General features: G+C 38.1%; 4 protein-coding genes across 5 annotated transcripts; 2 read left to right on the top strand and 2 right to left on the bottom strand.

Moving 5' to 3' along the window:
• Positions 1 to 4,004: 4,004 nt before the first annotated feature.
• Positions 4,005 to 5,264, bottom strand: LOC104441009. Its single transcript, XM_010054001.3, has 2 exons — positions 4,904 to 5,264; positions 4,005 to 4,812 (listed from the first exon to the last, which is right to left on the bottom strand). The coding sequence occupies exons 1-2, from the start codon at positions 5,192 to 5,194 to the stop codon at positions 4,144 to 4,146; spliced, it is 960 nt and encodes a 319-aa protein (XP_010052303.2). The 5' UTR covers positions 5,195 to 5,264; the 3' UTR covers positions 4,005 to 4,143.
• Positions 5,265 to 17,937: 12,673 nt separating this feature from the next.
• On the bottom strand, positions 17,938 to 18,483 carry LOC120292492. The gene has a single exon (XM_039310697.1). It carries the CDS (start codon positions 18,481 to 18,483, stop codon positions 17,938 to 17,940), a length of 546 nt encoding a protein of 181 aa, XP_039166631.1.
• A 15,127-nt stretch (positions 18,484 to 33,610) lies between these two features.
• LOC104441010 lies at positions 33,611 to 40,478 on the top strand. 2 transcript variants are annotated; one of them, XM_010054002.3, is made up of 9 exons: positions 33,611 to 34,526; positions 35,412 to 35,696; positions 35,891 to 36,104; positions 36,269 to 36,378; positions 36,460 to 36,659; positions 37,343 to 37,446; positions 39,068 to 39,255; positions 39,366 to 39,565; positions 39,995 to 40,478. In XM_010054002.3, the coding sequence occupies exons 1-9, from the start codon at positions 34,256 to 34,258 to the stop codon at positions 40,229 to 40,231; spliced, it is 1,809 nt and encodes a 602-aa protein (XP_010052304.2). In that variant the 5' UTR covers positions 33,611 to 34,255; the 3' UTR covers positions 40,232 to 40,478. The 2 variants fall into 2 exon arrangements, with proteins under 2 accessions (XP_010052304.2, XP_010052305.2); XM_010054003.3 differs by having other exon boundaries at positions 33,612 to 34,526; positions 35,424 to 35,696.
• Positions 40,479 to 43,175: 2,697 nt separating this feature from the next.
• On the top strand, positions 43,176 to 44,429 carry LOC104441011 (NADH-ubiquinone oxidoreductase 20.9 kDa subunit). The gene is made up of 2 exons (XM_010054005.3): positions 43,176 to 43,454; positions 44,046 to 44,429. Exons 1-2 carry the CDS (start codon positions 43,301 to 43,303, stop codon positions 44,192 to 44,194), a joined length of 303 nt encoding a protein of 100 aa, XP_010052307.1. The 5' UTR covers positions 43,176 to 43,300; the 3' UTR covers positions 44,195 to 44,429.
• Positions 44,430 to 72,089: the final 27,660 nt, after the last annotated feature.

Genomic DNA, 72,089 nt, shown 5'->3' on the forward strand with positions numbered 1-72,089 from the left:
AAGAAAACTTTTCAAGCAGTACTGAAAATGGATATGCAAAAGGCTTATGATCGGGTGGAGTGGGATTTTCTAGAAGCTTATCTTCTGAAATTAGGATTTCATACCACTTGGGTTAGATGGGTAATGCAGTGTATAACAACGGTATCTTACAGTGTAAAATTCAATGGTGAGCAGTTAATCTACTTCCATCTAACCCGGGGCATTAGACAAGACGATCCACTTTCTCCATATCTATTTATACTCCTGGCAAATGTGTTATCTAATCTTATAACTTAAGCTATCGACATGGGAAATATCAAAGGCATCCGGCTAAACAGGTGGTGTCCTATCTTATCTTATTTATTCTTTGCTGATGATGCCATATTCTTCCTAGATGCTAAGTTTCAGGATTGCCAAAATCTTGCCAACTTATTGAATCAATACTGTTTAGCTACGGGACAAGCTATTAATTGGAATAAATCTAGCATATATTTTTCCAAGGCTTGCCCTCTTGCCCTACAGTAAAATTTGGCAAATACTTTAAGAGTCCCAGTGTTAGTCAAAACTGGGAAATATTTGAGAATCCCCTTTGATTGGGAACGTTCGAGAAAGGAAATGTTTGCTTGGATTATTGGGAGTGTGAACACAAAACTGGAAGGATGTAAATAAAACTTAATATCCAAGGTGGAAAGGAAATCCTCATTAAATCCGTTGTTCAGGCAATCTCACAGTATGCTATGTCTATATTTAAAATTCCGCCGTCTACTTGTATTTCCATTAAAAAGAAGATCGCTCGCTTCTGGTGGCAGAATGAATCCACTAAATCTGGGATCCACTAGAAAAGATGTTATGAGCTTAAGACGAGCAAGATAAAAGGAGGTCTTGGCTTTCGAGATCTCATGGATTTCAATAAGGCTATGATCGGAAAACAAGCCTGGCGTCTGATTCAACATCCTACAGCACTCTGGAGTAAGCTATTCAAAGGTATTTATTTTCATTCTCGGGATTTTTTTATACTCTGATAGAGGTACTAGACCGTCTTGGGGCTGGCAAGGTCTATTATTAGGTTGGGATTCAATTCTTCCAAGACTTCGATGGTTAGTAGGTGATGGACAAAGAATCAGAATTAGGGAAGACTGTTGGTTGCCCAAAGGAATTTTGGGTGGCCTGGCGAATCGCGATGAGCCTATTAAAGTCATCGAACTCCTAGATATGCAAGCTAATGCCTGGAATATTCCACTCTTTAACAGAGTCTATGATAACCACACTGTTCAGGACATCCTTACCATCCTAGTAAGTCCCTCTTATGCAGAGGATAAACTGATTTGGACAGAAACCATACACGGCAACTATACTGTTAAAAGTGGTTACCAAGCAATTAGGCAATCAATAGTCAGCAAACATCAGAATAAAGCTTCGCCTTCTTACCAGATTCCACAAACATTGTGGAAACAACTCTGGAAGTTGAAGATAGCTCCCAAAATTAAGTTCTTTCTTTGGACACTATGCCACAATGCATTACCCACAAAAGCCAATCTATTTCATAGGAAAATAACCCCAAACCCATTTTGCACTCTTTGTCACAATAGCACACCTGAATCAGCAGAACACATTTTCCTGCTCTGTCCTTGGACCACTACCATTTGGTCGGACCCGGTGATCAACATTCTTATCAAGTCACGGGCTATACAAAGAATAGACGCATGGATAGCGGCAATGTTTATGCACAAACAATCCGTACCTGATCCGGACACTGTGGCCTACGTCCTCTGGCACATTTGGAAAGTGCAGAATAACTTCATCTTTCGCCGTCAACAGTTGGATGCGCGTCAAGTTGTGGATACTGCTCTAGCCAATGCTCCATTAGCTCTATACGCCTACCGTCATCCTATAGACACAGATTGACAGCAACTCAACAATGGTAAATTATGGAGACCTCCAGATCCAGGTACCTTCAAGTTGAATATTGATGGGGCTTTTCAGTCACACATCAACCAAAGGACGATGGCCAGTATATGCCGAGACCAAAACGGCAAAATGATCGACGGACTTACCAGGACCTTTGTCGCCTCTTCGGCTTTGCAAATAAAGTTTATGGCATTGTTAATCAACCTTTGCCATATGTTGAAGATTGGCAAAATCCATGATCAATTGGTTATCGAATCGGGCATCTTGATATTGGTTGATTCAATCAATGATTCCACCCAATCACCATGGGAGGTTTGAGCTATCTTCGAGGAAGCCATCAATCTACTGCGCATCTTCTCTTGCGTTAGGGTTAGACACTGCCGACGGGAAGCAAATGCTGTAGCGGATTGGGCCGTAAAGGCCCACATAAATGGTGCCCTAACTGAAAATTGGCCCATCTCGCCTCTGATTTTGTTAGACCTCCTAATTTCCGATGCTTTAGCAGCTGGTTGTAATCCTCCATTATAGTGAATGGAATTCCCTTTTCTGACCAAAAAAAAAAAAAAAAAAACTTAATGCGTTTAATAAACATGTCAAATTGATTTGACATGGTTTACAACATGCCTGATAAAATCACCCACGTGACACGGTTAACATAATTATTGAATGTGTGACCATGTCAATCATTGGCACGGTTCGATAAGTTAACCAATTTATGAATATACGTTGACTCGTGTACATGATAAAAATAGAAATTATGTCTATACATGATGACTAGTTTAAACAACTTCAAAACATTTCAACGTACCTTTAGACGCTATAATCACTTTACATCTATAACATATTTTTTCAAGTTTGGTTTTTTTTTTTTTTTTTCTATATTCTGTTATCGTTGTATCCATTAATAATTTTTTATTCTACTATTGATTCTTTAATCATGGATGTTATTTTCATAAACTTATTTAACAAGCTAAAAGTCTTCGGATTTGATTACTAAACGTGTCTAATCGTAATGTGTTTAAAAAATGACAAGTCAATATTAACTTAAATGCGCTAAGTCTGAGAAGATTAACTCGCGAAGCACACGATTTTCTATCTTTCCACCCTGTTTATGACATGAATTCGTTTATGCCAATATTCAAAACACATTCAATATATTTTTCTTTAAATGATATCGTGAGACTAAATTTAAGATAGAAAAATGATCTTAAAATAGGAAACACAAAACATTGTAAGCGACTGTCTAGATGTAAAAAATAGTTTTGTTTTACTTAAGTTGTACATCGTTATCCAACTTGTCGTACGTAGCATTCTTTACACAACTACTTTATCATTTCGGATTGAAATCGGCTAGGCCACCCATTGAACTTAATTAGTATAAGATTATATTTACCACATCTTGATTTCGACGTCCTCCGCACAATCTTTTCATATAAGTTATAATGAATAATAAAATAAGATAATTTCAAGTTAACCAATTTATAAATATGCGTAGACTTGTGTACATGATAAAAATAGAAAATACATCAATACTCACGATAACCGGTGTTAACAAGTTTTAAAATGTTTGGAAATACTTTGAGACAGTAAATCGTTAATTTTTTTTACCTCATACTACATCCAGAATGTATTTTTAAAGTTAGTATTTTTCTTTTATATTCTATTATCGTGGTATTCATAAATCAGTCTTTATTCTACTATGCATGTTATTTTGATAAACTTATTTGACCAGCAAAAAGTCTTCAGATTTGATTATTAAACGTATCTGATAATGCTGTGTTTTAAAAATGACAAATTATATATTAACTTAAATGTGCCGATTCTCGTGTAAACTGATTAACTCGTGAATCACTCATATTTTTGTTGTGTCGACCTTTTTATGACGTAAACCCGTTTACATTAAAATTCAAACCACATTTAATATTTTTTTCTATAAATGAAATCGTGAGACTAAACTTAAGAGAGAAAAATTTGCGTAAAATACAAAACCAAACACATTGTAAGCGAAAGTCTAGACGAAAATAATCTCATTTTTCTTATTCGTATACCGAGGTAAAATGTCACAGTCATTTCACCAATTTAATATATATGTTAGGATGAATAAAGATAATATGAAATTAAGTAATGTGCTAGAACATTCTCAACTATTTCTTTTATTTGTATTGCGAGCCGGATTCAGTACACGAAAGTTAACTATCACTCTATTTAGCAAACAAAACAAGAGCAAAAACGTCTTGACTTGATTAGCTACGTATTTCACACGACTTCCACGGCCGTGCGATGCGCGTCTGGCAACTTCTCGTGCAAATCCAGCGTCAGCATCGACGCCCTCGGCTTCCGCCGCCCATCGGAGAGCAACCCGATTGCCGGCGGCCCCGCCTGCGCGAGCGGCGCCGTCCTCTCACACGTGCCGAGCCACTTGGCTTGCATGTAGCGGTGCTTCCGCCACGGCCCCATGTGCATCTTCCTCTCCTTCATGCACTTCTTGGCCGCCGCGCACAAGATCTTGATCACCCCCTGGAGTCGCTCGACTTTCCCGACGAAGACCTCCGGCAGCCGCTGCACGAGGAGGTCGTAGTCGCCGCACGCCCTCGCGATCACGAACTCGGCCCTGAAGTTGAGCTCGACGATGACCCGGACTTCTCCCTTCTTGGGGCTGGCCGAGTCGTCCGCCACGTCCAGGAACGTGTGCTCTCCCGCCGGCATGTAAGAGGAGCTCCTCCACTTGGACCTGCAGACGGCGGCGTCGAACCCCGCGCTCTGGAGGCGAACGCAGACCTCTCTCATCAAGCAGCTCCGGCAGTCAGCGGCAGCTGTGGATGGACGGCAGCCGCAAGGGATCGCCGCCGCCTGCACCTCCTTCAGAGCCGCCTTCGTCGCATTCCTTATCCTCGTCTCCGTCGACGTGCTCCGACACAACATGCCCTGGAAAAATACAGATTTTTAGACATGAATTGATATAAAACGATGCACATACCAATCGAATCCTACAAAACTGGACCGATGTATATATTACCTGCAAGAGCTGGTGCTGGCTCTCCCAGAACTTCCTGCTCTCCTCCGCATTATTGTAGTAGTCCTCTGCCTGTTCATCGCCTTCCAAAACCTCCGTCTCCCGACCACCCTCCTCGGAGCTGAAGCTCCCCCTCGGCCTCTCGCTGCCCCCACCGCCGCCGCCCTCCTCCTCGAGGAACTCGTCGATGTCCGACAGGCTCGCCACCGGCTGCTCCGGGAACTCGAAGTCCCTTTCCTCCCACGTCATCCTCCGGCTCCCCCTCGCCGGAACGCCACGCTCCTCGGCCGTCATGTCTGGCGGTGCTCCCCTTCTTGATGAAACACTTAAACTTACTAAACTTTGACGCGACACCACCGTGGTCATCCGCCCCTTTTATACCTGGGAAGCGGAGCACTGACCCTGGAAATACCTGGAAATGCAATCGCGCGTCCTACGTGGAATGAGCAGCCACCTCGCACATGGAAAAAAAATTTGGTCTCCTGTCTTGACGTGGCGCGAGACCACTGGCGGGCGCGCATCTCGGTCTATGCTTGGAACAGCGGTGATCCACGTCGACCGATGGTCATCAGGTTTTAGCTCCTCCGTATGCCGATATACTCGAAGACCCTGGTTTTGGTTTTTTGGTCATATTTTATATTTTCTTAACAGTATAATGACACATTGACACGAATTGTGAATCAACTTTCATTTAACGGGTAATATGGCATCTGAATTTTTTATTTGTTTATTATGTTTCATGAATTTTCGCTTAATATTTAATGTAGATGCTAAACTTTTAATTTGTTACATACTATTCTTGATTTTTTTGTGTATATTTGATATAGTCCCCAAATTACATAAATATGTTCAATATAGTTCTTTCATTAATTCACGATCAAGGACAAAATAGTTAAGGATTAAATATTACATTTATATTTTAAAGATTACATTAAATAAATTGAAAGCTCGGTGATTATATTACATATTAAGTCACGGTTTATGAATCGTTTGGGTTATTTTTCTTTCTGATTGGGCGATTCCAAAAGATCGATATAAAAATAGGAAAAATCGAAAAGAATCTGGAGTTGAAGGATATCATTAGTATTATTGCCATTATTTTGTTTTGGTGTTGGATGTGACGCTGTCTTTATGCAAATAATGCGAGTGGGTGGGGCCCACGAGGGATAAAGCAAGATGCACTTATGGAGAGAGCCAGTGGATAAATGATGGAGGTTGGGGGTTGTTGTTTTTCGGTCCTACTTCCAAATCGATGGCTATCATGCGAATGTGGTGGGGGCCCACTCGGTGAAGCTGACACGTTGGATTTTATCCGATAAGTGGGGGCCCCAAGACAAAGCCGATTACGCGGCGCGTTGATAATGTCCTGTAGTTGTCTGGGGCTTTAGGTGCTGGAGATTCTCACGAGGTACACGCGTTGAGATTTCTTTGGTTCTTTTGTTTTGTTTTCCTTCTTTTGTCTAGCTCATGCTAGAATTATCGTTTAACTGGACGTTTCTTCGAACCAAAACCCTTATCAAGAGATCGAGATCTGTGCAATTGGTAGATCTTGAAAGTTATTTAAGCTTTTGCTCTAGCTGTTCGACATCGACTAAATCTCTTCATCCAACTCATATAACGGGCAAAAGTTTCGTTCACGAATTTGACCCGGGTCTTATTCCTCGACCGCAATGTTTGTTGTCTTATTGCGTTTGCTGCACTCCGTGAGGAATCCAAAACTCATCGCATGTACTATAAGCCGTGTCGAGTCCCATCTTGGGTCCATGAGGGAATTTGTGCACCTGCCACATATCATGTTGGATAAAGACTAAAGATGAGGATAGGAGTTCGAATATGCCATTTTGTCTGGAGGATTCAGGATATACACAACAATATATATAGAAGGACGAAGTTTCAGAGTCTGATATTTGGTCTAGTAATTTTGTAGGTAAAGAAGATATGCGAATTCACATGCATAAAATATTATATGGTTTAATCAAATAGAGCTACCTATAAATAATTATCCTATCTAGCATAAAGTAAATATAGTTAATTCTTGGAGTTAGAAATGCATCACGTAGCACAAATTAACATGGGATGATTATTTAAAAAGTTATAAATATATAGTATTTGTGTCAATTCAGTTATAAACCTTTTAATTTTGCCAACTGAGTCCTATAACTTTTGAGAACTTATCAATTTAGTCCTAAAAAGTTTATGCTAGAATTATAGTTTAAGTTGGCGATTATTCATTACCCTAATTACAAGCAATGTCTTTTGCTTTCTAGGTTTCTTTTTCCCCCAAGTTCTACCATAATTATTGAGATCTGGCGATTGATGCATCTTGAAAACGATATAAGCTTTTGTTGTAGGTGATAGACATCAACCAAATCTCTTCTTCCAACTCATGTCATGCGTAAAAGTTTCGTTCGTGAATTTGGCTTGGGACTTATTTCCCAACCGCCATTTTTGCTGTCTTCTCGCGTTTGCTCTGGTTTGCACTCCGCAAGAAATCTGAAACTAATCGCATGTACTATGAGTCATGTCGAGTCCCGTCTTGAGTCGATAAGGGAATTTGTACACTTGCCACATATCAAATAGCGTGCTGGATAAAGACTAAAGATGTGAATAGGATGTGGGACAAGCCCCTCTATCCGAAGATTCAGGATAGGAGGACGAAGTTTGGGAGAGAGATATTTGGTCTCGTAATTTTGTAAGTAACGAAGATTTGCTGATTCACTTGTATAAAATATTAGATGGTTTAATTAAACAGAGCTACCTATAAATGATTATCTTATCTAGTATGAAGTAAATATAGTTAATTAGTGGAGTTAGAAATGCATCATGTAGCACAAATTAATATGGGATAATTACTAAAAAAGTCATAAACATATAACATTTATACCAATTCAGTTATGAACATTTTAATTCAGCCAACTGAGTTCTAAAACTTTTGAGAACTTACCAAATTAATCCAAAAATTTTATACTAGTATTATAGTTTAAGTTGACAATTATTCAAAACCCTAATTACAGGCAATATCTTTTGCTTTCTAGGTTTCCTTTTCCCCAAAGTTCTGCCATAATTATTGAGATCTGGCGATTGATTCATCTTGCAAACGATTTAAGCTTTTGTTGTAGGTGATAGACATCAACCAAATCTCTTCTTCCAACTCATATCATGGGTAATAGTTTCGTTCACAAATTCAGTCCGGGTCTTATTTCTCTATCGCAATTTGTATTGTCTTATCGTGTTTGCTCTGGATTATTCTTTGTAAGAAATCCGAAACTCATCGAATGTGCTATAAGCAATGTGGTGTCCCATCTCGGGTCACTGAGGGAATTTGCACACCTGCAACATATTTAATAAATTAATAGCGTGTTGGATAAAGACTAAAGATATGATAGGACGTTGGACAAGCCCCTTTATCCAGAGCATTCAAGATACACACAACAATGTACATTGGAGGACAAAGTCTGGGAAATAGATATTTGGTCTCGTAATTTTGTAAGTAAAGAATACATGTGGATTCACATGTATAAAATATTAGATGATTTAATCAAACGTCACCTAAAAATAATTATCTTATCCAGCATAAAGTAAAATAGTTAATTATCGGAGTTAGAAATGTATCATGTAGCATAAATTAACATGAGATAATTACTAAAAAACTTCTAAACATATAGCACTTGTTATAAACTTTTTATTTGGCCAACTAAGTCCTAAAACTTTGAGAACTTATCAATTTAGTCCTAAAAAGTTTATGCCGGAATCATAGTTTAAGTTGACGATTATTTGAAACCCTAATTACAAGCAACATCTTTTGCTTTCTAGGTTTCTTTTTCCCCCAAGTTTTGCCAAAATTATTGAGATATGGCAATGGATACATCTTGAAAATGATTTAAGCTTTTGTTTAGGTTATAAACATCTACCAAGTCACTCCTTCCAATTCATATTAAATGTAATAGTTTCGTTTGAAAATTTGATATGTGACATATTTCTCGACCGCTTTACTATCTTATCGTGTTTGCTCTCGATCATATTTTATAAGAAATTCGAAACTCATCCCATGTGCGATCAGTCATATCGAGTCCCATCTTGAATAGGGTATATTAATGGGGGAATTTGTACATGTGCCATCTATCTAATAGCATGTTGGATGAAGACTAAAGTCATGGACATGAAGTCGGACAACCTCTTATCTTGAGGATTCTGGATTCACACAAAAATGTGTATAGTAGGACTAAGTTTGAGGGATAGATATTTGCTCTTGTAATTATGTAAGTAAAGAAGGTATGTGGATGCATATATATATACAATATTAGATGGTTTAATTAGACAGAGCTACCTCATAAAAATTATCTTTTCTAGCATGAAGTAAATATAGTTAATCATTGGAATAAGATATGCATCATGCAGCATAAATTAACATGAGAAACCTACTAAAAAAGTCTTAAACCTATTGTACTTGTGTTAATTCAGTCATAAACATTTCATTTTAACCAATTGTGTCATAAACCTTTTAATTTTGTCAATTGAACCCTAAAATGATTTGTCAATTTAATGCCTAAATCCTTTGATGCTTTGTCAATTTAATCATTCCGACAATTTTGATTGGAAATTCCTAACATGGCAATCCAATTGGCAATGATCGTCCTTATATGGCATGGCCAACGTTGACATAGATAATTATAGTTTTTTTTTTTTTAAATTCTTTTTTTTTCCAACCTTGGGTTGGCAAGATTGTTGGCCTCAAGCGAGGGCACCTGATTTAGTCAAGGGCATCCATGCCTTAGGTTGGGGAAAAAAAGAAAAGAAAAAAGAAAAGAAAGAGAAAAAAATCAGAAAAAATTAAAAAAATTATCATAATCAATGATGATTGTGTCATTGCGGACTAATTTGTCATATTATTAATTTTTAGCTAAAATTAACCGAAATGATTAAATTCATAAATTGTCAACATATTTAAGACTAAATTGATATAATTGAAATGTTTAAGACTAAATTAATAAATTATCAAAAGATTTATGACTAAATTAGCCAAAATTAAAAAGCTTCTAGCTGATTATTAAAAGTGTAATAGATATATGAATTTTTTTAAAATAATTTTCCAAATTAACATATGGCATGCTCTCTATGTCACATTCAAGGTGGAGACGGCATTTTTAAAACGATAGAAATTTTTTTCGGAGATATGCCTCCAATAATGTCAGTTAAAGAATATAAATTTGAGTTTGCACAGACATGGGAGGGCCTAGAGAGTACGAGCGGCTGATCTTGCCGCATTTGGTTATTTTCCTTCAATAATTGCTATCTACCATCATTTTTCAAGTTGACCTTGCCTTGATATATGCTTGTTTTGTATTAATCTTGGACCGTCAGTGCCCATGATAATTTGTCGCGTTCAACTTATTTTTTTTTCCTTACTAAAGTAAACTTGCTTTACCCAACTGATGTGAATGCACCTACTAGATATTCTTGAATTTGGACCTAACAATTTAAAATGTGCAGTGGTCCTACCGCAAGAACACCAGCATTGAGCACCAATCACTGACTTGAATCAAGAAAAATCTTTCTTAATTTGAATTTACAGGACCAAATTCGCAAAGCCTAGGGTAAAAATAGTACTTGGTGCAATTGATGTGCTTTGATAATGTTTTTTAAAACATAGGACCATATGAATATTGGAGAGGTAACCTCTAGTTCGATCAAGAAAATCATAGGAAATGAATATGCTAATAAAGGTTACAGATTCAATATATATGATTATCTACTAGATTTATCAAATTTAGAATTGTGTTTTTCTCATGAAAAATCAATGATTTGAAAATATTTTTCTTGAGAATAATCGCTCATATCACTTCCGGAATGAATAAACCCAATCGATTTCCATTATCAAGGAAAATGTTTAGGCACATATTATTGCATTGTTGATAATGTATCATATTTTCTGTTGATTGACCCTTTTTAGCGATACTATTTTTTGTGATACAAGCCATTCATTTTAGGAAAATGATTGTAATATTATCTAAAGGATAAAACATTGAAATGACTATGTTTCTAGATTAAAGATTCATCCCTTCTTAATTCCACAAGCACTCCAATGCAACTTTGAATGGGTATGTATGTCCGAGAGGATTGCGAGTGCTAATTTTGTCCAGATCCATACAAAATTATCATCATGAACCTGCCAATGAAGCACGACCAGATTGCAAGATCAGCTGTTCATCATTAAATTATATTCTATATATGTGAGATATTATTTAATCATTAAATAAGCACGCCCATTCATGTTGACCTTGCCTTGATATTTGCGCGTCGCGGACCGTCGTTGCCCATGATTTTTTGTCCCGTTCGACTTAATTTTTTCTTACTATATTAGCAAACCTGCTTTTACCCAACCGATGTGAAAGCATCGAATAGATATTCTTGAATTTGGACCTAACTATTTAAAATGTGCAGTGGTTGTCACGCATGAACACTAACATTGGGCATCAATCACCATCTCAAATCAAGAAAAATCTCTCCTAATTCAAATCAACAAGACCAAGTTGCAAAGCCTTTGGTAAAAATAATACTTAGCTCGGTTGTCACGCCTTGATAATATTTTTTAAAAGACGAAACTTTTTGAAAAAAATGAATATCAATCAAGACGATAGGAAAAGTCTCGAAAAAGTTTTAAACTTATTGTGTTTGTGTCAATTCAATTATAAACATTTCAATTGTGTTAATTTAATCATCAACATTTTATACTTGTGCTAATTGAGTTCATCCTAGCAATTCAAAACAGAAATTGCTGACATAGACACCAACCATCCTACTTGACACGGTGGACATTAACGTATATATTTTTATAAACATTTTAATAATTTCTTAGATTTTTTTCCAAAAAAATTAATTTATTATTATTTCTCTTTATCTTTATCTTTTTTTTTCTTGTTGTGGCCGGCGAGGGTCACGGTTCTCACTGGGCCTTGCCTAGACGAGAAGGGACATGACATTAATCTTGAGCAAAACACGTTTCTTACTCAGCACTTGGTGACTCGTGGTACATGCTGTTGGTTCGCGTCAGCGGTGGGTATGATTACGATGGACGCCCGCATTTTTCGCTTTAGCTGTACGAAAGGTGGTTGTTGAAATGTCCCGGCCAAGCAAGAAGCTACGGGAATGTCTGATGTATCCACGTTACTCTTGCGTAAGTGCGCGAGAGACGTCGGTACTCGTGGATGGACACCTTCTCTTTGTCCCGAAATTTATCTTTTTTGCTGAGTGAGCTGAATGCTAGGACATTGAAACAGAGGAGCTAAATGCAAATACGTTCCCTTTTTCCCCTTACCAACCGCTAGCGAAGTCAGCCATGGCCTCACTCGGACGAAGGCGAGGCGAAGGTGGGTGGGGCCGTGACCCTCGTTGGCCATAGAGGAGAAAGAAAAAGAAAACAATAAAAAAAAATGAAAAAAATTGGAAAAAGAAACTAAAAATTTTCAAAAAAATTATCATTTTTTATTTTTTTTAAATTATTAAATATGTGCACATTAACCTCCGTGTGCCACGTTAGAATGACCAACGTCCACATTAAAAATTGACTTAATTGACACAAATACAAAATATTTATGATTAAATTGACATAATTGAAAACTTTAAAACTAAATTGGCACTAACTTAACAGGTTTATAACTTTTCTGATACTTTTCCCTCAAGATGATTATTTACCAGATTTATCAAATCTAGAGTTATGGCTTTTCCTGAAAAATTAACGATAACACTTTCTTAAAAATGATCGCTTACATCGCTTACAAAATGAATGGATTCACTCAATTTCCATTATCAAGGAAAATGTTTAGGTATAGATTGTTGTCATGTTGATAATGTATTGTATTTTTTTTGTTTAATTTTTTTTAGCGATACAAGCCATATCCCTTTCAAGAAAATGATTCTAATATTGTCAAAACGATACAAAAATCGAACAGGATTATGTTTCTAGATTAATATTCATCCTTTCTTAATTCCACAAGCATTTCAATGCAACTTTGAATGAGTATGTATGCCCAAAGGATTGCAAGTGCTAATTTTGTCCAAATCCATACATAATTATCACCGTGAACCTAGCACGACCAGATTGCAAGATGAGCTGTCGATCCTTCTTTTATGTTCGAATAGCTGTTAATCGTTAAATTATATACTATACGTATGAGATTTGGAATTGGACAAAATGAATGAACCCAAAACAAATGAACTCAATCGATTTCCATTATCAATGAAAATATTTAAGCACAGTTGTTGTTGCAATATTGATAATGTACCATATTTTTTGTTGATCGACCTTTTTTAGTGATACTAATTTTTTTTTTTTTTTAAGTGACACAAGCTATCCATTTTAGGAAAAAAGATTGTAAATTTGTCTAAAGGATAAAAAAAATTGAAGATTACTAAGTTTCTAGATTAAGATTAATCCCTTCTTAATTCCACAAGCACTCCAATGCAACTTTGAATGAGTATGTATGCACGAGAGGATTACAAGTGCTAATTTCGTCCAAATCCGTACATAATCATCAACACGAACCTGCCAATGAAGCACGACCAGATTGCAAGATTAGTGGTTCATCCACCAATCATCTCTTCTAATGCATATGAGATTTGGAATTCAATTATTAAATGAGCAATGATGGTGCATGGACTATAGCCCCTTAATGTGTATACGATGATAATCACGTGTCCTTTTGTCTGCTAAGTTTCAAAAGGAGATTTAGTGGCTGCTCCCTTCTTTTACCAATTGACTAAGATTGATTTTGACTTTGATTAAACACAGACCCATCCTTCAGAGATAGAAAAGGTACATTCATCATTTTAAAAGATGGTGCATGACAGGAAATAGAGGAGAAAGAGGAATTTTACTGTGTATTCATTGATCTGTATACAAGCACATTAATTACATTTATAGTGCAGGAATGGAAAAGAATAAAAGGAAATAATATACAAAGAATTTTAAATTTCCTATTTACTAAAACTTTCTATTCACTAAATCAATCAATCTAGACAGAATCAATCACGATCTCCAACACTCCCCCTCAAGCCGATGGCCTATATATGTCGAGGACACCCGGCTTGCTCAAGATAACTATGCTGTCTCGACATAATGGCTTAGTGAAGATGTCGCAGGTTGATCCATTGTTCCAATACCCTTTGTTACAAGGATTCCTTCTTTGATCTTATCCCGTGTGAAGTGGCAATCAACTTCTATATGTTTCGTCCTTTCGTGAAAAACAGGATTTGCTGCCAATTTGAGTGCAGCATCGTTGTCACAAAATAATTCAGTTGGTCCACTAACTTGTAAACCGAGATCTGAGAGTAATCCTCGAATCCAAACCACTTCACAAGTAGTCTTGGCCATGGCTCGATATTCTGATTCAGCCGATGATAAGGAGACAGTTGATTGCTTCTTTGTCTTCCACGAGATTAGTGACTTTCCCAATTTGATGCAGAAACCAGTAATTGATCTTCTGGTCATTGGACAAGTAGCATAATCTGTATCACAGAATGCTGTCATCTTCATGTTGCAGTCACGAGATAAGAAAATTCCAAGTCCTAGACATCCCTTCAAGTATTTCACAACTTTTAAGGCTGCGTCCATATGAGATTGTTTTGGACTATGCATGAATTTCGAGTATCTGCACCGCATAACATATATCAGGCCTTGTCATAGTAAGATATATTAATTTACCAACAAGTCGTTGATATGCCGACGGATCTTTGAGCTTTGGATCCTCACGGATGAAGAAGAATTCAGATCATATTCATGAGTAGTCAACTTGGCATTTTGCTCACTGGTATGATAGCTGGTTTGCATCCGGATAATCCAGCCTTCAAACGATTTCGAGGATGAACTTTCTCGGGACCGAGATTGATACCTTTGTCAGATCGAGCAATTTCAATCCCAAGAAAATATTTGGGCGGTCCCAAATCCTTGATATGGAAAGTAGAGTGCAGATATTCTTTAAATCTTGCAACATGAGAGTCATTGTTTCCCATAACAAGTATATCATCAACATATATCAGCAAATAGATTGATGAATTACCTTCACTCCATGTAAACAGTGCATAATCATGCTTAGAGTGCCGAAATCCCGCATTAGTCAATGCAGTAGTAAACTTAGCGTACCACTATCTAAATGCTTGTTTCAATCCGTACAGGATTTGCGTAGACGACATACTCGAGACTCCCCGTCTCGCGTAATCCCTGTGGAAGCTCCATATAGATTTCTTCATCTAGATCGCCGTGAAGGAAGGCATTGTTAACATCCATCTGATGTAAAGACCAATTTCTAATGGCTGCAATGGACAAGAAGGAACGGACGGTGACTTCCTTGGCAACAGGTGAGAAGGTTTCATGATAATCGAAGCCTTCTCTTTGAGTAAATCCTTTAGCCACTAGCCGAGCTTTATATCTTTCAACTGAACCATCTGCCCGAAACTTGATTTTATAGACCCATTTACATCCAATGGGTTTCCGGTCTTTGAGGAAGAGGAACAATGTCCCAAGTATGATTCTCGATCGGGCGTAAGTTCGATTCCATGGCGTGCTGCCATCTTGGATCATGAGATGCTTCATGGAAAGAAGAAGGTTCGTTTTCTTCCGAGAGACGGCTAACACAACACATATGTTCTGGTGACAGTCGATTAAAAGACACATATGAAGAGACAGGATACTTTGTACCTGGAGAACATGATGCAGGACAAATGTAATCCTTAGTCCATGTGGGTGGACGAGTTTGTCGTCCGGAACAGCGAGGTTGCTCAGCTGCTATTGTTTCAGGTGCTGAGAAAGGCTCATAATTAGTTTCTGAGGGAGCTGAGACAAAAGGAGGATCCTCAGGTAATTGCGAAGGTAAGTCGTCTTCTGAAATGATATCATTTCTTGGAGCATAAATTGTTGGTTCTGGAGCAACGAACAGATATTGAGGAGCCATAGATAAATCTTCCTCACATAAAAAAGGCCTATGACTTGGGGATGATGATGTAGAAGATGAAGATATCATATCTTTAAAAGGAAAAATATCCTCGTGAAAGATGACATCTTTGCTGATGAAGAAATGTCCCGTAGAAATCTCCATAACTCGATAACCTTTTTGAAGAGATGGATATCCCATGAATATGCATGTTGTGGCCCGAGGGCCCATCTTATCCAAAGGACCGACATTTGCCACATAACACAGACAACCAAATACTCGAAGATAATCATTTCGAGATATATAGCAATTCAAAAGGAGTTTTCCCATCCAGAATGCGAGTTGGCATGCGATTAATCAAATAGGCAGCAAGTGACCACACAATCTCCCCAAAAACCTTCGGGAATAGAGGCTTGATATTTTAATGCACGTGCTACTTCTAAGAGATGCCTGTGCTTACACTCTACAATTCCATTTTGTTGTGGTGTGTAGGTGCAAAAACTCTCATGAAGTATCCCTTGAGAAGATAGAAATTTGGTACAATCAGAGGTGAAAAATTCACGTCCATTATCTGTACGAATTCTTTGCACAGATTGATTGAATTGATTTTTAACCAAGGAAACAAAGTTCGACAGATGAGTAAATGTTTGACTCTTGGATTGCATTAGATATACCCAAGTGGCCCTTGTATAATCATCGACAATCGTGAGAAAAAAACGAGATCCATCACGATGAGAAGTATGATATGGTCCCCATATATCTATATGAAGTAAAGAAAATTTTCTATCTGCTCGAGATGTACTTTTCGGAAAGGACGTTCGAGATTGTTTAGCCAAGGGATATATTGGGCATTTAGGATGAGGAAAACATGCACTTGACCCAATCTTTGATGCAAAAGAATATTTTTATTTCGACTGATAGCATTATAAGAAATGCCTTTATTTAATAATTCTACATCTCTAGGGGAATCAATCTAGTAGTATAATCCTTGTGCAACACTACCCAAGCCCATCAGTGTGCCAGTCGAACGGTCCTGAAAGAAACAATTGTCGGAGCTGAATATTGCATGACAAGAACTATCTATGCAAACTTTTGAGACAGAAAGTAGGTTGAATTCAAAATCAGGAATGTATAAGACATTTCTGAGGACAAAATGGGGACCAAGGTGAACAGTGCCGGTCTTGGTAACTTGAGTGACATTTCCATTTGGAAGACACATTGATATGGGAAATTCTGATTGTCTATCAACATGGGAAAAAATTGCTCACTTTGCAAATTATGTGGTCACTAGCCCCGTATCGATTATCCATGCATTCATAGAAAAGGAATTCTCCTTATGAAATAAAGTACACGAGAATCATGCACTTTTGTCGCCCATCTTCAATTGATTCAAAACTTGCATGATATTCTGATACTGGTCTTCAGTAATTGTCTGTTGTACCCCATCTATCCTTTGTGTTGAGACCTGATAAGCTAACGGTTCTTTTTCTTTTCTATTTTTGTCAGTAGGCTTTCCGTGCAATTTCCAGCACGTATCAACAGTATGATGTGGGCATTTGCAATATTCACAATATCTATTTTTGAATTTAATATTTTGCCCACTAACCTTTCTGATGATGCGGCGCCACGTGGATCGTAGGATCCTTTAAAAGGAGCTGACGTGGCACCATAATAGCCTTCGGATCCATTCGAGCTGACGGAAGATCTGTGGCCGTTCATTCCATCTCGCTGATCTGAGCCGTCCATCAGCCTGCCTGAATCGAAGCCGTTGGATCTACCGTGCAAATCTGGGCCGTTCATTCGAAAAAAAGGGGGGTTAGGGTTTTCGTCGGGTGTCTTCTTCGCCACAGCCGCATTACCCATTTTTGGGTATCCCGAGCGTGCGGCTGTGCTACTTCCTCCGGCCACCGCCTCTCGTGAGCCCATGCCGGACGGAAAAACTGCAAGGCTCATCCCCTCTCCTCCTCGAGCGTGTTCGGCCGCGGCGAGGTGCTGACTTTCTTCTTGGACGGCGAGGCGATAGATGCGTCGGAGCGGCGGCGATGGTTCCATGGCGAGAATGCAGGATCGAAGGCCGAGTAAGAGTCGTTAAGGATGAGTAAGAATCGTGTGCTATTTTCCCTTTCTGCATGTCTGTCTTTGCCTTAGTGTGGCCTCGGGTCCCTGGAGACGCTCCTCGGCCGACTCCAACTTGTTCCACAGAGAGGAGAGACGGTTGAAGCAAGCGGTAACTGAGAGGTTCCCTTGCTTCAATTCCGTCAGGCTTTGCGTGATGCTGAAGAGCCATGCTCGGTCGAGCCGGCCGTACATCTCCTTGATGCTGTCCCAGATCTGCTTGGAGTCTTCGGTGGGTGGCAGTCCGGCGGCAACGTCGGGAGCGAGCGTGTTGCCGATCCAGGTGCGAACCAACTGGTTGCACTTTCGCCAGAGACGCTGGAGGCGTTCGTCGATCGGGAACGGGACGGCTCCGTCGAGGAAGCCGTCCTTGTCCTTCGTCACCAGAGCCCGCCGAAGATCACGAGCCCACGACGAGTAAGTTTCCGGTCCGGTAAGTTGGTTGCTGATCAGGCGTAGTTTGGGGCCATCTGTCGGCGATGTGTAAAGTGGGTCGCCGGGTTCAAGCCGGCCACCGCCGATGACCGGAAAAAGGGGCGGCATGTATCCGGGTTGAAATGTCGGGTAGGGATTCGTCCCTTGACCCGGCATGGATCCAGATTCACGATGGGCGGCGTGGATTCGGGATTGAGATCCGGTAGGGATTCGTCCCTTGACCGGGACTTGACCGGGACAGCTCCGTATCCTTGACTCGGCACGACGTGAATCCTTGGCCCAAGTTCGTCGGCCCGATGCTTGGTGGGGCTGGCATTGGTCCATACGGGTATTGGGACCACATCTGTCCGGCCCCGAAAGCCCACCGATACCAATTAAGCGGTGGAAAATTCGCGGGCCATTGCGTTGGGCTGGGGATCTGGCCCATCGTAGGAGCCAATCTTCCCGAAAGAGTTTCTTCTGAAGATCTTTCTTCTTCAGAGGATTTGAGGTGGGTGTTCCCTCTGTTGAAGAGCCCTCAATATTCTTTGTCATGGTACTCAAAAAAGAGTTGAAATCCTAACCGGTTGCTGGTCTGTTTTCAGTGAGAATCGTGCAACAACAGCCCGGAAGATGAAGCGGTGGCAATTCAAAAATGCGGAAGCTAACGAAGTATCCGCTCCGATACCATGACGGGAAATAGAGGAGAAAGAGGAATTTTATTGTGTATTCATTGATCTGTATACAAGCACATTAATTACATTTATAGTGCAGGAATGAAAAAGAATAAAAGGAAATAATATACAAAGAATTTTAAATTTCCTATTTACTAAAACTTTCTATTCACTAAATCAATCAATCTACAGACAGAATCAATCACGATCTCCAACGGTGCACAATAATTTCGTGGAGCTACTTTGGCGTTTGGCGACGATTGTCAAGAGTGTTAGCAGCGATTGTCTAGCTGCAATTATAGGTAAATAGTATCATATTTGCCACTAATAGTCTAAACATGTAGTAACGATTATCGCAACAATTGCAATCACTGTTAAACATCAAATAAGACATGTGTGAAATATGTCTTATGACATTTGTAGTGGAATAATTGTCCAAAAAGTCCTAAATTTTTTGTACGAAAATCAATTGAGTCATGAACTTTTCAATTTTGTCAATTTAGTCATAAATTTTTTGACAATTTGCTATTGTAATTTTTTGGTTTAGTTTTAACCAGAATTGGTCGAAAGGACTACACGGCAAATCTTTAATAGATCTAGGATTAAATTGGTAAAATTAAAAAATTAAGGATTAAATTAGCTACTGTACAATAAGTTTAGAATTTTTTTAAAACATTTTTTTCAATTTGCATTGGCCACCATATCATAAAAACACCCACAAAATCATATTGTACATGGAAAAAAAAATACCGGTTGAAAATACATTCCTTTCATTATTCAATAACATCTCAAATTTGAGTAGAAGCAATTGCAAAAATTCCTCTAATATACATAATCTAAGAACCACAAAAAGCGATTAGAATTCTATGGCTGCATTAGAGTGCATTTGATTTAGCTTTTTCAATGGGCTTTCAACAGACTTTTAACCTTTAAAGGCCCTTAAGGAAAAAAATGAGGTGGTTGGTTCAACTTTTTGTTTAGCATTTGGGCAAATGCTAGCCTTGACAATGCTAAAAGCCTAAGGAAGGTTCCCACATACTTTGATCTTTAGCATTTGCAGAAGGTCATTTCTAGGGTTAAATGATTTTTTTCTTTCAAAAATATCTTCACTATTTTTTTCATTTTTTTGTTTTGCTCATGTTGTGATTGTTCATCTTTTCTGTGCGAGGGCAGCTAACAAGGTCAAATATGGTTAGCATGAGGCTAACAAGAAGCCAAAAAGGTCGCATGGCCAAGCGACCATCGCCTAGAGGTCACTGACTAAGGCGATCGCCTTGGCGATCGTCGCTTGGGTTCCTACGACCCAAGTGACGATTTATGGGTTCCTAGAACCTAAGTGATGGTCACCTGGGTCTCACGACCTTAGGCGACCTTCACCTAGGGTCATGCGATCTCAAGTGGCCCTCGCCTTGGTTGTGTGACCCTACCAACGCCCACTAGAGGTCAAGCGACCTTAGTTGATGGTCACTCGAGGTTGGGTGACCACGACCAATGGTCACTAGACCAATAGCTGGCTCACTGGCTTCTTGAGCCATTTGTTGGCTCCGATGAAAGGTTTGAATGTTTTAAATAAAAAACTATTAAATAATGAGGCCAAAGTCCTTTGTAATTTTTTTTTGCCAAACATCACTTGAATCCAAAGTCGCTTTGCAAGTGAATTTTTATCAAACGCAATTTGTATTTCTCCAAAGGTCTTTAGGCTTTCAGCATTGGCATTTTCCCAAAACCTATATCCAAAGCCGAATATTTAAGGTGAGCCAATAGCAAAGAAATTTCTAAATTCAATGGTCTTGCGATATACTAAAACAAGACCAAGAAACGAATCCGCAATCTATCTCATTGAGCTAAAGCAAAATCAATGTGGTGAGCTTCAATATTAAACCCTACGAATGATATTCACTACTTCATATTTGGCCAAAAAAACTCAATATAAAATTATTAACAACCCTAAAATGGTCAACATTAGAAATTGAGTGCTTAAATTTTCAGTACTTAATTTGCAGTTATACCAATTACCAAAGTGAGGTTTCATAACTGCATTAGCATTAAGTTTCTCAGTGTCGCCAAACCGTATCATGAATCTTTGAGCCCACGTGAAAGAAGAAAGTATCAATTAACTCTCTTCAGCAAAAAGGAGTATTTTAGTCAAAACGTGGGTTGAAATAGCGCCGCCCTTGTTCTCTGGTTAATACCAAGTTTCATGCCAAGTAAACTGCAAAAACCACAAATCTGCAAAACTTGAATTAGTCATGAAGTTGATAGTGTACAGGAGATGCAATGACAGGTAATGTGGCATAAGGGCTGGGCTTCTATAGCCCAATCCAATTCCTTCTAGATGGCTCACTTAGAATCTCCAAGAACCTAATCCATACAAATGGGAGGCGAGCCCACCTCAATTTCTTACCAAAAAATGAAAATCAACCATCTTTAAATATTCTTGAGCCATGATTAAAAAAACCAGAAGGGCTTTGTCCCAAAAAAAAAATTAGAAGTAGAACAACGTGTTTGCTTACGCAGGAGATGCTGGGCCGGACGACGTAATTCAAGGTGACGCGACATGGGACGAAAAATCACTAATAAGAACATAAACTCAACACAACGTGTGCGATGTATCGCAGCAAAATACGTGAGGTCACATAAGCTAAGGGGATTACTTGACACACAAATGCAAATTGGCATTGCAACCAAAATTATAGAAAATTTGAGTAGAAGGAGAAGCAAAGGCGCTTAATTCAGTTTGCTTTCCATGGCTGGCGTGGAACATGCTCAAGCATTACCGATTAGCATGAAAAGATTTGATCCATTGCTGGTTTTGTTTAGATTGCGAAGTTAGATTTTGTTTCGAGTAGTGGTCGGCCGAGTTTCGGATCTCGAGCACATTCCGCATATGCATATGCCACATCAAATCATCCATAGATATATCTCAATCATATGTTCATTTTTTCAAAAAAGTGACGTACGACGACAATGTCGAAATCCTATTTTGAGTTGAAGTTCTAGCGAACATTTACATCGGTTGATTTGAACGTTGACATATAACCCACTTCCACAGGGTAATAATTCATTGGTCAAGAACCATTCAATGGCGGATTACTACTGCAACGTGAGATGAAGGAGACAATTCTTTCCTACCATTCATTTCTTATAACAGTTGCTTTGATTTCTCTGCTTGCGGTTTCCGTCGTCTTCATCACCCAACAACCACCATTCCCAAACCATCAGCTTGTTTCCAAAGGAATGAAGTGCTCGAGCAAGCTTTTGACCATTATGATGAGGGCCAAATCTCTCTCTCTCTCTCTCTCTCTCTCTCTCTCTCTATGTTTAATTCGAAGCCATCTTTGTGCAATTTAGCAGAATAAATCATGGCGGAACATATAAAGCTATAGATGAAAATCATGGGAAAAAAATTGCATAATTAAAGGGCGTGAAAAAAGTGGCTAATTGATACAACTATGTGTATTATCTCCCATGCCCAACTAAATTTCCATCTTGTACCAATATAGATTATTATCTTTTATGTACAAATATGACACAAAAATTGGGAAAGTACCAAAAAAGTCTTGAACTTATTGCATTGATACGAATTTAGTTCTAAAATTTTCAATTAAACCCATTTAGTTCTAAAACTTTCCGCATTAGTACCAATTCAATTCAATCTGTGATTCTCAACATGGAAGGGAGAGGTGAGGCTAATTTAGTAAGTTAGAAATTAACGCCGCCTGCAAGAGGTAAGACAAAAGTCGAGTAAGTGTAGAGTAGAATAGAATTGACCCAAAAAAATCCATCCAGCTAATTTAGGTTGGAAATTGCGCGTGAATGTTGGCCGGCCAGCCGTCATACATGGTACAGCCACCATTGACTTAGACATTTTTAAATTATATTTAAATAATTTATTTATTTATTTTCCTTTCTTTTTTCCTTTCATTTTGGCCATCAAGCGAGGGTCGTTGGTGACCCCACTAGCCATTGGGCAAGAGCCAGCAACCCTTGGCTAGTGAGGCTACAAAGGCCTTAAGCAAGGGCGCAATGGCCTTGGGTGAGAGCCATGGTGGCCTTGTCAAGCCACCTCACCCATGGCCGGCGAGGGTTATTGGTGACCCTCACTAACCAAATGAAAGGAAAAAGAGAGAATAAAAAAGAAAAAGAAAAAAAAAAGGAAAAAACAAAAAAAATATGTCAATATTATTTAAAAATTCCACATCGGTGTTGGTCATACCGTGTAAAATGTCCGATGTCCACGTTAATGATTTTCGACTCAAATTGGCGTAATGAACTAAATTGGTATTAATGTAAAAAGATATAGGACTAAATTTGATCAATAAAAAAGTTTATGATTAAATTAGTATCAATGCAATAGGTTTAACACTTTTTTTAATACTTTTTCCCACAAAAATCCAATGGGGGCAAAAAAAAAAAAAAAAAAACAAATCTTGGATGCCCGTGTTATAACCACGTCCGAATCGTTAAAATTCGGGTTTTTGCCTTAATTCGACTTTGCTATGGACCAAGGCAAAGCCATGTAAGAGGACATATTGACTGCCTTTATATCCTTTTAAGGCTCCACGTGCACCGCCCCGAACAGTGTAGGGAAAACTAGGCAACGTCTCCTTCGTTATTGTCCCTTCGGGGCAAGCGCATGTGTATGTTTTTGCCCTCCAAGGCCTTCAAAACTCGCCTCATGCTTGGCCCAAGGCGAAAGCAGTGTCGCGACCTCCCCCCATTCAAACCCTCCCTTAGCCCTCAATGTCTCATCAAGGGCATTCAACAACTCCACCGTCTGCCATCAATTGGCCTAAGCACGGCCGCCTCACGCACATGACCTTCAGAACCAAGACCGTAGTAGCCGGACACATCAGTCACAGCCGAGGCTTGCCCTGTCCTCTCCAGTTCTGGTGGAAGGGACCCTAAGGTGCCGACAACAGGGGTGGCGTTGGCCCTTTCTTGTGCATCCGAACCAACCCGAAACCCCCAAATCTTGTTAGAATAATATAAGATTGATTTTTTGAAAATTCGAGCACATTGGTTGCTCAACTCCAAATTTTGTGGTGAGAATTCTTCAAAAGGCCTTGACTTATGGTGGGTGTAAGAAGAAGGAGAAAACGAATCGGTGAAGCGTTGAAGATCAAAATGCTATAAGCATTTAATGAGGAGACCTACTCAGGCGAGAAAAGTCCTTGGAGAAACTCTCCTTGGATTGCTACGCTTGCCTTCATGCATTTAGTGCTTGTGTGTTTTTCCTTTTGCTTTGTTTTTTTTTTTTTTTTGTAATCCTATTTTATTCCTACTCTACACTCACTCGAGACTTTCCCTACCTCGTGCGGCGTGAGTCGAAACCCACTTGAAACTTACGCGTCCCTACCCCATCCCCCTAAGAAGGTGGAGATTTGAACCCCTCACCTCCCCCTTCCATCATTGGGGCGAATCTCAGTGGTTTCCTTTTGCTTTGTTGACATTCGTTATTTCACCTTAAAATCTTCAGAAGTATCGGAGACTATGTGTGTTAAATGTGAGTGTTCTGTTATTATAAAGAGATAGAGGGAGAGTGTTTGTATTTTGATCGAAGCCACCAGAAAAGTATTCTAAGAATAATTTCTCCCTCCAACTTCCGCCTCGTTCCAAATTTCAGAGTCGCCATTATTCTTTTTTGGTTCCAACAAATCTCCCGTACATGTCCTTGTCATGTAAAATATTGCTTGCCTTGATGTCCCTATGAAGGATTTTGGCTTCCCATCTCTTAAGTAGTACAAGATCCCATGAGCCACATGTTTCAGCATTCTATTTTAATTCATAACCTAGCAACTTGTTCCCATCATATTCAAAGGCCGTCTTTGTCCAAACTCCTCCTTTTTCCATGTAACCACAGACACGAACCCTCTCTCCTCTGTCACTCTTGCACCAACTTCTTAGACCCACCATATTCCGGTGCTTCGATCTCCCCAGGCCTGAGATTTTAGCGGACAAACCTCTCATTACCTTGCCATTTTACGCGCAAAAATCCTCTTCACTGCTATCTCTGCACTCCCTGGGAAAAAGCCCGGTTAGATCTCCTGCTCCCTCCGATCCCAACCATGTATTTCTCTAGAAATCCCTTCGTCCCGGTCTCAGTGTCGCGAGACATAAACCTCTACGGCCAGTACTCTAATTCACATTGTCCAACTCCATCCTGGCTTTATCCCCGCCTTTCCTCTGCCTCCCTGACAATCACAAAAATCAGAACTCCCGAGCTTAGAAAAGGGAAAACTGTGATCGAGTTCGTGGAAGCGATTGCTCCAGAAGAATGAACGGGGGAAAATTACTTTTGATCAACCTATCACTCAATGAAAAGTCAGTGTTACTGAAGCTCCGTGCTAGAATCTTGTCAGACAGAACCATTTGCCCTATCTCTGCAGTTAAACCGATGTACATTTTGTTTTGCTGGAATTTAATAATACGTGGAAACGATAAGATCTTGCAATTTACATCAACGTGAAATCATCAGAGAAATAAATGAAAAATAATAGAACACTAGAAATTTACGTGATTTGGTTTGATCAGAGTATCGGTACCTACGTCCACGGAGAAAGCTAGTAGCAAATAATCCACTATAATCGGAGAATCAAAATTTACAATCGCTCAGTATTTCCCACACCTAAATTTAACCAAAAACTCAAATTATTTATACAAAATTAATGTGTATTCAAGCTCAAACGAAAAACGCTCTATATATGTCAAAACAAGAACAACGTCTTCTTTTTTTTATTTTTTCACGTATATATCTTCCTTGTAGGCTTCAGCAAGCGGCGCTCCTTCAGTCTTTACGTGCAGAGAGTTTCGGCGGCTCGACTCTTCTACGTAGGTTTTCCACCACCCACCTCTTGGAAGTTACTTCATCTTTATATGTGTGCGCCCATGGTCAAAGTTTGACCTGGGCCCACCAATGTTTGGCTTTTACGTGGAATATGTGTGCGCGTTTGGGCCCCACCAAGTTAACGTCTTCAGCCTCTGCAGACTTCCGAAGATAACATCTTTCGGACTCCATTGAATTTTGGGCCCCACGGCATCTTCGGCTTCCTCTTTTGTACATCTTCAAAAATCCAACGAATCGAGTTTTATAAACGCTTAAACTCGAGACATAATTTAACACATTTTATTTTCGGAAACTCGAGAAATATTCATTGTGGTGTTCGATAAGGTCGCTTCAATCATTTCATACTACTGGCACCGTCGCAACATTCAATATTGATTCCGAATTATCAATCCAAACTCGTAGTTCTTTCCATTGTTCAACTTTAGTCTCTTGAAAAAGATTCTCATTGCTTTAGTAGTACCATTCCTTTTGTTGCTGCTGCTGCTACTTCTCTTGTTGTCAGGCCAATAAAATTCCGTGTGCCTGGCGTCGGCGTCTGCTCGTTGAAGTGAGTGAGTTCATGTTGTTGTTTGTCGGTATCACTGAAATATTGATTTTTTTAATTAAACTCCTGTCCAAACAAGAGTGTCGGGATTCACGTACAGCATCTAATTGTATAGCCCGAGATTTTGCGACTAGGTCGCACCATTGATGCCGCTGCACGGCACGGCCATGGCCCGGTTGGAAGTTCCGGTAAGGAGTCATGGCGAATATGAAGGAAGTAGAGAATGGCAACGCATGAGAAGAACTCACAGATTTGGCGGGTATCTTTTTGCCAGTACAAAGCTCCGCTGGTTGAGAAAGGCGTGTCGTTGGTCAGCAGATAAGCTGAAGAGTTGAAGCCATTGAGGAAAAATTCAGTGGCTGAAACTTGTGGAGAGAGTGTCATAATGGAGAGGTGATGAGATGGAAGATTGATATTGGAACAACCAAGTATCTTCTTCATTGCCAGAAAGTGGAAGATCCTGAATGATGCTATAGAGAGAGAGAGAGAGAGAGAGAGAGAGAGAGAGAGAGAGAGAGATCTTGCTAGATTAGAAGATAGTTTTCAAACATTGCCAGCCAACACCAGGCCAAAAAAATATGAAAAATCTAGTCAACATGTAAGAAATTCGCAATCTTACCCTACAACTGGAAAGGTTTTGCAACATTTTCACCGGCTTGTTGCAGCTCTCTTTCTCAAGGGCACAAGAAAAATGAGTCTGTACATTGTACAAAACTTTCCCTCTTTTTTCCTCTCAACATAGCGGTCATGCGATATCTTAGATGGGTTTTGGCGCATTAAATTAAGCCATCTTGTGCCGTAATGAAAAAAGATTTTGTTATCAACTCATGGTCCTATGCATATTACAAGATTGCATTGACTTCCGAACGAGTTAAATATAAGCTCGTCGCCAATAAAATTTCAATAGTAAGATTGCCTCTCTTGATTTTTATGAGGAGCGGGAGGGCATTGATTATCTGTCTTTTGACTTTTCACCAAAGTTATTCTAGAATTAGTCTTTGAACATTCTCACTTGGCAAGCTGGCATGAAGAAAAGATGTGAAGAGGAGAAACGGGACAAGGAATTAGATTGGAACATGAAGATGAGAATGACCCATATGTTGATTTTAAATTTGTCAACTTTCTTTAGGACAAAGAACGATTTTAGTCCTATACTTTGTTATAGTAATTTTATTAAAGGAGAGTCGTTGTAGCTTAGCCAAAATCTAAGGATGCCACAATAATTTAATTCCTAATTCCTACTTTTCCATCTTGAAAGGCACTTCCTTTTTACCAAAGCCATCAGAAAAAAGCTACACCTTTTGGTCAAATTATTTTCTCCTAATCAAGAATGTTTGTTTGGACCAATTTCAAAAAGTAAAAAGTTTCATCTGTGTGTGGTCTGGTTTTCTAATTTTTTTCTATTTGTGCCTTCAACACTTTTGATTTGTGCAATCAAGCATCGTCATTAATACTATCAAAATGCTGGACATGATAACGTTGATTGGTGCCAGGTGGACATGCACCCTCTGTTGTTCGATGGCTGGCTAGCCAACCCTCGTCCGGTTGGAATGGGATTGAACGATCTTTGTCAACATTTAGACTTTTCTTTTTCAAATCGAGCTGCATAAAAAGTGCAATGATTTTAAAAGTATGAAGTGTAGAAATTAGAGGATGCAAATTACAGTTTCTTCTTTATATATATTAAAAGCAAATACAACTCACCAATCAGCAACTGTTTCAATAGACATTGCTGGTTTTAGTCATGATTTGACCTACTCCCATTGAATTTTTCCACACCGTGCGGTGAAATAATTGCCCGGAGGCCGCCATTTTGTCAAAGCAACACCGATTTGAAACATTTCAACTTTAACTTCAAGTTATGATTTAGACCCCAAAAAAAAAACTTCAATTTATGACGTCATGCTAAAGCTTTTACTCCGCAAGGTGACTAACTCGATTTCTGGAGTTGTCTCAAGCAGATCTCCTCTTTATAAGATATACCTAGTTGAAGGAGACTTTTTTGAAAAACTCTTTTTCAATATGCATGCAAATTGTAAAGATGTTTTCTTTTCAGGCCAACAAATTTGGCAAGATATTAGGAATCATCAAAATAACCATATAAGCTATTTAGATAGTAGCGGACGATTTGATGGTTCACTCATTAACATTGAGGTTAAAATGTGAACGCCACACGACATTTTACCTTATTAGAGTTTCGCAAGATGTATCTTGCTTGCTGTTTTCATTGCCGATACATGCTTCGATCATTGAATCTCTTGCTAATATACCAACTAGGGCAGAAAGTTTAGAGAATAAAACAAGTATTGTCAATATCATATGCTATGAGTATATTATCAACATATTTTCTAATGGTTTAAACTTTTAGAAAAAATAATTTACTGAACACGGCACCAGAGTCGGGTCAAGATTTCGAGCTCAACACTCCATCTTCCGATGATCATTGTTCCTATCTTTCTATCAATTTCCTATTCCTCCGATGATCCTGGTAAAATGTTGAGTCGAATGCAATAAATACATTGCGGATCCGTTGACGGAAATTTTTTAATATTTAGGCTTTATTCTTGGTGAAAAATAAATAATTTAGAAAATATTTTCTTAAAAAGAAATCTCTTGTATTGCTTGAAATAATTAATTAATGAAAAATATTTTCAAAATTGATTACAATTTATGTCTTAATGTTTTCATGAATAATGAGAATAATTTCAGTTTATTTATTTTTGCAAGTACATAAGTGATCATTTTTAAATCATTCATTTTTCGTGAAACCTATGTCAAGGAAAAAAAATCATTTAGACATCAACAGTTTACAAAAGAAGCAAAGCAAGAGTGCTTGCGAGGCACCGCGGAGCTTGGGAATGTCTATAGCTACTTTTCTCAGCCACTTGCTGTCTTGAAACTGGTCTAGACACGAATTCCTCTATTCCAAATGGATTTTGTTTTCAAACCTATTTCCGAAAATAGAAAAATAATTCTAACAAAAAATAAAATGTTTATCATGTGCGTTATAATTATCTCGAAAGTAGTATGGACATAGATTCTTCTATGCCTATAATCTTTACGAATTCAACAGCCCGATGCATCTTGGATCATGACAACTGAACCCAACGGTGTGTTGCAGCGACGAACGATCATCAATCGATGACTCGAGAACCTGATTAGCACGGCCAGGATCAACAGAAGGCGTCACCTACCGAAACATCAAGAAATGCTCGGTCTTCATCCACTCGATTCGCGTGGTGCCATGTCTTAGCATCACCACATGAATCGAATTCTCATTTAATATGATTTATTATGTAGATTAGATGACATAAACTGACAGTGTAATGGTTCTTATCAGATTTAACATTCAACCCGTCAATTACAATCCAACTTGATTCAGAACACCAGTGTGGAAATGGACATGATTCGGAGATAAGACTCGTCAATTTCGCGATAAATAAATTCCGACGGTTCACTCATTAACATTGAGGTTGAAATGCGATCGTCACACAACATTTTACCTTATTAGAGTTTCACAAGATGTATCATGCTTGCTGTTTTCATTGCTGATGCATGCTTCAATTCAATCATTGAATCTCTCGCCAATATACCGAATAGGGCTGAAAGTTTAGAAAAAGAAACAAATATTATGGATATCAATTCATATGATATGAATATATCACTGATGCATTAAGGTTTAAACTTTTAGGAAATATGATTTACCCAATGCGGCACCGGATTTGGGTCAAAATTTCAAACTCGACGCTCCCTCTTAATCTTCTGATGATCGTCATTTTATCGTTCTATGAATTTCCCGTTCCTCCTATCATCCTTTTAAAATGTTGAGTACGATACTATACATAGACTGTGGATCGCTTAACAAGAAATTTCTAAATATCTAGGCTCTATTTATGTTTATTTCGTAGAAAATGAATGATTTTGAAAATATTTTCTTGGAAAAAACACTCGTATCACTTGAAGATAATTAGTTAACAAAAAATGTTTTAATAATCGACAACAACATATATCTAAATGTTTTCATAGACAATGAAAATACTTTTTGACCATTCATTTTTGTAAGTATAAAAACTTTTTTTAGAAGTATATTCTAAATTATTCATTTTTCTAAAAATAAACGAACCATTAAAAGAAAGGGTCCATTCAGACATTGGCAGTGTATACTCTCTAAATTAACAACCAGTCCGCCATTTACGATGCTTGGAAAATTTTGTAGCTGCTTTTCTCGAAGCACGCATGATAACCATTATATATATATATATATATATATATATATATATATATATATATATATATATATATATTCTGTTCTTAAGAGTAGTTTGAAATAGAAATCCATTATTGGTTATGCAATTTCATTTTTCTATTTCTAAAACAATTCTTTTTTTTTTTCCAAAAATAGGTTTTGAATGGAAATGAGAAATATCTTTTTTTTTTCTAATTTTCTATTTCCAAAACAAAAATGAGAAATAAAAACTCTTATCGTCGCTTGCCCTCGCTCTTGGCCGATCACCACCCAACGACTGCCTTTTGCAACCATTCGCATAGGAGAAATTTTGTATAGTTATTAAACGTGTTTTTTTTTTTTACTTAGAAGCTAGTTAATGGAATAAAAAAAAAAAAAAATTCTATTTCTAGTTATGCAATTTCATTTTTCTATGTCCGAAACAATTTTTTTATCAAAAAATAATTTTTGAATAGAATGAGAAATAAAAAATTTCTAATTTTCTATTTCTGAATAAAAAATGAGAAATAAAAACTATTTTCATTCTTTTGCCCTCACTACTAGCCGATCGGCCACCCGCCAACCGCCTCCTGCTACCACTCGAAAGAAAGAAATTTTGCATCGTTATTAAATGTATTTTTTTGTTTAGAAACTCATCAAGGGAATGAAAAAAGAAAAAAAAAATCATTTCTAATCAAAAATTAATTTCTGAAACAGCGTGATTATCATTCATGCCCTAGCTATTTCAAAACTGGTCTAGACACAGGTTCCTTCATCTTGACAGCCCAATGCATCTCGGATCATGACACCCGGATCCAACTGCACGTTGCGACGATGAACAATCATTGATCCATGACTTGAGAACCCGATTAGCGCGACGGATCAACGGAAGACAAGAAGCTCGCAGCTCGCTTCTGATGCTTCTTCAAGAAGGTGTCACCTGCGGAAACATCAAGAAATGCTTGGTCTGCATGCACTCGATTCGTGTGGTGCCATGTCTTGGCATCACCACTTGAATCGGATTCTTCTTTAATATGATTTATAACGTAGATTAGCTGACATAAACTGACAGTTTAATGGTCGTTATCTGATTTAACGTTCAACCCATCAATTATAATCCAACTTGTCTCAAAATACCCGTACGGAAATTGACATGATTTGGAGATAGGGTTTTATTTGTTTCGCGAAAAATGAATGATAAATTATTTGAAAAATTTTTCTTACAAATAATTACTTAGATCATTGAAAGTAATTAGTTAATGAAATATTTTATTTTCATTATCAAAAGTAATTTATGTTTAAACATTTTCGAGAAAATGGAAATATTTTTGTTCATTTATTTTTATAAGCAATATAAGTGATTATTTTTAAGGAAATATTTTTTAAATTATTTCTTTTTCGTGATTATAGACATGATTTGGAGATAAGTCTTCGAAGAACTAGGAGCATCGGCCGTCTATGCATTCGTTAGTTGTGGAGGCACTTTAACGAGGCGAAAGATCCCTGCCCAAACAAAGTACTATTTTTCATGTAATTTAAATCTTAATTACTAGAATATTAAACTATTTTCTCAACGTTCTACAAAGTTATTATTTTTTTGTGATAAATTCCGTCACTTTCATATTATTTGTTATTGGTTTTTTCTTCCTCCTCGACGGGTGGCACCGACAACTTTTAGAGCTACCGCTTAAAAGAGAGTAAAAAAAATCAACTAAAAATATTTTTAATCTCTTTGAGTTAGATTTGGCGGATCTCTAAGGTGTCCATCTAATTTCTTTTAGCCATTTAATCTCTTTGTGCTAGGGTGATCGATTCAGGAGGAGTAGGTTCCAGACGAAGAACTCGAAAAACCGGAAAGCTATTATGTCAGAATCAATCTCAATTACGTTTGGATTTGACCTAAAACAAAATCGATCGGTTCCAAGATCAACTCGAAAACCCTAATTTTAAATAATATAACTACTACTTTGGGAAGACGTATGATGTGAACAACTTTGTGACCTAGTTATTTAGGCGTTGATGGATCTCCTAACTTTTCCTAATTAGAAACGCATCTCCAAACAGCACATATGAGGAAATAATTTTGTACTTTAGCCTGTTCTATTTATTAGATTACTTTAAAGTTTCTGCAAACTTCAATCGACATGAGGATTCTTTTTATGTACTGAACTTAGACGTGGAAACTATGACATATAGTCACGAAACTAGATAAATGCGCACGCCGGAGACATACCACATCCGTTCATCCCAAATTTCATCTTGCATTCTATATTCTTCAGGTGACTTTTCGAAGGGCGTGTCCTTGTCCAATTAAATCCAAAATGATTTCTCAAATTCCAAGCATGTGCTCTTCAATCGGCTTGTGCAAGAATCTATCCTTTGAAATTGAGCTTTACACGATTCATCGAATTGGCCCTTTTTTTCCTTTTTTGGTCCGACACTGATAATGTCTATTCGCTGCATGAATGTAATTCTCTTCAAGATCCCATGAGCCTCGCTACCGAGGCATGTGACTACCAATTGAATGGCCCTTTTTCTGCAAACCATCGTGCATTGTACTTAGCGAGAATACGATTTTTCACCTTTTAATATTTCAATCTATCAAACATTAAGTGAATCATTCAAATTCGATTACAAAAGTTCAAAAGAGAATATTCATCGTCAAAGGATTATTATTTTTTTTTATTTCGCATAATTTATCGAAAGAATTTTCCCAAAAAAACGAAATTTAGTCGGGAAATACGATGATTTGGGGGCGACCCAATTGAATATGATGGAAAGGATCCCCAAAATTTCATGAAAATTTGAGAAATCTCTGCTGATAAGTGGGGTGCGTCACCCCACATGGGGTCATATCATTGAAAGCTTGTTCGGGCTTTCTTAAACGAACAAATATTTAATGATTTTTATTTTTAATTATTTTTAATATCCCTCCTCCCGCCTCAAAACCGCGAGACGTGAAATTACACGCGAACGCGTGAAAATCCCCAGGTTTGTTCCGAAAGCTCTCCCATCGATTTCCTCGAATAAAAAGACGCCATTTTGATTTGTCGCAAAATAGGAAATCAAGAAAAGAAAGAAACCCAATCTCCTCCCTGTCGATTCCTACAGGAATTCATTTTTTTTTTTTTAAATAATTTTTCCCAGATTTTCCGCTCTGTTGTTTTTGTTCTCGTCCGGTCTGCATTTTTCACTCACTTCGATCCGGCGTTTCTCTCTCTCTTTCTCTGCACTGTTTCACTCCCCTGTTCCGGTTCTTCGTTCCCTGTTTCGAATGCAAGATTCATTCGGGATTTGCCCGGATTCCCCTGTTCCCACTTACGCGTGTTTCTCTCGGATTTAGCATTCATAGGCTGTCGGAGTGTTCGGTTCAACTGGGATTCATAATTGGAAACTTGTGATTGTGATTGTGATTGCAATACCCGCCGCCGACGACGAGCGCCGTGCGCAATTCGGAGGCGCCCGCCGTGTTTTTGGCTTGATTTGGCGAAGTGGGTATCGATTCTTTCGGCTTGGATTTCGTTGAATCGGGGGGAATTCTGGGTTAGATTCCGTTTGAATGAGAAAGCGGGGAGAGAGATGATAACGCCACATGTGGGTTTGGAGGAACAATGACTGGAGGGTCATTGGGGATCCGCTCCGGTAGTTATGGCTCTCTGCAACAGCAACAGCAGCTGCTGCTCCTCCAGAACGGTGGGTTGCCAATCCAAACGACGCCGCCTCCGCCGCTGCCCCGGAAGCCGAGCAAGATGCCCAAGGAGAAAGAGAGGCTGTTCCACTGGATCATGAAATTCGCCGGCAGGAAGAAAGTGGGGATGCTCTTCCTTTGCTTGATATCCGCGGCGGTTTTCGGTTGGGTCATGTACGTGGGCAATGGCAAAGGTTAGAATTTTTTCTGGGTTCTTGTTGTCCTCTATCTTCAGATGCTCGCATCGTGCTCGATCGCTTGTGAAGATAGTAATGGTGTCTGATTGTCGCATTCAGTTGAGCACTTTTTGATCTGGATTTGAAGATGTTGATGTTAACACATCTGTAGTGTGAGGAAGAAGCTAGCCAAAACTAATGACTGGGAATTGTGGTATGGTATTCACATATAATACCCAGTTTGGATTAGTTTGATGTGTGATGCTTTTCTGCCCTCTTGTCTTTCGGTCATTTCACTTGCACTAGAGTCCTTCTTGGTTCTGCATTCGAGAAATTGTGATTCTGCCTTCTCTGATTTTCTAAGATTGACGATCTAGACATAAAGATATGTGCTGTGGACTCCATTACTGTGGATCCATGATTTAGTTGAGTCTGAGCCGCTTTGCACTTGGTTTATTTTACTGGAAATGCTACATTTAGCTGAAAAGTTTGATCTGGATTTCAAGATTTTAATGGTAACACATCTGTAGTGGGCAAGAAGCTAGCCAAGTTAATGAATGGGAATTGTATATGTAATACCCAGACTGGATTAGTCTGGTGTGTGATGCTTTTCTGGTCTTTTGTCTTTAAATAAATATCACTTGCACTGAAGTCCGTTTTGTTCTGCATCTGAGAAATTGTGATTCTGCCTTTTCTTATATTCTAAGATCAATGATCTAGACATAAAGGTATCTGCTGTGGACTGCATTACTGGGGATCCATTACTTAGTTGAGTCCGAGCCACTCTGCATTTGCTTATTTGACTAGAAATGCTACTGGCAGAAATTGTAAATTTTGAGAAGTGTATGTTGTAAATCTCAGTTTTTCCGCTGGTTTATGGTCTATAATTAAATACGAGATTAGCTTTGTTTTCAGGTGAAGATGCACCAGATGTGGATAACAGCTTTGTTAGGTTCACCAATAACAACATGACTATAAGCAATCCTGTGTCTTCTCCAATAAATGGGGAACAAATTAGCAATGATGCTTCATTAGTTGACAGAGATGGAAGAGATGGAAATAAAATTATGCCTCTGCCGCCACCTCCTCCGACATTTTTTCTGGGCTACACACTCCCTCAAGGCCATCAGTGTAATAGTTTCACCTTACCTCCCCCTCCAGCAGACAAGAAAAGAACTGGACCTCGGCGTAAGTGTTGATCTTTACATTTTGCTTTTTTAACAATGAATGAATATTGGTCGAATTGCAAATTATGGATCTGATTATAGGAGATCAACTTGCATGCCTTGGAACAAGGCAGATGTGTAGATGCTAGGATGTGAATGCAAATTTTTGGCACAATCTGTTGTAATGTTACTCTCCTTTGTTTGTCTGGATTTCAGCTTGTCCTGTCTGTTATCTTCCCGTTGAAGAAGCCATTGACTTAATGCCGAAAGATCCCTCACCATCTCCAGTGGTTAAGGATTTGACGTATGTATATGAGGAAAATTTAAGTAGAGATGGAGAATTTGGAGGATCAGAATTTGGTGGTTATCCCACTTTGAGGCAGAGGAATGATTCATACGATATAAGGGAGTCTATGACCGTGCATTGCGGGTATGTACGTTTGCATTACTGTCGGACTTGTGCATGTATTTATGAAATCCTCCTTTTCCAAGTGTCCTTTTGTTCACTCTTGATCTAATCTTGCAATAGATTAGAAATATTAATTTAATTTCTCTGGTATTGCTTGTCCATTGTACATTTCGGTTGTCCGTCAGGTTTGTTAAAGGAAGTAAACCTGGTAGACAGACTGGATTTGATATGGATGAATCTGATCTTCTTGAGATGGAGCAGTGTCGTGGTGTGGTTGTTGCATCAGCAATATTCGGTATTGTTCCCTCTCTAGCTTTGCACTGAGCCTTACCCTCATCACTAAGGAACTTCCTATTTACAAACAAATTTTCATCAGGAAACTTCGATGAGATACAACAGCCAACAAACATTAGTGAATATGCCAGGAAGAATGTATGCTTCTATATGTTTGTTGATGAAGAAACAGAGGGATTTTTGAAGAATGCTAGCGCTATTGATGAGAACAAGAGGAGTGGTTTGTGGAGAATTGTTGTTGTCCACAATCTTCCTTATCCAGATCCACGACGCACCGGCAAGGTAACATTTGATTAAGTAACAACAGTTTGTGGGGTTGAAATGGACTTTTGATTCCTGGGAGCTAGCCATTTGATGATATATTGCTTTCCCTGTGGATGGGAGGGATTGATTGGTGAGGTGAGTGTATTGGGTAGAGATTATGTTGGTCTGCAAAGTGAGTTGTTTCATGATAGGCAGTGTAGATTTAATAGTGATAGCATGATTACTGGTACAGCAGTAGTGCAAACTAATGGCCTTATTTTTCTGGGTAGATCATGCTGGTATCAAAATGCTTAGAGTTTTTCAAGAGAGAATATTTTGTCTATTGTTACAAGCTTGAAGTGGTCTGACTGGCCATTGTCAATGCTTGCAATTTACGCCCAACCAACTTCTGTGTTTGAATTTCAAAACTCTCCTTCTTTAGTGGTCTGTCTCTCAGATATACCTATTGCTAGTAGAGAGCAAGATATGAACTGACACATTACCTGTAGGCATATTAATCTTCACCTTTTCGTTTTGTCTATACCAATCAATGGGAGATATTTACTTTTGCTGCCATTGTCATTCTTACTAATAGTTAGTATATTGTAAGAAATGGAACACAGGCTTTGGTTCTTACGTTTGCGAATTTCATTCATTATGTATGGATCTTTGTTTTGGGAAAGCTGTATGCTGGTTTTCACCTTCTGCTATTCTGATTGCAGATCCCAAAGCTTCTTGTGCACAGGATGTTCCCAAATGCTCGCTATTCTCTTTGGATCGATGGAAAACTTGAACTTGTGGTGGATCCTTATCAAATACTTGAAAGGCAAGAACAATTTTCTTAGTTTCATTTCATATGGGGAATCCATGAGTTTAAGCATAGCAGGCAGTTTCATCGCTCTATTTATATTTTTTCTGTGGGTAGAGGATTAGATAATGTCCAGAACATGAGATAGAATAGTCTCTGCACAAAAAGATGTTGTCTTGTGTGTTTTACACTAGCAAGTTCTGAATGGGAGACTTCAACACTAAATGGAATTCAGCTTGTTGGATGATATGAACATAGTGTGTCATTAAAAAAATAATTACAAAACCACTTGCTTATTTACTGACTCCCTTCTTTTTACTGAAGATAGAATGCACTCTTAGTCAATTGTTAATCTAAAAGTATCAGATTCTGCTGACAAATCTGCCCTTATCACCTTTACAACATTCTTTTCTTTTGTAAATTTTAGTACAAGTGTTCTCAAGGTGATTCATTCTTTCTACTTACAATATTCATAGAGCCAATACCCCTGCTCTCTTAATCAGCTTTGCTCACCTCTCCCATCCTTTTTTCATCGTAATGATGAGAAAATTGATCTTAATTGCTGTGATGGAGTGTTGCCCTCAGTTACTCTGTTGGAATTTGATGACATTGAGAAAGTTGATGGGTTTCTCATGGGATGTTTTTTTGGATCACAAGTCAGATTGGAGTTGAGGCTAACGATCATGTGGAAGAAAGGAACCCACAAATGGCAACGAAGGAATTCTATGCACAGTGGTTTTGATGATTTGTGTGATGAATAATCTGAGTAAATGCATAATATAGTGATAAATGGATATAAGGGCAACAAAAATGATGATTTGATAATTTCATTAAACAGTCGAACTATGTTCAGTGCTTTTAAAAAAAAAAAAAAAACTATTATCAAAGAAACTTCTATTTGCATTTCAGTACTCTAGAAAGGTCAGCACTAAAAATTGAGTGTTAAAGTTTTTGCTACTTGATTTTCAATTTTTTAAGCTGAATGCCTGGTAGATTCTTCAATCATCATGTTTACGTCACTACTAGCGCTTCCTTGTTCTGTATATGCTCTTGATAAATGCTTTGCTTGTGGATTTGCTACTCTGGTAGAGTTCGATGCAATAAATGCTTTGCTTGTGGAATCTAGTCATACTTAGTTTCTGTGAATAATTTCATAAAAAACTATAGATCTTTCATTCCTGGCTTAGAATGTAATTTATACATAAAAGATACTATCAGTCTTTCCTTTCTGCTTAACTTAATTTTGTGATCAGCTGCATTCAGCAGTGTCATATTGTTGCCAATTCAACTGCATGATTCTGTCCGGATTTTATTTGTAATATGTTGGTAGAACCATCTTTGGTTAATGTGTCAGTTATTATTTTGCTAGACTGAGTTTTACAGCGTCATCGAATCACTGTATTGAGGTGGTGGTTGTTTCATGTACTCAATCTTTTTCTTTGAGAATTCTTGCAAGAATAGTGTTATGAGATTGCTAGTAGTAGCTAAACTGAGTGAGTTCTAGTTTGATTGATTTTCAAAAGCCATTAAGAAGTATAAACAGCAAAAGAACTCATGCAGAACTGTTAATAGATAACTCCTAGTGACTCCTAGACTTCTATCTGAACAATATCTCAACTTCCTTTTCTTCACAATGCAGGTTCTTGTGGAGGAAAAATGCCACTTTGGCTATATCAAGACATTACAGACGCTTTGATGTCTTTACAGAAGCAGAAGCAAATAAAGCAGCAGGGAAGTATAACAATGCTTCTATAGATTTTCAGGTTGAGTTCTACAAAAAGGAAGGCCTGACCCCGTATTCTGATGCCAAGCTTCCTATTACAAGTGGTGAGGCGTTATTTTCTCATTTTCTGTTTGTATATTCATCTTCTCTATTTTTGTCTTCTCGCCTGATTGTGGTTTTCCTATGCTGTGCTCTGTCTTACTGCTTGGCACAGATGTTCCTGAAGGATGTGTGATCATAAGGGAGCACGTCCCCATCTCAAACCTTTTTACGTGCCTTTGGTTCAATGAGGTGGACCGTTTTACCTCTAGGGACCAAATAAGCTTTTCAACTGTTCGAGACAAGATTGCATCCAAGACGAATTGGACTATAAATATGTTCTTGGATTGTGAAAGGAGAAATTTTGTGGTCCAGGTAAATTATTCTTGCACTACTTAATTGCTTTACTTGTCTGTCTTCTTGCTTCTGGAACGGAACTCCTGGAGGTAGGAGTTGTGTATTAGAAGCTTAATAATACCTGATGATATCAGAATTCCCAAGGTATATTTATACTTGGTTTATATGGACAAGCAGCTGTCTTTTTGCGGGTATTTTCGAGTCTAAATAATGCTTTCAGGGCAGATGGTTTTTCAATCTTCACGCGATGCCTTAACATATTGTTGAGAACCTAGTTTGTGGGGGCCTGTTTTTTCTGCTGCTTTCCCTCTAGTGAACTGTGTTGAGCATGAAATTGATTTTCTTTTTGCATCTGTTTGCTTGGACCATAATGTTTCGCAAAATTGTCTCTCTTTTCCTCAGTTTAATTGATTTAATTTTCTATTTTCGCTTTTTCGGTACATGCAGAAATACCACAGGGATGTGTTAGACCACATGGCTCCTCCTGTTCCTGTCCAAATTTATCCTCCCCCACCTCCACCTGTTTTGGTCCCAGAGAGTGTAATTAAGCAGGCTCCTGAAGTTCGCAGTCAAGGTGTAGTAGCAACACCAGTTAAGAAAGCCCCGGTGAGGCGAAAAGAGAGGAGGAGTTCGCGGCGGCATCGGAAAGTTGTAGCTGGAAATAGGGACCCCGATTCGAGATAAATCTGTTTTGTTTTTCTTTGCCTTCTCTTTGGAAAGTTATTATCATTCTTTGTCCTCCCTTACGAGAGTTTTCGCCCGCGGGTCAAGAAGAGTGTTGTATTTCCTTACGCGCAAGGAGGAACTTACATTCAATTTTTAGCGTTTTTGCCCCCTGAAATTGGAAATTTGTCGATTCGTCGTTCAATTTATTTGTGTAAATATATTTATTACTTCCAATAATTGGAAAATATCAGATGCTTTCAAATCCCTCATCCGGAGTATGGCCCTTACTTTATTTTATAGTTTGCAGATTACGTCGCTTCAATGAGTTGTGTGGGACTATTTGAACACCGGACTATATCTTCACCGATTATGACAATTCGTCTGACCCTGGAAGCTCTATTTTGTTCAGTTGGCAGATTATAAAATCCCTCTCCCTTCCTCGTGAGCAATTTACATGATAAGTTTATTTAGAGAGTATCATTCTCTCCTTTGTATGCCTTACTAATCATCAGTTCTACAAAGGAAAATTTTGATGTAGATTACAAAGAGAAACAAGTTCTTTGATTAGGGTATCAGTGCTAAAAAAAACCTTATGGTGGAAACTATCATATTACTTTGCATATTTAGCCAAAACATCACTCTTGTGGTTGATTAGGGTGCATTTGCGTTATGTTATGAATAAAATACAAATTTCCCGTTTCAGATATATTCATTTTCAGATTTTTCTTTTGAATTATTTACTTTTGTAGTAGATACACAAGCGGTCTTTCTTTTTCTTGGTAGCATTCTTGAAATATCTAAAGATATCCCTAATACTAAAAAGTTCGGTGGAATTTAAGGTTCTTGGGATCTTCTCTTTATTTACTCTGCTTGAAATTGCAGGTGTGTGGGAACAGCTGCGAGGCTTGACGAAAGAGGAGCATGATTGTATTTCGTGCAATATTTGTCAATCAGAGCATCTCCTTTATTGACCTGTTGATGTAGGACGATGAGATGAGTACCGCAATAAATAAAGCATGACTAGACTTCGTATCCGAATTTCTAAGCTTCGCCCCTAGGGTTTCTCCAGCGTCGTATCTAAGAGAAGAATTGCATCATATGATTCCAAAGCAAGAATTGCCAAATTCAAATAATCATTAAATCTATTCAAAAGAAAGGATTGCAACCATGTATATGGACTCTCTAAAATACTACTAGATTGATTGAGTACGTTCTAGTTTGTGCACGTTCTTTTGGGTCCTACTAGATTGATTGGTACGTTCTAGTTTGTGCACATTATTTTGGGTCCTACTGATCTTACTCGACCGGACTTAACTGCATACCATAAAAGTAAATGAAACCTTTTGGACATTGGCCCTTAGGAGGATCCACAGATGTTTAACTTAGTGGACTGGGAATGAAGAGGTAAGCAAAATTGAGACTAAGCAGAGAAAAATATTCCTGAATAGGATTTGTCTTACTCTTTGAGCAAATGACGTTGCATTTTATAGATTCTCATTGGTTGTTCTTTGAGGGCTGAAGTGCCTTTAAAGTGGGTGGACCAAACCGACTCACAAGTGCTGATGCGCAATGGGAATGAAGGGATGAGAAATTCATTTTTGAAGTAGTGTCTTAAGGATAGAGTGTTGGATAAATGTTTGTTGGGATGAGGAAGATGGAACATGTTGTTTTCCATTAAAGTGGAAACTTGTTGTAATTGTGGAATTAAAACCAATGGAGTATTTTATGAATGCAAATGAAGTTGAGATACAAATAGCTCACCACCAAGGCCTAAAGAAACAATCTACCAGTCAAGGATAAAGAACTTAAGGCTCATCACAATATGAATGGATAAAGAACCGAATTTTGAAGGAAATTATTCACTTCAAGAGGAAATATCATGTATTGCAAATAAGATTTTCCTTACATACAAAATTACATCTCTATTTATAGTCGTACTAATACATTGTACTAAGACTCATAATAAATCCCAACAAACTCAACTTTCTTGACTACCTTCCACTCTTTCAAACTTGCAATAAAGATTCTTTGACAATTTAACCATGCATTAAAGACTTTCTGATGTAAGAAGACAAACTAAGCACACTCTACATTCTTACACTTCAGCCTAGTAATGAAGACTAGCTCCCCACTCTTTCAAACTTGCAATAGACTCTTTGACATCCTAGCCTTACATTAAAGACTCTCTAATGTAAAAAGACAAACTAGCACACTAGGGTAAGTAATACAAAGAAGACAAATAAAGCATATCAATCAAAAGGAACACATTCATTGCTTCTTCAATCTTACATTTAAACCACCAATCATCAGCAAATGCTATCTTGTGTGGCATGGACCCATTAGACCATGTTGAAGACGAATTTACTATGTGCTTCCATGATTGACAATTTGGCTTGACGGATTGATGAAACTTGATTTGGGATGGCTATGTAATTATTGGAAGTCTGAAATTTTGATGCTCCTGCATTAGGTGTCGAGCAAGGTTTGCCCCCTCTCCCTAAGCCTTTGAGGAGGCTAGGGTACGTGGGTGTCCAGGCCTGGCAATTGGGTCTCAAGAATGAAGAGCCTTTTGGAGGTTGCGATCTCTCTTGGGATTGACATCCTCGTGAGCTGAGCCATTGCTAAGTTATTTAAATGTGCTTGAGCTCATGATTGGAAGTGATTCTATGCGCTATAACTTCGCTCAAGGTCACATGCTAATTTCCTCCAAAGCGCCTCGAACCCCGAACCCGACCAATCCAACCCTCGAGTCAAATTGAGGAGAGAGAGAGAGAGAGAGAGAGAGAGAGAGAGAGAGATTTACAAAGAATGCCAGAAAACCACAGATGGGCCGATTCCCAATCCGGCCCGGCATAGCAACTCGTGGCCCTCACTGCTCAATGGGCCGGTCCGGTCCGGTCCGAGCCCATACCGGCCCATCGATTGCGCCGGTCTTCTCCTTGTCACAACCTCGACCTCAAAGCTCCGCCGTAAGTCCAGAGACGAAGAAGTGCGGATTTGACTCGAAAGCCAGAACGAGCTTCGGCCGGAGTGAGCAAGCGACGACAGGGAAGGAAGGAGGAGGCGGCGGCGGCCGGCGGCGAGACGATGAACACGGACATCACCGCGTCGGCGAAGCCGGAGTACCCGGTGCTAGATCGGAACCCGCCCTTCACGAGGGTGGTCGGCAACTTCAGCACCCTCGACTACCTCCGCTTCGTCACCATCACCGGCGTCTCCGTCACCGTCGGCTACCTCTCCGGTTTGCTCTCTCGCTCTCTCTCTCTCTCTTTCTGTGGGGTGGCGTGCGGGCGTGCGGATGATTTTAGTCTCTCCAATGTCTGCATCTGTGCCGAAGGATTCGTCGTCTTCGTGAAATTATTGCTTGCATCTGTGAAAAAGTTATGATAATGTAAATTATGTTGAATGCGGGTTGGGCTAATTTGAGAAATTGCTGCGGTTGTTGCTCAGTCTGCGCTTATTGGACTCGAAAGTATGCATCTTGTTGGAGGTGTGCGTTGCCCATGTTGTGCTAATTGGTGAATTTGCTCTGATTGTTGCCCCCCCTTTTTTTGTGCTAATACGATCTCGAAGGGTCGATTTGTTTTGGGCACTGCCCATTTCGTGCTGATTGGGGAATTCGCTATGATTGTTGCCCATACTTATGTTAATTAGATTGGAAACGAGGGATTTTGTTCTGAGTGATTAGTGTCCATTTTGTGCTGATTGGTGAAGTCTCTTTCAAAGGATGGATTTTGTTTGGGTGATTATTGCCCCTTTTTCTGCCAATGGGTGAGTTTCCTTAAGATAGGAAGGTCTTCATTTATTTATATTCTTTTGGGGGTTTTTATAGGGATAAAGCCTGGGATCAAGGGACCATCAATGGTGACGGGTGGACTGATTGGACTAATGGGCGGGTTCATGTATGCTTACCAGAACTCGGCAGGCCGGATCATGGGATTCTTCCCCAATGAGGATGAGGTAGCTCGTTACAAGAAATGAATGCCAATTCTGTTTATTTTCTGGGGCTTGATTTTGTTTTAAATTAGAACCCAAAATATCTGCTGTAGGCACATCATGTTGTGCCTTTTGTGGGAAGATGACGGATGGTTATGTCAATAAATCAATGTTTTAGTGCTGACCTTTCTGCATTGAGATTGATGTTTCCTTGATTGATGACTCACATGATTCGGCTTGCATTGTGGAATGCTGATTGTGGTGTTTTCGGTTAATTTGAGATCGCAGTACTTATTACTTCTTTGGGAACAGTCCTCTCATTGTTTTCTGCCCCATCGCTCTCTACGCCTCTGAAATTTACTGCTTGGGATGGTCCTACCATCTGTTCTAATAAGTGGGAGCAATAACTCTTGCTGTTGCTTGGTGGCTAGTAATTACTCTGTCTAAGGTTTTCGTGTATAGGTAAGAGAGAAGACTCTTGGACATGACTCGAGAGAGATTGAAAGAATAGCTGTTTACTGATAGGAAATTAGCTGCTCTTAAGCATCTTACTAGAGAGCACAAGCTCGTTGGCTTTTGTAAGGAGAAATGTTAAGTTTGCTTCATACTTAAGGACATTTTGTCAAAAGGTTTTTTTTCTCTATTGCTGTATTTCCATAAATTCAACGAGTAGCTTTTGAGAGTAGATTGCACTCTCCATCTGGATGAGATTGTGAATTAGTTGTCTGCTAGTCTGACAACTAATATAGAAAGATGCTTATTCTTTGCTGCTTAATTTGGTCCATTAAGGGAAAAACATTAGGCGAGGGGATCCCTAGCTGGTTTTTAGCTCATTGCCAATTGCCATAGCAATAGTACCTTCAGTGACCATTACAAGCTTCAAGAATGTGACTTACCATTCCCACTCTTGATCTGAGTGTGTGAACTTACTGGAGAATGTAGCAAGTAATTTATGCATTCTTTTGGTTAGGCAATCATCAGTTTCTCGAGATGCTGGGATCTAATGAAGTTTGTAGAAGATTTTGTTGTAACACAATTAGCTTATCCTGATGCACTAAAGTTCACTTCCTCTTCTCTTTTGGGTATTAAGATATAAAAAATTGGATAGGAGGGAGCGACTTTGAGTTATTTTCAATGTTCATTTTTTTGATTGTTCAGATGTTGAAAGAGAATAGATGACCTTCATCCGATTCTCAAGTAAACTACATCTTAATGCTCCTTCCTAGTGTGACTTGCTTAAAAGATAGAAGGGCACAAAGTTGCAGTGGTTGGAGAAGGAACAGATGAGATTCTCTCCCCAACAGCTGCCATTATGGTACTCACTTTTGTTACTTGGAGCACTGACGTTGTGAGAGAATGCTGTCATTAGCATTGCATCAAGAAGAAATGTTCAATTAATCTGTAAATCACTACCGTAAATTACAAGTGGATTTCAAATGCATATAAGCCACCAGGAAGTGTGGATGATGCATGTACCAGTAACATGCGAAGGTACACATGATGTCAGCTAACTATTACCATTGCGGTCTTGTTGATGCTGCTGATGACAAATATATCACATTGAAGTTCGGCTATGACGACGACTTGGTTGTGCTGGTCAATCTCAGTTAGGCGTCTTCAAGGTGGTCTGGACCCACTGACCCCAAGGACGAGATGGGCAACCCGTTACCAAGGCCATGTGGGTGAATAATATCATACCAGCAGCAGCTCACCAGATCTCTCTTTTGGTAACCGTACAGTCTAAGCGACCAGACAATGTTCAGCAGTGACAAGAAGGGTATCTAGACTTGTAACATTCGATAGGTTTTTCCTCTTTGACACATTCAAGAAAGTTAATGCATGGGAGATTGAAAACCAGAATGTCATCAGAGGAGTCCATCAGTATCACAGTAAATGGCCTTGGGTGGATACAGCTGCGACTTTGTTTCTGGAATTCACATTCATCGTAACATGGTCCCCGTCATCAGAGTTTTATGTATTTTCGAAACCAACGTCGAATTTCCTCTACCACTTCTAAAGCAATCGGGACATAACTTCTTTCTTTAGTTGGTACGAACTGATGAAGTCGCCCCCACAAAAGATACAGGCTTAGTGCACTGAATTAGCTTACTCAATCTTTGGGCTTGGAATAGACTGCATTCAACTTACGAAAGTTAACCGATCAGTTAAAAATAGACACCCAAAAAATTAAGTTAAGAGCAGTAACAATTGAAGATTGGAGGGGTATCAATCTATGTAGTTGGGTCGCAAAGGGGGAGAGAAACCTAAGGGACAATTCTACATTAACCAATGTATGGGAGACAACCACCAAAAATGTTCGAGTATAACTAGGTATCCTCGTGTGAGATGGACATATGTTCTTGTGTAATGCTCGTGTAAATTGCTTTTGTTGGTATGATGATCACTCTAGTTTCTTACACGTCATAGGATGCGGGCGAGAGGAACTTTCTATATCGCTCGAACTTTGGCATGCCACATCTCTAGTAGAAGACGATTGTGTGAAATTATGTGAGAAAAAGGTATGGCAAAGTTGGCACGATCAGCCTGGGTGTCAAGGCTTCTTCATCTTGGAAATTGCCACTTGTCCAAATTCCACTAGCTATATGCCAATACTCTGGGTTAGAGACATATGCACAAACCAAATGCTCAAATTTAATCAGTTTAGTAGAGATTTTCAGGGTATTTCGTGAGTTTGCAGGATGAACTTTATGCCCGTACCTCTGAATTATAAGAAAAAAAGGTGCACCACTGTCCTAAACTATATTTTGAAATGACTTGTGTCATGTGGAGTGAGCTGGGTTTTTTATGGTTTTGATGGATCGATGGCAAAGTTGTGGCTATTGATCACATGGCAACGTGTTTTTTGCACGGAATTATGCATGAAATTTCGATTCGTTAGGTAACATGGAATGGGACAAACAATCATATGCAACCCATTATAGAGCAATCATAATGGAAGACCAATTATAGATGGATCAATGCTGGCTCCAAATTCATTCACCCTTTCAAGACTGCTGGCTCCATCGCCACTGCCATGCTGTAAGGGCGGTGCTTACGGTCACGGAAAAAGGCGGCACGAAACGGCAATTTGGGAAATTACTAAGGCAGGACAGTCGTTCCTGATGATACCTTTACGGACGACACCATTAGCTGTCCCAAGCTAGCGACGTTCACAAAGCAATCGACACTCACTTTAGCGGCAAGCATAGAGGCTAGAGCGACCATCCTTGAGCTGTCGCTTCTGCCAATTTAGGAAGGTATTCTAGCTTTCAGGTATGGCTTCGTTTGTCGCGAGGTACCCTTTTTTCTGTAGTTATTACAGTAAAATACGCAAAATTTAGGTAAAATATGGAGACTGTCATTTTAAAGAGGCCGCATATAAGTCAGTGTTATAGATCGGGTATGGATGTGATTTGTCTTGTTGCGATGCGTAGGGTAATTACTTGCTTCTTCCAACGACTATCATAATTTTATGCAGGATTAAATTTAATAAATCTACTGCATATCTTGACATAGTAAGTATCCACTGAGAGATTGTGTTGGTGCGAAAAGGAGGGAAACGGAGAATCAAAGAATGGCCAACGCAGCGTGAGAAGAGACGCATTTGTTGAAGTTATGCCTAGTTCAAGCAGCCCGAATAAAACAAGCAATCCTTTCCTCAGAACGTAAACGGACGATTCAGTTTCATTACGCAATTAATCAAACTAATATCGATTCCATGTGAACACATTGAGAAGCCGTTGTCCAAAGAAACATTTCATCACTTTATCAGAGCTTTCCTTGTCAGCTTCCAGAATCATCGGACTGTGCAGGCATTTTACTCCTTGTGACATCAAATAAGCAGATTTCACACTCCATCTGCAACATGAGTCACGAGCCAGACTGGATGAGCTCGTAGTTGGATAAGGAGTATGAATTTTCCTTGTTATTTCTCCCCCTTTTGCGAATAGAGCGAGCACTTAGTTTAGGGACATCTCATTGAGGGCCATCATGAAGGAACAACATCGATGTTGATATTTCCACACCCTGTAAATTACATGCATCCATGGTATATACCCAAGGATGGGAGTATTACAAAAAAAAAATTTAAAATTTATTACAATTGTGGTAGTTCAGTTTTAAATTTTTTAATTGTGCCTATTGAATCATAAATCTTTTCATTTTTTAATTGAATTCCAGCCAATTTTGATTGAAATTACTGATATGGATACTAACTATCTTACCTGGCACAATCAATACTAAAGGAGACCTTTTTAAATAACATTTTAATAATTTTTTATATTTTCTTATATTTTCCTTTCTTTACTTTTTTCTTTTTTTCCCTAGACTTAAGGCCAAGGAAGGGTTGCCAATAGACCCTTATTGGGTCTAGGTGAGGACTGCAATGGCCTAACCTGATGGCCCTCACCCAAGGCTAGCAAGGGTGTCCCAACCCTCTTCGGCCCTAAATCAAAAGGAAAAGAAAAAAAAAGAGAAAAGAAGAAAGAGAAAAAAATTATAAAAATTCGGAAAAAAAATAGAATATTATTAATATTGTCAACGTTCCAGTCGTGTTCCGTAAGATGGCTAGTGTGCACCTTAACGATTCCAGTCAAAATTGACCAGATGAACTCAATAGCAAAACGTAAAAAGATTTATGATTCAATTAGCACAATTAAAAATCTTATGACATAATTAATACAATTGCAATAAATTTAAGACTTTTTTGGTAATTTTCCTCCAAAGATGTGTCCAAACCTTTCAACGATCTGTCCATGTCCTCCAATCAAATCAAGTATTATGTAGAATTCAAACATGATTATTTATGTAAGTTCGGGCAAAAATGGTCCATATACCTACATGAAGAAAAAAAGAAAAAGTGAATGACTTATAGTCAAAAGTCGAGTTCAACATAATCGTTATATTTGAGCTCGCATGTTATGTGCGGATATGAGCAATCTTGTGCTAGTCCTCACCTGCATCTTTTTTTTGCACCTCTTCTCCAAACCTCGGCAAGCCGAGATTTTTTGGTGATTATGGGATGCAAGCCTTCACATTCCTTCAAGTAATAATGTCAACGAAGGGCATCGAATGGTTTTAAGATGTTGAAGTGATTGAAGGGCCTCAATATGTGCCGGTAAGGCCTTCAAATTTAAGCACTTTTTAATAGAAAGACACTCGAGATTGTTGATTTGTATAAGTCACTATGGAAGAGATGCTAGTTTGAGATCATCAAGGATGTCCACAAACTAGAGACTCGAGTCCTTGCAAATCCAAGATGCCGTCACTTTCATTCTTGGATGAATCAAGCTCCACACAAAACCATAAAGAGAGATGCACAATGTTGGATGTCTCAAATCGAGTGAGGGGGAAGTTAACCAAGGACACTTTACGAAGCCAAGAATCTCAAGTGAGGCTATGGAAACACTCCTAAGGAAAACATTCTAGAAACTCCATTTCCATGATCCCTAGTCTTTTCAACTCATTAAGGCCAATTATCTGAGTTATCAACTCTAGGTTTTTTTTTTTTGGGTCTAAAACGATAGTAATATTAGTAACGCAAAGCAAAACAACCATTCGACAGAATGTCCAAGTAAATGAGATCAAGAAGATAAGGAGGAGGAGAAATAGCCCAATTCGATGGAAGTAAAGAGGTCCCATGGGCTTTGGCGGCCCAATTAGCTACAAAGTTTGCTTCTCTTTGGCGGTGTCGAACCTGCAGATTAGGGAAACACTGCACAAGTGCCGTGCATTCCGCAAACAAAACTCTGGTCTCCCAAGGTGTCGAAGAAGGGTTGAGAATGGCTTCCACAAGAACCGAGCAATCAGATTCCAGCACCATATGATCTGTGGAATTCCTTTTCTTCAACAGAAATTGAAGAGTGAGTTTGAGGGCGAGCACCTCAACTTGCAGAGCTGAGGAGGCAGTAACAGTGCTAGTGAACTCGTCGATTAGGAGACCGGAGGAGTCCCGGCACACGCACGCCACCAAGCCTTCATTGAAGGCTGATGGGTAAGCACCATCTATGTTAACCTTTATCACTCTCGGATCTAGTGGGCACCATCGCTGATTTGGTTTTGATTGCTGCAAACCCTGTTTCGGCTTCATCCCATTGCTGCACTGACTGGATCTGGCATTTGCTAGGGCCACCTGCACCACCTGCTCGGAGTTTGACCATTGTTGGCAGAAGACGAAGTTGTTGTAGGCCTTCCATATCTGCCACATAATGGAGGTAATGGTCTCCAGATCAAGTGAGCCGTCCTTGTTCTTTATCAGATATGCCAGCCAGGCTTCAATCCTATGCACTTCGCAAAAATATAACGTGGCGTGAACTAGCATATGAGACCAAATAGCCTATGTCCAAGGACATAACAAAAAAAAGATGTTCTATAGATTCCGAGATCTGGTCTTCGCAAATACAGCATATCGGATCCGATAAGATATGCCTGTTGTATAGATTCTCTTTTGTAGCCAATGCATTGTTGCATACAAACCATAAGAAGGTACGCACCTGGGGGTAGTATTCATGGTCCAAATGTTGTTCCATAGTTTGCGGGGGGTTTGGAAAGATGAAGTTTGGGTATGTTTGTCTCTGCCGTGATGTGATATGATAGAATGATGGCAATTCTTCACCGTAAACATTCCATTTAGCTTTCCCCTCCGTATTACTCAATCAATAGTGCATTGTGGGCAGATTTGAATAGAGAGAATTTCTTCCACAGTTTGATTGTCAAAACTTTGGCGAAGAAGGGGAGCGTTCCATGCATTCTGATACGGGACAATAAAATCCACGACTTTCTCCGGTTCGCCTCTAGGTATAGGCCCACCAATAACTCCCATAGCGAGCCATCTATCCTCTCGGACTTTGATCCGTTTTTCATCACCAACAGACCACTGGAGCTTATCTTCGATTGAATCCCGACCTACTAGTAAACTCTACCATCCCCATGAGGGCCTTGCTCCTTTTGTAGCATGCCAGAAATCTTGAGAATGAAAGTACAATCCTTTGAATAGTCCGTTCCACAAGGAAGAAGGATGTTGTAATAGCCGCTAGGCCTAGTTACCTAGTAAAGCCTTATTAAACGCTATAAGATCACAAAAACCTAGACCCCCATTATCTTTCCGACTCTTGAGAGCATCCCATTTCTTCCGGTGGATGTCGGATTTGCTGCTGTTAGTTTGCCACCAGAATCTAGTAATTTTCTGTTCTATTGATTTACATATTGACACAGGGATTTTAAAATAGAGTGCTTGTACGATTGTTTTAATTAAAACTTTCTTACCCCCTTTTGATATAAGCCGTTCTTTCCACCCTTCCAGCTTGGAGTGTACTCGACCCAGAATCCAGGCGAACATCTCCCATTTTGATTTCCCCTAATCAAAAGGTATGTCGAGATACTTGCCATTATTTTCTAACATAGGGACTCTAAATTCTTTGGCCAAATTCACCTGCAAGCTGTTAGGGCAATCATTACTGCTTCTCCTGTCGCTAGGCAATATTGATTTAGTACATTGGCTAAGTTCTAACATTCCAGGAGTTTACCTTCTAAGAAGAATATGTCGTCATCTGCAAAGAAAAGATGAGACAGGGTAGGACACCACCAGTTTAATTTAATACATTTAAGATTTCTTATATCCACAGCTTGACTTATAAGAGTAGAGAGAACGTTAGCCATCAGGATGAACATGTACGGAGATAGTGGGTCTCCCTGCCTAAGACCCCTAGTTGGATGAAAGTAGGGTAAAGGATCTCCATTAAACTGGACACCCAAGGAGATCGTAGTTATACATTGCAACACCCAGTGTAGCCATTGTGAATGAAAACCAAGCTGTAGGAGATAGTCTCTTAGAAAGTCCCATTCCACCTGATCGTAGGCGCATGTCTAGCTTCAGAACTGTTTGAAAGGTCTTTTTCCTTTTCCTTATCCTAAGTTGATGAAGTACTTCTTGGACCACGAGAATATTATCTTGAATTTGACGGCCACTGACGAAAGCACTCTGTTTTGTTGCTATCAATTCTGGTAACAAGGGCTCTTTAGTTGATTTGCTAGGACCTTCGATACAATTTTGTAAATAAAATTGCAAAGGCTGATTGGTCGGTACTTATTAAGTTGTTCTGAGTGAGAAATTTTTGGTAGCAATGAGATAAAAGTCCTGTTGTACTTGGGTCGCATCACTCCGGAGTTGAAAAATTCCTGCACAGCAGAGAAAATGTCGTCCTTTAAGATATCCCAATGAGATTGGTAGAATTGACCGTTCAAGCCATTAGGACCTGGAGCTTTTGCTTCCCCTAATTGAAATGCAGCATTCCGAACTTCCTCTCTAGTGACCGCTGCAACAAGGTTGAAGTTCATTTTCTCTGTCACCACAGGTGTGCATTGAGCTAGAACAGGCTTGTAGTCACGATGTCCTGCTGAGGTGTACAAGTTTTGAAAAAATCGCAAGGCATTACACAGAATCAACTCCTTAAGATGTGGAGTTAGTGGCAAGGCATTCAAGTTTTCTCAATAATCGATCCATAAAGTGAGGAATGGTCTAAACCAATGTATTCCAATTCAATCAGTGACCAAATATCTAAAGACTTGAGGTGAGGTAGTTAGCCTAGTTGAGGAAGATGTCCACATCTTCTGCAAATCTTGCAAGTGTGCCTTAACTAAATTCGGCAAGGAAAACACAAGGTCATCCTTAATCACTTTGGAAAGTTCTCACATTTATAACCAACTATCCTCAAGTTCTACAGATTTAATTATGGCCTCAATCCATCCAATAGAACTTCATCTCTATCTCTAATTACTGCATCATTTGTATCGCAATAGCGCCGAATAAAACTCTAAAGATTGCAGAGAATGCTTCTCTATCAAGTTTGCAACCTTGGATTCTATTACTACATCAATTACTTGTTCCAAATTTTCAATGCTAAGGCTTCCTAGGATGTTATTAAGCCCATTTAGCTCCCCAAGTACATAATAATTCTTAGCAAGAGCTTTATCTTTAGGCAAAATGAAGCTTGTTAGCCTTTGTAGAGAACTCAATTACCTTAGTCCATATGGCACATAACTAAGTTTCCAACATCCATCTACTTTTAGACTTCAAAGGTTGACTAACCTCCTTATACCCCTTGACAAATCTTCAAGGGCAAAACAATAGTAGAGATTAAGTGTTTGTAAATTCTACAATCTCGTAATGGAGTTAGGGAGCCTTACAAGTGCATTATTGTAAGAGAGGTCGAGATATATGAGAGCTTCAACTTACAAATGGACCTTGGCATCTTCTTGACTAGGGGTAAGCACGGTTCTTGGGTAGAACTGAGAATCGGAGAATCGAACCGGAGGATCCGGTTTGATACTCAGTTCTAAAGGGACCGGTTCTGGTTCTTGGTTCTCTTTTTCTAGGAATTGGAATCGGTTAGGGCTCCAAATCAAAAAGCCCCAAATCAATTACCCACTACCCAGTTCACTTCACATGACACTTTCACAGTTGTCTCTCCTATTCTCCGCCTCTACCCGTCGCCAACGCTACTTGCCCTCGACGTCGCCACCGAATGCCACTGGACGCCAGTCGCCCTGCGTCGCCTCACCTTTGCCTCCCTCAACAATGTCACCCCTCGCTCGCCTTGTCGCTTAGCCATTAGCCCTCGACGTCGCCGTTGAACACCGTCACCCCTCACTCTCACATTTGCCTCCCTCAACGCTGTCACCCCTCGCTCGCCTTGCCGCTTAGCCATTGGCCCTCGATGTCGCCGCTAAATGCCGTCACTCCTCACTCGCCTCACCGCTCAGCTACTTGTCCCCCTGGTGGAGGCTGCTCATTCACCCAGTCGCCCCGACGCCCTCGCCACTTGTCACTCGCCCTGATGCCGCGACTTGAAAGATTGCTACCTCCAAACCAAGAACAGCCTTGATCTAATAGAACATTGAAGTATGCACTCTCATGGTTAATTTGCATAGACATTTATTTGAAGTGTAATTAGATTGTGCTTTTTGAAACGTTCTAAACTTAACCCTGACTACTGGAAATAGAGTTTAGCATTCTTATGATGAATGGTGCGCTCAATTTCTACTTGAGCAAGATCTTCCAACCTTAATATCACTTCAGGGTAGTAAGGGTATCTCTTGTTTTGAATGAACATGATTATGGGCCTGTTGTTAAGGAGGCCAAGGACTATGAGGTTTTTATTTGATTGAGAGCCAAATACTTGTTTAACATTTCTTTTGCTAGTTGAAAGTGAACTTGACTCTTTATTTGCAGGGGAAGGCATGTTGTTATGTCATTTATGCATTTGGAGCCCGTTTGGTTCGGTTTTGGGGAAATGTTTTTGGGGAAATGCAAAGGCCTTTAGCCTAAAGGGATTTGGCGAAATGCAAATACTGTTTGGTAAACTAAAATTGAAAAGATGCTTTAAGATGCAACTTGGGGAAAATGTTGTTTGGTAAACACATACATTTGGAAAGTCCTTTCATGTGCTACTTTTAAAATTTTGTAACTTTAATTTGTTAAAAATCAAAATAAAAAATCAATAACCTTAACTTTTATATATTTTTTTTCAAGTTGAGAGTAATGTATAAGAGATATTTTAATAAAATTTTAAATGAAAAATAAATCAAACTCAATTAAAAATAGAGTAATTTCATTATAATAAACATAATAACATATGTCTGAAAGAAAGAAATAAGTTATTGTTAAATATTACAAACGTTCTTAACTATTTATTAAGTTCATAGTTATTTCATCACGTAAACATGCCATGAAAGGGAATATATTATCATTTGAAGCACTTGTCCTATCATTTACAATATCATAATCGACGAAATATCCATACTCGGGATCCAAATCTGCTATTTCAAAATCCGTATTAGTTACGACATTTTTTCTTATAAAATTGTGCAAAGCCATTGTAGCTATGACAATTTGTATTTGCTTTTCATAAAGATAACTTAGCATAGTAGTTAAAATCTTCCACTTCATTTTTAATATGCCAAAGATTCGTTCAATTTCTGAGCGAAGTGAGAAATGTACACGGTTGAACACTTCTTAATAACCAGTAGGTGCAAGACCTTGTAGAAATTCTGGCAAATGATATCTAACTTCTCTATATGGCTCCAAATAACTTGTGAGATTTGGATATCCAACATCTATTAAATAATATTTATCTACACAAATGTCATATAAATTTAATTAACCTATGCCACATATATATATATATATATATATATATATAGATGTACATAAACCATTAATTAACCAACCTGGAGGTGGATGGGGAAATTGTGCATCACGTCTTCCAATGGCATCATAGAAGACACGAGTATCATGAGCTTGTCCCTCCCAACCGACACAAACATAAATAAATTTCATATTAAGATTATATACGGCCAACACATTTTGAGTAGTCTTTTTTTTTTTTTTGACTAATAAAAGCGAATTTGATCATACGTCAGTACCACTGCTGGGATATGTGTACCATCCATAGCTCCAAATAATGCAAATATTACATGATTTAAATTTAGTTTTTCGTTTTTATTATACAATCGTAATATGGATAAAATTGTCGATCTTTCTTAATCTTTTCTGGAACTTCCCGAAGTTGTCGATCAATTGGTTGGATCAAATATTTTCTCATATTGCATACTTTATTTAAACTAAACTAAAGTGTCTACTTATGATTTCCCCAAAGTGTTGAAAGCACTCTTGTGCTACCCTATTACCTATATTATGTCCCAACATATAAAGAAACATTCCAACCATTTCTACAACATTAGTATTCCTAGATCCTTTAAGGCTATAGCATGTTACTAAGTCACGTGTTAAATTATTAAATGCATCCCTATACATTCTAAACATATTATAGCATCTTATTGGATTAGTATCTTTGGTCATCAACTCTCTTATCTATGTATGACCTGTATATGATGAGGTCATAGAAAGTTGTTTGCAAATGTACGTTGCTTGATAAGCAATTGAAGCATTAGCAATTGAAAGCAAATCCAGGAATTCATCTTCCTATTGTTCGCAATTTTCCTTTTCTTGAGAATCATCCATAATTGCCTTACATAACAAAATATAAAATTAGAATAAGAAAAACAATCAATAGTCTTGACAATCCATTAAGAAAAACAATAGTATCAATCAACATATATATGCAAAGTCAACCATATAAAGAGAACCCCAATTAGAAACAATTCTCACATTAAAAACATTAATATAAATTAAGTCCATACATAATTTAAATAGAGTTCACATATAAAAGTAAAATAACACATTCAAGAATTCAAATAAGAAGTTATGACAACATCTTAGTCATGATTAAGTTCTTACATCTCAAGCTTGAAATATTTCACCCTCAGGACATCGGTATTCAAACTCATGAAGACCTGCTTATTGTCTATCATTTTCTTAAAATGTTTGATTGCAAAAAAGTACAGCTTTTCATCTTGCACAATCTTCGGTATGTCATCCAACATAGATATAAGGTCCTTGTAAGGATTGAATCCCTCATATGCTCGAGATGCAACAGCATCAGCACTCCTACTTTCAACAGCGGAACAAAGCCTATTAATTTAGCTTCCAAGTAATTGTGCCGAGCTCAAATTCTTGTCTTTCTTTTTTCGAGTTTGCCTCGTTGAAGTCCCCGCTACTCTTTTACGAGCCCGAGTTTGAATTGGTTCATCAATATTTTGATCCATGACATTCCAAATTCTCATCAGTAGATCATATGCCATCATCAATATCGGGTTGTGTAGCATCAACATTCTCATCAACACATAAACCTTGTGCAGGATTTCAAGTGATTCCTCCAGTAACAATCGTATCCTTGAACATCCTATCTAGTAATACTTCAAGATAGAAGGTATGCCTTTCGTCCTAAAAACCTTAACCTTAGGATTGGCCTATTATAAAAAGCATTTGAGTAAGTTGTATATAATTGAAAATAATAACTTAATCGAAAAGTAAAAGAACAAATGATAAACACCTGGATTTTACTCTCCCACCATTCATCACTTGCATCGATGGTTTGCTTCGTTGGATTCTATCATAATCTTGTATTTGGCCAAACCCTTTTAGAGCCCTGAAGCCTTTCCAAATGCTGAACTAAACGAGGCCTAAAGGGGTTTGGCCAAATGCAGGTGGTGTTTGGTTCAATTTTTTTGAGGGCTTTAGGAAGATGCAATTGCATCTCCAAGGGGCTTCAAAAGCCTTTAGGAGAATACAGGGTCCAAGGTGCATTTGGGAAGTAGCATTTTCAGAATGTTATTTCCTTTGTTTAATGAATATATGTCAGTTACCCATTTTGTCCTCATTTATTAACCAAAATCCGTTTTTGCCCTTTCCTAAATAAAAAACCCTAAAAGCATCTTATTCCTTATGTTTTCCATAGCCTCACGCTTTCACACCTCCTTTGCACTTTTACTCTCACAGCTCCTCTACTCTTTTTATACTCTCACGCGTCTCTCTACCTCACGATCGCTTGTGTTTGACCCTCACGTTTACTGCTCTTCACCTCCCTTCCTCACACAACGATCTTCACGGCCATCGCCCTCGAGCACTCGTTGCCCTCGCACTCACCTCTCTCCAAGTAAGATTTCTCCTCTGTTCTGTTCGGATGTAGAATTTCCCTCGCCTTTGTCGTACCTTGATGACTCCCCTTTTTGTGCTTGAAGCGGCGTTCCCTCAACAAGAATACTTGCCTGATATGCAATGCAAGGAAAATTTCTTCTTCAAAGCACCATTGTGCCCTCTAATACTAATGGCAAAGAACTTTCGCCTGATACTGTGAGGATCAATTCTCTAACAATTGACCTTGGTTATTAACTCTAGAAACTAGATAATGGCATTCTTTCTCTCTATTGACTTGATATGAATTTCTTATGTATGAAATGATGTCGATACTCTTCCACCATGCAAGTTTGCCAGTTCATTACAATGCATTTATTGATTGAAATTTTTTATCATGCTTTTTTCAGCATTTGAAAGTAAAATGATATTTTCTTTTTCCTGTATGGTTTTTAAGGCACATCTCTTACCTTGGAATATACTGTCCCTTCTTTCTTTCTTTCTTTCTTTCTTTCACATGTCTCTTCTCACTTAGTGAAAGAGTCTGTTCACAATGAGCTCTTTTTGTGACAGTTGCTACTGAAGACAAATGTTATGCTTTGATATGTTCAAAAACATTGGTAGTAAAGTTTTTAGAGGGTGCAAATTGGGATGAAAGATAAGTTTTAGGTTGGCTAAAAGCCTAAATTCACGTCGTTAATGAGTCATTCTACGTTTGTTTGGCATGCTTGTGGATGTACTTGTGCTTTTTTAGCTATCAAGTACGAATTGAGATCTAACATAGTAGATTCTTATCCAAAAATATATGTTTTACAGTGTTTCTATTAGATGGTTGTTATATTTTTTCCTTCTAAGACAAATGGATGTGACAAGTGGCAGCTATGAGGTCGAACCCTGAAAAACATTTGGGGAAAGATATCTCTTTCTTGTACTCATACCTCCATAAATTGAAAGAGTACGTAAGGAAGTGTTAATTACAAAGCATGTTGTTATCTTCTTATTGTGCATGAATTTACTAGCATTTTCTCACTTTTGAACCTCAGCCGGGTTGTATGGAATTAACATTTTTGGAGAAGGAGGGGAGTACGAAACTTCAACTCTCAATTGCCCCCTCTTTGTCGTAAGTTTATTCTTGAACCCATTGTACAGCTCCTCCATTTTTCTGTTCGATGTGATTTATTCATTGAATGGGACAAGTGCTGTTTATTCTTCCATTTTCTGTTGTTCACAATTTATTTGTTGCCCATTTTTTGTAAAGGGATGTAGTGTTTATGAAAAGAAAATTACTAGATACCAAAATAAAAGGTATATTTCTAATATGATGGGCTCTATGGTTGTGTTTACTTAGTTTTCTTCAGGAAATGAGTTACTATGTTTTTGGTGTTACATTCTACTCAAACATATGTGTGGTTGCTCTAACAAAGGCAGTCTGATTTTATTGTTTTAAAATCATTAGAACCTGTTGAAACCTGAAAATGCTGGCTTATAACATCAGGCACAACTTTTTCTTAAGATCTTACCCAATGGCGAGACTGAGCAATTGTTGCATAGTTTATTCTAAAAATGAAACAACAAAAAAAAAAGAACATATTCGAATCTAGAACCTACCCTGGAACCTGTGACAAGGTAGGTTTCAATTTCTTAGTTCTGACGAGTAGATTCTAGGTTCCAAAAAATGAGAACCTGTGTACCTGAGAGTAGGTTCCAAGTTCCAGATGGAACTTATAAGGAACCGGGAACCGCTCACCCATATTCTTGACATTTGCGACATCCAAATCCAAGATGCGCAACCTCTTAAACTTTGAATGAGTTGGCATGGCTTGCTTCACTTGTTGGTTGACTTTGTTTCATTTCTAGATATGTAGGTTCTGGCATAACATAACAAAATGTTCTTGGTGCACTCATTTTCAAGTGCGAGATTGGAAGTTCACCCACCAAATTGAAAGTTAAGCCATGAGATATATGACTAGTTCTTTCAATTATGGGTTTTGTGTCATCTCATGCCACCAACACTCGATCCCTGCAACCAAGCAACCTAGACCATGCATCAAATCATGGATCTTGCAAGTCTCTGTGTTCATCTATGGCTTTTCTTTTCTTTTTTACATGAAAATCTTGGAAGAAGTTAATCTAAAGTAAATTCATGAAATAGCCATGAGCAATGTCTTTTGAATGTTATTTACCAAAAAAAATAAAATGTCTTTTGAATGTTTATCGCAACCTCACCTCAAGTGCATCACTTAGGGTTTGGTTAATAGATTACTAAGTTCAAACTTAGCTCGTGCTCTCAAGAGCTTATACCAATTACAACTTAGGGTTCAAGTTTTTAACATACAAATGATTTTTCAATTAAGAGTCGCCACTAATCTATTTTTTGATGGGTTGATTAGAAAAACAAGTAAACTAACGCTAGATTATAGGTTTGAGGACTTGATTATGCTAGATTTCTCTAACGCTTTTTCAGTATCTTTTCTCTTTTATTTTGAAAAAAATATTTTTGTGGGCAAATTGAATCGATTTTAATTTATTTTCCTTACATGTAAAGTGATCATGCAGGTGTGCAAACCATCAATTTAACACCCAAGAAAATAATAAATAAATTACGAGACTTACCTCGTAGCAATGAAAGCATATGCAATGTTAGCATAGAATTTACATTAACAGCCCTAGATATGATTTTTAATTAACACGCAATTACTCAATCTTTTTTAGGATTTTCTCTTATTTTATGAAATTTAATCTTCATGCAATGCAATTTAACCAAATGGCCTAATTCTAATAATGAATACTTTTTAATAAAATGGACCTAGCAACAATCACTAAATGACATACATTTTGTGAACCTACTTATTTATAACGTGCATATAATATTTTTGTATTTTTCATCAAAATTCGTAATTTAAATTTTCCAAAAATAAAAAACTACCTAAAGTGAGATATTACCTATTTTAAGTTAGGAAATAAACTAACCGAAATCCTATTTTTAACTTAGAAACTTATCTCAACGTGTAATTTAATTCAAATATATTATCTAACCTAGATATCATCTAAATATGCATTCTAATATAATTAGAAATGTATCTAACAATTCTATCATGCAATTCCATCTAGGAAATCCATTCTAATCTACATGATATGCAAATGCAGTTTTTTTTTTTTTTTTTTTTTTGTATTTTTAGGATAAATAAAGCAATAAAAATATTCAAACCATTCAATTCTTGAAGGTATGATCCAATCGGTTTGAATATGGAAACAATATCTAATCATTTGAAATTTCGCGAATAAAATCGATAAGTTGATCTTAAGTCCTAAAGATCAAGATATCGATTTTATTTCCGTGTGATTAATTATTCCATCTAAAGCATAGAATAAAAAATCGTTTTGCGGCTACGGATTAGGAAACGAATCTTAAAAGGTACTGACTATCAATCAAATATGCATGATAGATATCGAGTATCAAATTAGGCAATAAAATATCAATGGAATCGAGTAAGGAGCGTTACCTAATTGTGACAATAAGTTTTCAAATTTGAGCATCGGACAATGGATCACGAATGGTGATCAGAAGTGATTTGTGCTGTTCTACGGCTCCGCAGCTGGTCGTCGATGGGGTGGAGACACGGCTGCTCACGTCTTGGTGATCAACTTGAGACCGCATTAGAAACCTCCATAAGCGGTGGACCAAAGAAGATGTTCGTGCGGGGAGCGCTCCAGGTTAGTATTCAATTTTTGTAAAACAAATCAATCCTCCCTCAAAGTTGACCACCCTATTTTTTACTGGGAATATCTATGCCCCGATTTTTCTTCTCTCTTCATGTGCGGATTTATGCATGGGTGTTGCAGAGAAGTGGAAGCATGCGTTCTCTCTCTTCAGGTTTGTCTTGTAGGCGAATCTGTTGGGTTCGCGAAGAAGACCTGCAAAACAAAGGCGGACTCGACCAAAGGCGTAGTGGCTGGAATTCGTCGAGTCTACACTGGATTGAAGTACAGGAACGCCGAAGGGACTGCTGGTATACTCGGTCGAAGATTGGCAGCAGTGTCGCAGCTGCTCACGGCGTCGGGCTGGGTGCAGGAGCCAGTTTGGACGTGTAGTAGCAGCGGTCGACGGAGGAACAGCAGCCGCAGATGGTGGGCTGTGGGCGTCGGCTTCACCGTCAAGCAGCTGGAGGCACCAATCGGGGGACTCAAAGAAGACCACCCTTTTTCTTCTTGTCATTCACTTCTCTGCTCTTGACAGAGAAGAAAAGACCCTTTTTTTCGTCTTCCCTAGTTCACGTTCTCTCTGTTCTCTCTCACTTTTTCTCTTTTTCTTCTGAATGCTCTCTCCTCTTGCTTCATTTATCTCATCACACCGAGGAGAAAAGATCTCAATGTCCATCGAATTTATGGCCATGCTATTTGATCGGTTGGCTTTCGGCCGATTTTTAGCTCCCGTAGGCTTACTTCAATTAAATCGATTAAACTCAAATTGTCCACCATTGGTCCAATGCAAATATAATAATAAAATAAATGCTCCTAAAATTATATATTATACAATTCAATTTTAATATTTTTATTTAGAGTTAAAAATTAATCATTAATTTTCTATACAATAAATAAATGATCGATTATCAAAATTTATGTATCGACAACATTGATTTTTATTTGATGGCTGCATAAATCCTATTGCCACCCAAAGGTCAACCAAAGTCAGCTTCTTTATCTCATAATCCTTGGCAAACAATGAACAAAATGCAAGACATTGTTTCAAATGTGAGGGAAGTTGGTCATGCCAACAGTACAAACAACCAATGAAATTTCAGAGCACTTTCTAACAATGTCTTTGTTGATGGCTAGCATGCTAGGATTTTGTATCTCCTCTTCCTTTTGACAAGCTATTTGCATAAATAAATCAAGAGAAGCACTTTTAGATAAGCCTCCAAGATGATGAGGTGGAGCAGTGCTAGTAATCTCCGCAATCAAAGGAATGCATGTAGTCATAAGGATTTTGCTTCCTCTAGCACCTCCCACCAATAACGTTTTGAAGCTCAACAATTTTCCTTGTTCTACATTTCATAAATCATCTAAAACTAGGACATATCTCTTGTATCAATTTCTACCCTCAGTTTTTCTTTGGTCGAGGCACTTAGTTCCCTATGCAACCATTCCATCACAACCTCATTTGGTTCCTCCTTTGCACAAGCTATTATTTTTCTCTTCTTCTTTTTCCATGTCAAAGTCATTTGAGACACAAACCCACATTGTAAACTTAAAATGTTTACTAACCATTTTATCATTATATACAAATTGAGCAAGAGCGGTTTTATCAAGCCCACCAATACCAACTATTGGAAGGATGGAGATGTGCTATTTCATGTTTGAATCCGGTAATCATGACCATCTTTTAACATCATATCTCCCTCAGGTATGAACGAATGCGTTTCTTCTCTCTCCCTCCACTCTTTATCTACTTGCGAACTCACAAGGCACTCATTCAAGGGGAATCTCCGATCAGCCATAATGATTTCTATTCTCTCTTTACTGCTCTTACTTTGTAGCTCATCTTCAGTTTAAAAACAAGCTGATTGGAACTTGAGAAAAATGTCCTTACCTCCTTGATCATTTCATTGTGGCTCCTCAATTCTCATCATGTAGCTTCTATATTGAATTCTTCTAGCTCATCATGCGCATCATATAAGGCATCTTTGAGATTCTCAAGCCAAACTTGGATTTGGCGACTATGGGAGTATTGTTATTCTACATCATCCAGTATAGCCCAAAGTTTGGAGACGCTACCTTTGAGCAACTCGAGTTCATGCTTGATGCCCCGTAACTTTCCAACCATTTCTAATGCCTAAGGAACCAGATGAGCAACGATCTTTCTGGCAATGCTGGTGATGATAGCTTCCGCCATTTTCGTTCTCCCTCTCTCAAGATCAGAAGATATCAGTCCAGTCCTCCCAAGGCCCCAGGCACAACGATGCAATTATCAAGGGTGCGCTCTACCACTAAGCTAATAGCCCGTCATGCGGCCCTCCCGCTGCAGCCAGCTATGTCAAAGGTAGAGGTGTTAAATGGGTTATTGACCCATTTATGGACCCATTTATAGTTAAATGGGTCATTAATTGATCAAGCCTCATTTCTCAAAACACCCATAATGGATTTTGAAAATAGAGGCTAAGATATATAAGTCTTAAATGGGTCTGAGAACAGACCCATTTAAGATCCATTTATCAACCCATTAAAAATGAACACATTTATAGAGAGACTCTCTTTTCTATTTAACTTTACAAAAATGTTTTTTTTATAAAAACTGAAATTATAATTATTTTTTTATTTTAATTTTCTTTTTTTTTTTTTTTTTCTTTCTTCTTCCTCCGGTTGCCGACACGACGATGGCCAGCAACCAACCAGGTGAGCCTCAAGCTCGCCGGACATCGACAAGGCCTCCACCTCGTTATATCTAGCGAGCTCGAGGCTCGCCGGCGTCGGGCGGGCTCGAGCCTCGCTAGATGAGGGGCAGCTCGAGCTCACCAGATTTGGCGAGGTGGAGGCCTCGCCGACGCTAGCAAGGCTCGAGCTCGCTAGATTTAGTGAGGTGGCGACCTCGCTCGACGCCGGCAAGCTCGAGGCTCGCCCGTGGCCTGACCGTCCCGCCAAAGAAGAAGAAGAAGAAAAAAAAAAAAAAAATTACAAATTACAAATTATATTAAAAACAAAAAAAAAATTTAAAATTTAATTTTAAAAAATAAAAATAATTAAAATTTGATTTTTTTAAAAATAATTATTTTAAAAATTATAAAAATTGTCCATTAAATTTGTGTTGTATAAAACTATTTTAGTAATACCATTTTTTTAAACATATATATAAGAAATAAATTTTTTTAAGTTTAGTTAAATGGGTTGGGTATGGGTCGGATATGAATCGAGTCTAGTATGGGTTGGAAAATTTATATTAGGTATAAATGGGTCGTAAATGAGCTAATGGGTAAATTTGGGTAGGACTATTAATGACTCAACCCAACTCACCCATTTAACACCTCTAGTCAAAAGCGAGACAAACCTCATCCCCCTCTTTCCCTATTTTGCCCACATGTCACCACGTGGGAGGGGCATGGGAATCAACCATTTATGATTCTTTGATAGAAATAAATTAGAATAAGATACTACACTCTTGATCATGAAATATCAATTGCTTGTTGAACCCTATGAATTGTGTGAAAATAAGATACTCCAAATTCAAGGAAGATAGAGGAGCGAAAGAATCAACCTATTTATATTGGAAGATAGTCCTCCCAAAGCTAAAGACTTGTCAGAACATTTATAAGAAGTGAATGTCGATGCTCACCTAAGACTGGAAAATCAAAATACTGAGAAATCTTGTAACTTCTATGATTGACTTGCATTGTTGAAGATAAGAAATTATTGTATTAACCATCATACAATAAGTTTATGACTTTTTGGATAATTCTCCTATATAAGTATTTGATGACTGAGTTTTCCATTAGGGGTGCAAAACGAGTCAACATGCTGGGCTTAACCTCAATTAGACTCATAAACTCAAAGCTAGAAGCTCCACTCAGTTCTATAAGTTACTTTTTTTTTTCGCTTGAACTCAACTCAATATAAAACATGACATACTCGGATTATGTGGATAAAACTCAACTTACTCTATTATTTCCAGCTCAATCGAATTCGACTTGATTTGACATACTCACACGTCCCCTCTTTTGTTTATTTTTAAGATTATATTAGAGGCTGAAATGTGTAATTATGTGGTAGAAAAAATAATACATGTATATTATTTATTATATATCACAAAAAAAAATCCTATAATTTATAAATACTCAGTTAAGCAAGCAAGCCAATCGAGTCAAGCATCTTCATATTCGAACTCGGCTAGACAAGCTACTCGGTCTTAGTGGTCATGTTAGGTAGCTTGCTTCCAAATCAACCCGACCATGAAAAATTAAGAATCAATACCAGTGTTAGTCATGCTTGTAAGCTACTCTCTCATGTGAAACGTTAATATTTCTAAGGCGGTGCCTAGTTGGCACTATGTCAGCCACGTCACCACCACATACGCAAATAAGAATGGGGCACACGTTTCTAGGTTATCCAACTCATCAATCTAGCATAACAACTTAGCTAGAGAGCTAACGGTTCATGGACAATTTTGAAAATCAAGAACAGTAGAGGTAAGGAACTTCAAGCAAAATGACGGGCCAGTCCACTGGTGGCATCATTGCTCATTCCTTTCGTTTGCATTCGAGAGATGCTCGTTACTCAGTGTTTGTTGGTAATGACCGGAGTTAATGGATTTTGACACATTGCGGTTGCATATTGCAAAGTTGAGTTGCCTCTTTGTCCTCATATCCTAATCATTTGGACTTTGCTCCACCACTTGAGCATAGTGCTCCACTTTCATTGGGCTGCTCTTGTTTGTCTCAGTGAAAGAGGAAAGAGGATGTTCTCTTTGTCTAAGGGCTTTATACCATTCGATTTCTCTACTTTGAGAGAGGAATCTTGTATAATGTTTTTCGGAAAATTATAATCAAAGGGTGACAATTTAATCTATTCTAGGTAGGTATCAAGTTCCAATTTCCGATAAGTATTTTAAAGTTTTAGAATATTATTGAGATATTGCAGTGGAAGTCAATATCTTCGGCTAAGCAAATTGTAAAGGGAGAGTTTAGTCCAAACCTATCAACATATCTAATTAGATCAACATTCTCTTAAAAGTTTCAATGAGTTATGGGTTAATTATAGTACACTAATTGCTTCATGTTACATCACATGATCTAGTACTTCATCCACTTAACACCCTCACATGTACACTTTAACAAATCTTCCTCCCACGTGTGAGCCTTTTATGTCACCCTGCTCCTTCTTAGTCTGGGAATTCCTTCCGTACTAATATTATTTCAACTCAAATTCCACCTTGGCCCGGCCAAGTTTGGTAGATGTTGGAGAGAGGAACAATATTTGCCCTTCAGACTCCACCTCAATGCCTTGGCCTAACCAAGTTTGGCAGGAAGTCAAGGGATACCATCCGCCATCTTGATTAGAGAGTCACATATGAGATATTCACCAAACATCTATTCATGTTAGCGGCAGCAATCTACTATTAGCTCTAGTACCATTGGTTGGGTCAACATAGTAGAAACCCAATAAATTCATCAAGAATATTGTCAAGGGAGTGCATAAGTTTGAGCCCTTCAACATTTCCTATTGGGCTCACATTGTCTCAAAAGTTTAAACTATGGACTAATATGTCGATTAATATATATTAACTCTTCCAAATTATATCAGTTGTGGGACTTTTGCTGCCTAATGCCTTCAGAAGTGCACCTTAAAAAAATGAAAGCTGAAGTTCAATCTATTACAATTTCAGTACACATAAGTTCCTCAATTCAATTTCATATATGCTTGGATCGGTAAATCCCACACATTGTTCATTAACAGCTAAACATCCTTAACTATGTTGTCAAGATGATGACGACGAAGAATGAATAAATGAGCACAGATTGGTGCAGTCATTCAAGCAACTCTTTGGGAGATGATATACTCTTTTGCTAATTGAAATGAGCTAAAATATTATCGAAGTTTTCAGTTAACATTTTCCATATATATGTCGAATAATTCAACATGCGTATATTCTTGCAAAATCATTATGACAAACTACATGAATTACTCTTCTTTCATATCAATTGAAGCCTAAGTGAATAAGGGGTTTCATGAATCAGCCACGATCCGTGCAGTTGTCATTAGGAAATGGGCGTCTCAAGGGTTGTGAATGGCGAAGATGAAGTTGGATTTAAAAGAAGTAAAGTTTAGTTATGCTAAAAAATGGCAGATAGATTATTCCACGAAGGTATCTTCTTAGGCATTATCAAGATACAAGACTGAACAAATGCTACTAGATAAAATTTATTAAGTGATGGATCAAATCAATCACATTCTAAATTAAACTCGGATTTATGTCCTTTCTTTGTCAAATATATCTATGCTCAGATCCTCGACACCACAAATGCTTTTGAGAGAGAGAGAGAGAGAGAGAGAGAGAGAGAGAGAGAGAGAGAGTTCCCCTTTTATAGTGCAAAGTTGAAAGATGGATTTTAGATATTAGCCCCACAAAACACAGTTCCAAATTCTAGGCTAGAGACTATGACAGAGCATCCCATTTCACATCATCGCCTAACAAAATGCAGTAGGAAGCAGTCCTATCCACTATCCTTGCCCTTTTGATTTTGTTGTGGAGCGTCTCCAAAGTGGAACTAATAACATCGCCCATCTATATCTTCTTCGCATCGAAATTATTTGTAAGTATTTATAGAGTACGATATTCTATCCGATCAAACTAATTATCATATGCTAAATTTAAGAATACTTCTATCTCTTTTGAAATAAATATATTGTAAGACAAACGAGTCAGACTTAAACCTTTCAATTTTATCAATTTTATCCTAAATCTTTTGACAACTTACCAATTTAGTCTTAAACTTTTCATTTGTGTCAATTTAATAATAAACCTTTTGAAAATTTGCTAATTTAATCCTAGACATTTTGAATATTTTGAATGACTAATTTTAATCGAAAATTATTGACATGGATGCTGGTCGACCAATGACTATCCTACGTGGTATGACTGACGCTGACGTTGATAATTTTTACATTTAAAAAAAATCATTTTTTTTCCTTTTCAACCCTTGTCTTTCCCTTTGGCCAAAAATGAAAACAAAAAAGCAAAAATTATCTAATAAGTAATTTTCAGTCAAAATTAACAAGTCGTTGAAAGATTTAAGAATAAATTAGTACAATTAAAATATGTAGGATTGAATTAGTTACCATATGATAAGTTTATAACTTTTTGGATAATTATCCCCTTTAAATATGGTCATTTATTTGTATAGAAATAAATGTACTTCCTGAATACATGCCAATCTTCTTTCTAGAATGATTCCGTCCTACTTTAGATGACCTTTCTCTTACTATTGCTCTCCATCATATAAACATATAATACACACTGGCTCTACCTCTCCCCCAAAGGACAAAACCACTCCACATGGTTTTACCGAAAAATATGAATAGACTACTAAAAATCAAGTCAAATTGTGATAATACACCACGAGACTACGGGTAAGTGATGTCTCTGTCCATTTGCTTGGCTTTTCTTTCTTCGCTTTATAATTGATCGATTGCTTCTCATCAGTAGCAGAAACCCTAGAAAGAATTTCATGTCACAATCCTTTTTCAATCTTAAACATGTCCAATTCCGAAAAATATGCTCAAACTCGTCGCAGTAGATTTCAGCCGTTGGGAATAAATTCTGGAAGAAGCGCATGTATTAGATAATAAGAAAATGTCAAGAATCCTTGTGCCTTTGTTCAAGTTGGATTCAATAAGCACATAACAAGGACCGTGTAATAATGTCGCTAGAGTTGGAGCCCTGATCATTTCTTGATAATTATGCAAATTTCTCTTTTGTGATTCTATCAACCGCGAAAAAGAAAAATATAATAAAAAGAAAAAAAAATTCATAGTGGATAGAATTATGTCCAGAACGACAGCTGGAAGTTGTGGATAGGGGAGAGGAACAGAAAGGGTCAAATCATTGCCCACCAGAGGCCAACTCCGATAACTTTTTCTAAATTTTTCATATGTTAGAATACTTTTGTTTCTCTATTCTCCTTCAAATAAAATAATGGAGGGGCGAAAGTTAAGCTCGAGAATATCCATTTCCATGAACAAAGTGCAACTCAGTGGAATCAACCTTTTTAGGGCCACCTATCCCATCTCAGATTAAACAAATAACAATTATGGTAAATGACTCTTTGCATTTCCTAAAGCACTTTGTGTCTCTCCCACTTTCCATTTGAATATGATTGTGTTAATGGAATTCCCAATCACAGTAGTTTGTCACTTCATGGGGCTGGATCTTCATTATCTATTATAATACGGGGAATGTGAACTTATAAAATTTGCTAAACTCTGGCATTGAATTGACTATTGTGTGCATATCATCCTTAAAATGTAGATTTGTGACATGCTTAGTCGACTTCTTGAGGCAAGCACCTCGATTGTACTTTTTCATATGATTGTAGTTGATGTTGTTAGGTTGTACATGTGAGATCTTGGAGGTGCTGAACTCTTGGCTCCTAATTATCCCAAGTTTAAAAAAAAAAAAATTTAATTATTCATCGAGTTAAGTTGCTTAGTGGGTTTAACGTAAGTGCGACTAGCTGGTAGGTACCTGTATTTTTTTTTTTTAATGAATTTGATAGAAAAGTCAGGTTTTATATGACAAAATCGAGTATCTCCCACTTTACGATAGTCAATTATTTGCATAAACTCATGCTTGATTCAGAAACTATACATGTATACATGCTTCAAGAAAAACCAGTCATTTACTTGTTTCGCATGCTAGACTTACAAAATTTGGCGGGAAAATTAATTATTTGGTTCACTTCAACAGAACCATGTAAACCTCTAATGTGCTTATGGATTGATTTCCATCATTATTAGTAAACGTTGGTGTGACTCGACTCGATCATGTGATGACTTGTTATATATACTACAATTACTTGAAATACATTTGAATAACATCCTTTTCGATTTGAGTGTGGCTTCGACTATTCCTCAAGCCTATCAATTCATTACACACCATTAACCAAAATATGTCTAAAGTTAACTAATTGGCATATATGTTCGAAGAATATCGCACGTCAATGACCACAAGGATTCTAACTTTTTCAACAGTTGATTTGTAATAAAGCACTCTCAAGTGCTCTTAGTGGACTACGTTTGAAAATTATTTATTTTTATTGCCTAGTTCTCTTTTCGTGGGCAAATATAAACCATCATATGCGAAAGAGAGTGCGTTGCCTCTTCCTCTCCATTGTCGTTAATATTAATTTCTTTTCAATATGGGTGCACTCCCTTTTAGGGTGTTTGATTAGTGTGGAAATTATGTTGACATGCAAACCTTGCTATTATATATATATATATATCTTTGAAAGTCAAAGTTAACATTGAAGTGCAATATTTTTCATGCTAACACATTAGGTCTCTAAATACTCCTCCTCACGTTCAAGTTAGATAAAAAGATAATTAAATAAAATAATTTTGAACGATTATGGTGTAAGTCTTAAAACCTGTCGTGATAAGGTATTTGAATTCTAAAATTTTCATTCCATCTATTTAAGTTCTAACACTTGCAATTTTGACACATTTGAGTCCCTCCTGCCAACTTTGTTAGTTTTAAGTAGACGGAAAATGTTACTTGGCGATTTTGTAGCGGTGAATAAAAAAAGTCACATAGATTTCCATCCACTAAGCCAAAGGAGATGATAATAACAGAAGCACTAAAGTGTACAACTACGATAAATTTTTAGGACTTAATTATAAGAAGTGAAAGTTTTAGGATTCAAATGTATTGTGATAAATTTTAGGACTCTTCTATAATTGTCCAGCTTTTTTTTTTTTTTTTTGAAATGGAATCCTTATGAATAAGACTGTCGAGACAGATATGACAAACGTAAATAAGAATCCACATGCAAGATGAGCACTTGAAAGGTGCATAAAGAAATTGTATAAAACTCTAATATCATGTCTAGTCCAATTTGTTAGATAACAATGAAACTTATTTGATACCTCAAGATCGGGGGCGTTTTAAAAAATTTAAGTTCTGTATCGTTTATGCATACGTATGCATGCACATACTACTCTCTATGATTCCCTTTTATTATAATGTTTTCACATTGTGAAAGCAAAAACAGCAATAGCCGCCATAACCACTGACCAATTTTGAATAGAAAATTCTCTACCAGCAATATTACTTTTTCAAATGAATTTTTAAACTTAATGGATTATATTTTTATCACTATTTCTGTGGTCTAAATTTTCAATTCTAACCGAATTATAGAAGTGTTCAATCCTATTATGGACCTTGGTGTCAATTTAAGTTCTATTGATCCTAACTGCATGAGCAATGGGTTAGTTAATTAGGTTCCGACAGCAAACAAATACACACACACACACACACACACACACACACACACACACACACACACACACATATTATTAACCATGATCAAAAAAATTGAGTAAATATCTCTCAATGATGATAGGAGAAACTCTACTTTTTAACTACACCCCTCAACCTACGCCTTTTCTTTTCCAACCAAGTACTCGAAATTTCAATTCATTTGATCAAGTTCACAAGTTTTATTTGATCAAGTTCACGAGCTCGCATAAAATTTCTAATCAAGCCCCTCAAACACCGATTTTAGTCAATTTTGAACTTTAATTGTTTGTCGAACCATGCTGAAAGACGACTTGGGAAAAAAAATTTGCCTCAATGGAAAAGTCGTCATGAAAAAACTTTACCTCTAGAATTGCATAAATTTTCTTTTCGCCCATTTCAGTCTC

The sequence above is a fragment of the Eucalyptus grandis genome, chromosome 4 (genome assembly GCF_016545825.1).
Source record: "Eucalyptus grandis isolate ANBG69807.140 chromosome 4, ASM1654582v1, whole genome shotgun sequence".
Lineage (NCBI taxonomy): Eukaryota > Viridiplantae > Streptophyta > Magnoliopsida > Myrtales > Myrtaceae > Eucalyptus > Eucalyptus grandis.

Coding starts and splice junctions, on each gene's coding strand:
- LOC120292492 (XM_039310697.1), bottom strand. CDS start 18,483: ATGCCGCCCCTTTTTCCGGTCATCGGCGGTGGCCGGCTTGAACCCGGC.
- LOC104441011 (XM_010054005.3), top strand. CDS start 43,301: ATGAACACGGACATCACCGCGTCGGCGAAGCCGGAGTACCCGGTGCTA. Junction 43,455..44,045: donor CACCGTCGGCTACCTCTCCG/GTTTGCTCTCTC, acceptor GGGTTTTTATAG/GGATAAAGCCTGGGATCAAG.
- LOC104441009 (XM_010054001.3), bottom strand. CDS start 5,194: ATGACGGCCGAGGAGCGTGGCGTTCCGGCGAGGGGGAGCCGGAGGATG. Junction 4,813..4,903: donor GCCAGCACCAGCTCTTGCAG/GTAATATATACA, acceptor GTATTTTTCCAG/GGCATGTTGTGTCGGAGCAC.
- LOC104441010 (XM_010054002.3), top strand. CDS start 34,256: ATGACTGGAGGGTCATTGGGGATCCGCTCCGGTAGTTATGGCTCTCTG. Junction 37,447..39,067: donor CCTTATCAAATACTTGAAAG/GCAAGAACAATT, acceptor TTCACAATGCAG/GTTCTTGTGGAGGAAAAATG. Junction 39,256..39,365: donor CAAGCTTCCTATTACAAGTG/GTGAGGCGTTAT, acceptor TGCTTGGCACAG/ATGTTCCTGAAGGATGTGTG.